This window comes from Echiichthys vipera (genome assembly GCF_963691815.1).
Source record: "Echiichthys vipera genome assembly, chromosome: 12".
Classification (NCBI taxonomy): Eukaryota; Metazoa; Chordata; class Actinopteri; order Perciformes; family Trachinidae; genus Echiichthys; species Echiichthys vipera.
The window spans coordinates 5,238,745-5,308,606 of record NC_139837.1 but is presented as its reverse complement, the minus strand read 5'-3'; the positions used below and the strand labels follow the sequence as shown (position 1 = coordinate 5,308,606).

Here is a 69,862-nt window from a genome sequence, read left to right as displayed (position 1 = left end):
TCTCTCTTATAGGCAATGAAAAAATAATGTAACAAATAACTGGTCAAAACCCTAGTTGGAAATGTTACATACCTTTACCTGAAATGGTTAGAACTAAGGTAAGTAATACCTTTATTTAAATAGTAAAAAAACAAAACAAGAATAACATTAATATACACTCACCGGCCACTTTATTAGGTGCACCTGGTGCTTCATAAAGTGTCAGTGTGGTCTTCTGCTGCTGTTCCCTCTCTGCTAGAAAGTAGGTGGTGTGTGTTCACAGATGCTCTCCTGCATTCCTCTGTTGGAACCAGTGGTTATTTGAGTTCCTGTTGCCTTTCTATCAGCTCCAACCAGTCTGCCCATTCTCCTCTGACCTCTGGCATCAACGAGGCGTTTGCGCCCACAGAACTGCCGCTCACTGGATCTTTTCTCTTTCTCGGACCATTCTCTGTAAACCCTGGAGATGGTTGTGCGTGAAAATCCCAGTAGATCAGCAGTTTCTGAAAAACTCAGAGCAGCCCGTGTGGCACCAACAACCACGTCACGTTCAAAGTCAAGGGGTTTGAGCTGCAGCAGCACATCCTCTTCACCACGTCTACATCCCTGAATGCATTGAGTTGCTGCCATGTGATTGGCTGATTAGAAATTTGCGTTAACAAGCAGTTGGACAGGTGCACCTGATAAAGTGGCCTGTGAGTGTATAAACAAGTGATAATGTGAGGTCATCTTATAATATTTAGTGCTGCTTTGATGCCCTCACCTTACCACCCCCCCTTGTCTAATTGCATTTTGTCTGAATGTTTGATTTGTTTATCGTTTATTGTACTGCGTAAAATATGTGTATACCAGCTTTAGGGCCCCAATACAAAACCATACCTGCACCACACTGGAAGGCAGAGTTGGCATCTCGACTCATCAGACGCCTAGACGATCTCTGGTCCCCACCAGCGTTACCTGATCCCCTAGCAACCAGCAGGTGTCGGTGTCACCACGAGAGAAGCAGGTACAGTCGCCCACAGGTAAACATTAACATTATAAGTTCAAGGTAAACCATTTATCTGTTGTTTTCAGTGTTAGTAATTTCATCAGCTAAGTATTAAATACATTATGTGCTTAGTTTCTGTTCATAGGTGGTAATATACATTTAAAGAGACTTCACCCACCAATAGGCTTTGGTACATGAGGGCATTTTAGTCAATCTAAGGCTGCAACTAATGATGATTTTCACTATATTAATATATGATATATAATCGGTTATGAATGACAGGAAGTATTACAAATGCCAGTCACAGTTGGTAACTTCCAAACGGTCCAAAACACAAACATTTTATTCACACTGATGTAAAAAAGAGAACAAGAGCTCAATTTTACATTAACATTAAACAATCTCATTTTATAGTTTTGTATTTATTTTTATAAATGACTTAAAAGATTATATAAATCTCTCATAACGTTCTTAAATGAAATGCATCCACTACTACACCCCTCGTTTAAATAATGACATATAGATTTGGACTTCTCTTTATTGATCCTTTGGGATGAACTCCCACAAGGAAATTTAGTTTCCAGCAGCTTACAAAAAACGCAAGGGAGGTATAAAAAAATACAGTATAGGATAACCAATCAACTCTTAGCTTAATAAATACAGGAAGTATTAAAAAAAAAACAGTAAGCAATAAACTCTTAGTCAAATAAATATGAGGAAGATGTAAGAACACAGGTCAAATACGATCCACAGAAAGTTAAATCAGAGAAGTTACATGTAGAGGAAATGTATAAGATCAAATATGTACGACTGTATACGACAGACATGAACACTAACATTCAATTATTGCACCTAGTTGATGGATAAAGTTCATTCATTCATTCATCTTCAACCGCTTATCCCGGGGTCGGGGTCGCGGGGGTGCTGGAGCCGATCCCAGCTGACATTGGGCGTGAGGCGGGGTACACCCTGGACAGGACGCCAGTCTATCACAGGGCACATAGAGACGAACAGAGACAGACAACCATTCACACCTACGGGCAATTTTAGAGTCATCAATGAACCGAACACCTGCACGTCTTTGGACTGTGGGAGGAAATCGGAGAACCCGGAGAAAACCCACGCAGACACGGGGACAACATGCAAACTCCACACAGAAAGGCCCAGGCCGGGATGCGAACCTGTAACCTTCTCGCTGTGAGGCGACAGTGCTAATGGATAAAGTTATTGCACAAAAAAGAAGAAGAAAAGTGTGATCTTTAAATGTGCAAATATATAATTGTAGATAAGACGTCTCATTTACTGAAAGTCCATTTCTGCACAGTGGAGCTTCAAACATCCGCGTGAAGAAACAATACTTGTACTTTTGAGTGGAGGGGGACTTTAATCCATTATCAGAATTGGGGTCAATTTATTTTTCTGTCCATCCATGACTCCTTTAATCAACTAATTGTGTCAGTTCGAGCTAATGGCAACTTTCACATTCTCTACTGTTACATTTTAACCAACAATGCGTACAAATCTTAAGCCAACTGCATTGAGCTTGTGTCAGACATGTAACAATGATGATCTTTGTTACGCACATCACAAAACCTTTTGTTTGTTGTCTTGTTTGTGAAGGCACTCAAATTTTCCATCACAGCAGTAATGTGCTTTGTTTCCCACATCAGCTTCACCTGTTTCCATGGCAACTGTGACGCAGAAGCTCGCTCAACCCAAACCCAACAGACTCGGATATCCAGACCGGTACGCCAAACATGCACCCCTCTGTCTCACTCTGTCTCCATCTTTCTCTGATGACGCCTCTCTTTGTTGTTTTTTATTTAATTCATTTTGCAGTCGTTCTGTTTACTGGCTGGATCAGATGCCACCAGAGAAGACCGGCTGCACCACCAACACTGGTACATCTCTCTCCCTCTCACTCCACTGTTTTGTTTTCCCTGTTTACAAATCTGCCCCGTAGTGCTTTTCTTTCGTGATGCTATGCATAAGTATTTTTCTTTCTTTGTAGAGTTGACCCCTCGCTGGTCGGAGCTATGTAGAAGTAAAAAGTTCTACACACAAGTCACGTAAATATAATGCTGCTGTTAATGCATAACACCACTCATGAAAAACTAACCAATCCATGTGTGATCTCTTCCTGGAGTGTCTTTGATATACGTTTTGCCTACAACTCCAATTGTCCTGCATGTTTTTATCCTTTGTTCAGATCAACTGAATATTATGTCAATTTCCACAGAAGAGTGAGTTATGTCAGGCCTTTCCCCCCAGACAGTGTTTTAGGGGTGACAGTAGCTTAGTCCATAGGTGACTTGGCTGGGAACCGTAGGGTCGCTGGTTCAAGTCCCTGTATGGAGCGTGGACTGGTGGCTGGAGAGGTGCCAGTTCATCTCCTGGGCACTGCCGAGGTGCTGTTGAGCAAGGCACCGAACCCCAACTGCTCGGGGCGCTGGTCACTGGCAGCCCCCTCGCTCTAACATCTCTCCTTAATTGCATGTATAGGTCCTGTCTGGGCATGTGTGTACTTCGGGCCTGTGTGTAACATGTATAATAATTCAATTTCCCCGTGCAGGATAAATAAAGTAATTCTTCTTCTTCTTTACTGTGACATGAATGAAACTCAATACTCACATTAAAAAGTCTTTGTTGTTTTTAAAGTGGAATAAAAACGACTAGGTTTTGCTCAGGAATACAACAAAGAAGAAATGATTGTGACACAGTGCTGTACTGATGGAAATGATGCTGTGGAAATGTGGATTGTACTCAATTTACTGTGTGTTTACCTGTTTTTGTTTTTCCTGGCCTTCATTACTTGGCTTTACAAAGGTTTTACGAGGAAAGAGATTTTCTGAACTTATCTCTTTGTGCCTCTATTTTCATCCTCCTTTTGTGTCTTTTGCTCTTATCTAAATTCCTGCACCTTTTCTCTTTCTTCCCTCATCTTCCTCTTTAGTTTTAGTCTTCTTCACCTCTCCTACTCACTTGTTACTTTCCTCATCTAACACTTCCTGTGCTCTCTCTCATTCATGCTCTCCCTTTTCTCCTCCTCTTCCTTTCTTGTCCTCTATCTCCTCTGCTCATCCCTTTGTCCTTCTCCAGACTGTCTCCCATATGGGAGGTGAGTGAATGGGCTCTCAGGGCCGTTCCATCCGATCGGCTGTGCAGTCTGGCTCAACCTCGTGCTCCTGCAGCCGGCTGGCAGCCGGACCGCAAACTGCTTCCCTCTGTGAGTCACACACAGGCACACCAGTTCCTCAGAAACTGCTTTGTACGTACCGTTATGGATCCTGGCAGCTTTCCGAGTATGAATATGTATTTTACTGCAAACCGTTGCAGTATGGCCAGTCTGTCAAGTCTGATAACTAAACTGAAAGAACTTGTTATTGGTCTGCTTGAGAACATAAAGAACACAATTTTAAGGCTTAATTTAAGAATGTAACTTTTTAAGTTGAGCATTAATGGTGCTGGGAAAAAGGTGGGTTGGGATTGCCTACACACCACTCTCACCCCAACGCGTTAAGTAACAATGTTTTTTTCACAGCCACGTGCACGAACAGCATATACGGCCGGATCATCTATCACAACAAACATAAACACACACAGAGGGAGAGTGACTTCATTTTCTGCTCATTTACAATTCAATCCATGCAGCAGTTGTTGAGATATTTCAGTCTGGACCAAAGGGGTGGACCGACCAAGTGACAGACTGACATCCCTTGAGCCAGTCTGCTACCAGGGCTAAAAATGGGAGGTTCAAAATTGAGTGAAATTAATTAGAGTTTAATTTGTTTGATTGATTCCAAACAGCTCATGTCTGGGATCATGCTCTTTGTGTGTGTGTTTAGTATAATCTCATCCATGGCCTGTTATATGATTGCAGTTGAACAGGGTGACGCAGACAGCAGTCGCCACTTCGAGAATTTGCCAGCTTGCCCAACCAAAGAGAAGGCCGGCACAGGAGGGTTCTGGCTCCAAATCTAAACCTGTAGCCATGGTACCCTGCAAAGCATCGGCGCACATAGAGCTACTAGCTGGTAAGTCTGTTTTTTTGCCATCATGGATTGTTTCTGGTCAGTTTTTGCTTTATTGTGGCATTGTTTTACTTGCTATTTGACATGATTGCATCTGTCTCATCAGCCCCTAAGCACGACCACCCCAAGTTTGCAGGAGGACGCTCGGTCTGCTGGCCCGTCTCCAGAGCGGCGAGAAACTATATAACCAGTGAGAGACTTCTTGAGTTGTCCAGTCCCAAAGAGAGAAAGGCTCTGTTTGAGGGGTACGACCCTTACGTAGTTAGCCGGGCAGCCCGCTCTGCTAGCCCCTCGCCTCGGACACAACAGCTCTGCCTGCCTCTCCCTCGCAAATGTAGCTCAAATTAGGAGGGATGGGGTCAGGTCCCCGGAGAAATGTTGATTTTTCTCTTTAACTTCATTGTGATAAAACTTGTAAAATTGTCCTTGATTGAACCAGATTAACGTTTATAAGAACATTTCAAAATGATATAGTCAACCTTACCTCGACCAGCTGCTTACATGTTGCATCAGTAATAATAATCCAATAAAGTGATCATCAGGGCTCATTCTGCCGTCTAATGACTGATTTGTACTTATCTGAAATATGAATACAGAACTAAATTGTGTGATTTCTACTTTTATTTGAGTAACAGATCTCAATGTTTCTCTCAAAATGATATATTTGTGAACATTTCAGTGTTCAGCTTTGTACAGACTGTGTTACAGAGGTGTTAATTCAATGCTGTGTATACACTTTGTATAAATGCTAAATACAGGGACTTAAAGGGAAGTGTAACCATACAGTCGAGACCTGTGGTCCAGACTGTATAATAACACCACAACCACCAGCCCAAGAACTTACTTGAATACAACACCTCACTCACAGTCACCACAATATGAGTGTTGAAACTTTGACAACTATTTTGCATGAGTACCTGACAATACACCTGTCCATGATCTGGGGCTGCTCCCTCTTGCTTGGTGCATCAGCTTGAGTTGTCTGAGCTTTTGCACCCAGGTGAGGTTTATACGCTCTTGAGAAAAAAGATCAAACCTAACCCAAGGCAGTCTACTGCCTGACTGACACACTCACACCCACAACACCCATTTTAAGAAGTCATTTCTTTCCTTGGAAAAGAAATCCTGCATCATAGTTTCACACGTTTCGTGGCCAAGTAAATACAAGCTTAGGAGGTTGCAGCTATAGGGCTCTAAATAATGCAGTGAGACTGGTTTTACTACACATGAAGAATTTACAGGCAAAATAATGAAATGCAACCACTAAACTGAGTCATTCATGGACATCCTGTGCGGTGGCTCTTTGAAACCTTGTCAAATGTGACTGTATGGTCTTCTGTTTTTGAATAGAGTCATAGAGAAGTGAGATGGAGTGAGTGAGTGTTCATGGAGCAGAGCCCGGCGGTGGTGTGGACCTGCCTGCTGGGAGCCGGACTTTCCCTTTTATTATTTGGAGCTTTAGAGTTTTGCAGTTTAATAACCTTTGCATCTGATTCGTTTCTAATCACCTTCTCCTTACTAACGGCCCCTAATTAGTTTTCATGTCTCTCTTGAAATTACTAATATATCGCGGGAAAGAGAGAATTTAATTTTGAACAATCTGTTTGAATAGCAGATTTAAACCTCCATCATCTCGCTGCAGCTCAATTTTGACTTATTTGCGTTTTTCTCTCTTGGTTTTCAGCCTTTCCTCACTTTCCAGCCAATGGCAGAGTTCTCTTCTTCAATGTGACTTGTCAGGCAGGAAGTGCACAGGTGCTGAATGATCTCGATACATACATACAAGTACTTCCTGTAGCTTGCGCCTGCCTCATGGACGATGGTCCTGAACTCTGGCAGCCTCCACCTGTGCAGGGGCCTCGCCAGAAGCCTGATTATCGCTCCGTGGAGCTTCTGAGACAGGTAGGGGAGGGCTCACTTAAACGAGACATGTTATGACATCAAGATGCAGGCATGGAGACTTTGCTGCATCATGACCTGAGACTCAAATTCTAAGCATAAACTCAGTTACTTTGATCCTCATCACCCTCCCTGCTCTTATGCAGCGCCCTCAGCTGGCCCTAAAGTGGCGGTGCGGCAGATCTCTAGCAGCAGAGAGGAGCTCAAGTGGAGTCCTGTACCTGTGGAGCTGTTGCACGGTTTAATCCGCAACTACACCATCTACTGCACAAGAGTAAACCAACCAGTCAGGGGTGAGTGATGCACACACTTTTAAGCCCGCAGAGGCAAAGCAAACCTGCAATTACATATAATATTAATCCAGACATGTGTAAAAGCAACTGTTGCAAGTCTCTTTGAGTGGGATAAGAGCAGCTTTTGTTTCAAAATCCAGAAATCAACATGTGAAACACTTTTTTGATGCATCAGTCAGTCATCCATATTTCTCAACACTTAATTGTAGTTCTGTGGGAATGAGTTTGCCTCATTTCCCTTTTCAGATGACTTTAAATATATATCAGTTTGAATGTGTCTGTTACATACTCTGGTATCAGAATGGTCTTAATCCTAAACCTTTATTCTAATAACCAGTTCTCACCTTCAAACATACAAAAGATACTTACATTTGCTTAAAAAACAACAACCACAAAAACAGAAATCAGTTAAAGATATTCTGGCAAATGTTTTTAAACACAATAAGTACGTCTTCAGATGCCAAAATTATTTATTACCGTATCTTTGTTACGTCGAGAGTGTAAAATGAACACTTACAGCTTTTATTTAAGTTGTTTTATTATATTTTGTACTTCTCCTTTGTTTTCATACATATTTATTATCACCTCATTACATTTTGTCCATGTTGTACCGTTTCTTGTTTACTCAGGAGTGGTTGTGCCTGGTCACGCTCTCCATTACTCTCTGGAGGATCTGTCACCTGGTGACTACGACATCTACGTGCAGGCCAACACTGACGCCGGAGCTGGAGCAGCTGGGTCCATCGCTACTGCGCACATAGGTGAAGATGGGACACGCACGCTCACACACAACCATATATTGCTGTATCTTTAACTTTGTGTGTGTGTGTGTGTGTGTGTGTGTGTGTGTGTGTGTGTGTGTGTGTGTGTGTGTGTGTGTGTGTGTGTGTGTGTGTGTGTGTGTGTGTGTGTGTGTGTGTGTGTGTGTGTGTGTGTGTGTGTGTGTGTGTGTGTGTGTGTGTGTGTGTGTGTGTGTGTGTGTGTGTGTGTGTGTGTGTGTGTGTGTGTGTGTGTGTGTGTGTGTGTGTGTGTGTGTGAGAAGGCTCTGAGGAAATCTCTATAGTGATGTATGCCGTCCCTCCTCTCGTCCTGACTTCACTGACGCTGGTGCTGATGGCCTGTGTGACACAAACTAAGATGTAAGATCTCTGCACCAATATGCCTACAATATACATCTGTTTATCATTTTAATGTTTTTCCTGTCTTCTCTCTGTAATATTTACTCTAATGAATAATATTGTATTGTGAAACAGAAGCTGTGTCAAGATGTCCCTGATCCTTCCAATAGCAGCTTGGCCCACCGGACGCCCAAAATCACTTTGGAGGTAACGGTATGCCCACACATTAAAGGCTCAGTAGGCAGCTTATTTTTGGCAGTATTAGGCAAAAACTTCCATGATAACCTTGGGGATAATGTAAATGAAGTGATGTGGGAGAAGATCAGACCTCTGCGTCTCTCCTAGGCTCTGTTTTTACCAATCAGATCAACAAAGCGTATGACATACTAACAGTGTTGAGGCAAAGTTTAGAAAGTAAACAACATGTCAGTAAAGGATATTTGCTGTGTGTGTAATGCAAATTTATGGATAAAAGGCACAATTTCAGGTGCTCGGTCCATATTCCAACATAAGTGCGCCTCAAAACCAACGCTGATTGGTTCGGTTGCTTGGCAAACCTCTCCATATTTTCTCTGCCGCACGTTACCAGACTGATCTGCGAGTAAAATACAGTGGAGCTTGCGAGATCAGGATGATCTCACAAGCCTACAAAAGTGTATGTTCCTTCAGAAAACCTCCAAAAAGAATTTAAAATTGGATTTATGTTTTTCACCTCAGACTATGAAGTGGTGTGCAATGTCAGAGACGATCGAAATCAAATACTCTGATGTTATTTCGCTTGGTGAGAGTGAGATGCAGAACTCTGACCCAGATCAGGACCATCTCCAAACATATTCCTCTCGCTGCTACTCTCCCCTCCCAGTTTAAGGGGCTCACACACCTCAAAATACCAGAGAACCTGGGAAGAAGTGCGTCAAAAGTTCAAACACTGTCAATACAACCCCCAACACTGATCTCTCCGACTTCACCACCATCTACTCCAATGTCCTCTTCTCTGAGACGCTCAAAAGTCTCCCTACACCCCTCCTATCCCCCTCCTACCTCCAATCCAATGACTGGCACCACAGCACTGTCAGCGTTAATGACGTTAAGCTCCAGCTAGGTGGAGACATTGAGCTATCTGTGTCTCTGCAGGGCAGGAGTACCACCAGGTAGGATTCACCTCTTTCCCAAACAGATGAACTGCAAAATCTTTTTCATAGACACCATCAGAGCCCTGTCTCCTCTGATTCACCCTCATTCCTGCTTTCTCACCCAGCTGAGGTCACATCACCCCAACACCATTTCTCTCAAAGCCTCTATAACTAATCTGTTTTCACCTTTTCCTCACTCTGTTTTTGTGGATTTACTCTGCTGCCCTGTGGAGTGGGATCCTCACATCTCCTCTGCTGTTTAGTTTCATGCCAGGGAAATACAACTTTTAACTTGTTTAATTACGGTGTGCACACATAAAACAAGCACAGCCCATTTAACTTTTTATGAAAGCTTTCATTCCTTTTTTATTTCAGGTGAACTAGAAACACATTGTATACTTATTTTAAAGGTTTAGCTGCTACGTAAATGCTGCGAAAGTATCAAAACATTCAATTCACTGAGAAATGCACACGGCCCGTGTTCAGAAACTGTGCCTTCAAACAAGCCGTCGGGACTTTTGTATGGTTGTGATGTCACAACTATACTAGAGTGCAGTTACATTCATTCCCGACGGCAATGTGATGGGGAGAGCGCACAGAAACGTTGACGAGCAGACGTGGCTGGGAGTTCTCTCAACTTGATCCAATCGTCCTCTCCTACGGGAGTAGCCATCTTGTCAGACTTTGACTCCGCCTCATTTCCTCTAACCAAAAAAAGGCCATTGATGTGACATTGGGGGGAGGGAGATATGTCCATCTGGCTGACGTTTACCTCAGAGGCGTAGTGAGGGCCAGTAGCTAGCTGTCACTCAAGAGGCCGCACCCCTAATTATTCATAAACTTTAACCTCCAATAATATTAAAACTAGCCTGGTAAAATAAAAAAATCACCCCCCTCAGTGTTGTCATGGAGATATGACCTTAACATACAGACTATAATGTTTTTTGTACCAGGTCTTAAACAGGTTTAATTATGCTGTGAAAACGGCCCGTTTAACATGGGGGTCAATGAGAAACTGCTCTATTATGAAACCTGCACCTAGTGGACACTCAGAGAACTGCATATTTTTGGCACTTCCTTATTGGATCAACCAGGAAGTCGCTGTGGTGGGGGCTTGGTCTTAAAGAGACAGGTGCTAATATGAAGCTTGAGCCGGCAGTCAGTTAACTTAAACAGTTAAACTTAAAATTTTAAACGAAAAAACATTTATGGTTCTATTATTTAGTGGAGTAGTGGTTAGCACCGTCACCGCACAGCAAGAGGGTTCCTGGTTCGAATCCCGCCCTTCTGTGTGGAGTTTGCATGTTATTCCTGTGTCTGCATGGGTTTTCTCTGGGTTCTCCGGTTTCCTCCCACAGTCCAAAGACGTGCAGGTGTCAGGTTAATTGATCTAAATCTAAATCACCCGTAGGTGTGAATGTTTGTCTGTCTCTGTTCGTCTCTATGTGCCCTGCGATAAACTGGCGTCCTGTCCAGGGTGTACCCCGCCTCACGCCTGATGTCCCCTTAACTGCTTACCCCTACCTTCAGTCTTTATACTCAGCTAAGCTAACTGGCTTTGGGTTGCTTTGTATTTACCGTACAGTGATCTCAATCTTTTCATGTAACTCCAAGCAAAAAACACCAGTTAGCACATTTCTCAAAACACTGAAGCTTTACTTTGATTGGTCCCTTTGTTTGAATTTAACAAGACAAAACATTTAAAAAAAAAAAAATCCAAGGTGGTGATGATGACTTTTTATAGACACTGTATTATTTGTGATTAATTTATGATATTTTTGTACACGTTTGATCCTCTGTGAAGGTTTTGTAATGTGTTTTGACACTGTGCTACTACACGCAGCTGATATATGGACTGTACAGCGAGTTTGAGCTTTGACTTGAATACTGAGGAATGTAAACAACACAAAGCGCTGTGTGCAACACTGTCTTCTGTATAAACGGTCTTATTTTTCTTCATTCAGTACACTTTTATTTATGAATGTGCTTTTATTCAGCTATTTGCGATGCTCCTTAACGTATGAGTTGTCTGCAGTTATGTGTGAAAACCAGAACATATTATGAAAAGAAGACTTCCTTGAAGAAACTAATGTAACAAACGAAGGCTAACTAGATTGTGTGGCAGTTAACAGCATCTTTCATCCTCCTGTAATCTTTATATCGATCATCCCTGCATCTAGTAAGGATGTCCCCTGGGCGCCTCCCTAGGGAGGTGTTCCAGGCAAGTCCAGCTGGGAGGAGGCCTCGGGGAAGACCCAGGACCAGGTGGAGAGATTAGATCTCCACACTGGCCTGGGAACGCCTCGGGATCCCCCAGTTAGAGCTGGTTAATGAGGCCCGGGAAAGGGAAGTTTGGGGTCCCCTGCTGAAGCTGCTGCCCCCGCGACCCGACCCCGGATAAGAGGCTGAAGATGAGATGAGATGAGATGAGATCCCTGCAAATTAGCTATTTCTCTTTATGGATGCAGTCTGTCTCAAATGTCTCCCTCAACATTTTACATATTTTTTCTGTCACATACTTGCAGTTTGACCTCTTCAGAGTTCTGTAACTTATCTCATGTTGCTTTGAAAACTCACATACCTCAGATTCAGACCTCTTTTAGAGCGAAAAGCTGCTGACTGGATTTCAACCTCACAATGAGCTGCCTTTATAGCAGCGTTTGTAACTGTGATTACTTCAGAACTGAATATTTTCAATGCGTGAACTATGATTTTGACATTAAAACAGTCTTGATTCATAACGTTTTCATCCTGCATAACTTGTGTTTGTGTTTCAATTGAGTGGAAAAATGTGTGCAGCCATTTTTCACAGCAGACAGTTTGACTTTCAAAGCACAGGTGTTACTAACAACATTAAACATCAGCATATTCCTGAATATGTGACAGGGTAGCACATCACAGGAGGACAAAATACTTACATTTCACTTGCCCTCATCAGAGAGTTTGACTCTGTGCCAAAAAGTGCAAGGGGTATAGGCCTGTCTCTATTGTGACAGGGCCAAATAAACGTGAAATATTGAGATGTGCTTTTTTTTAGGGGGGGGGGGGGGGGTTGTTTGGGATTGTCACTCCACTGAGAATCCTATTGTTTTCCAAAACATTAACAATGCCTCGCTCTAGTCAAGTGTCGCTGTGAGCCATGACAGTGCTACAGTGAGCCAGCGCTCAAAACCGAAGCAGCCAAATGGATTTCAGTCATTATTCAATGTATTATTCACACTTGTGCTTTTACGGCTGTGACATGCCAAAATGTATCCCGTGGAATTAAGTATCAAGAGAAAAAACAATTAGATGCACTTTAAATCGTAATCTTTAGGTATGAAGTCGAAACTTCTTAGTAAAGGCACACTGTAGACACTGTGGGCACTGTGGACACGGTGGGCCAGTGGATATTCTCATTTTTCCAGGTCATCATTATCCCCAAAGACATTTAAGTCAAAAAAAGCAACTGGACTTGGTTATTTGTCTGTAGGAAGACATTTCACCTCTCATCCAAGGGGCTTCCTGAGTTCATTTACGCATCTGACCAGGCGGGACCAGTCTTCCTGGACAAATAACCAAGTCCAGTTGCTTTTTTAGGACTTCAATTTCTTTGAGGACGTTGACAATGTCGCTGTGGTAAAAACACGTTTTTATGAACTTAATAAAACTGAGATACTAAGTCGGAATCATGAGAATGTAATGTGTTTAATCAAAATCAGCCTTTTAACTTTGTGTTTTCACCTTTATCACATCCCTCCTTGATCTGTTTTTCTTTTCCTGCAGAAAAAGGCTTCCACGTTATGAGCATAAATCTCTATCACTTGTCAATTTGGTAAAGACTTTAATCCCAAATGAATACAGTGGGGCAGCAGTAGGCCTCAAATGGGCTACTTTCTGTCCCCAGTGGAGCTCAAACTATTTAATCTGGTAATGTTGGTGAGATCTCCACTGTTAAAATACCATGGGAGGTACTTTAGATGGGTTGTGCCATGCCTTCGCCCACAGAGTTAACCACATTGGTTTGTCACCGGATGGATTTAATCGCCCGAATCCAGAGGGCGAAGTTGAGAGAGAGAAAATAGAGAGAAAGTGGGGATTTTTCCTGTCGGGAAGTGGAAGATAACGTGCTGGTTTGACGCGCCCCCTGTGCGTAAAAAGGCAGGGCGGGGAGGACGCAGCTCTACGCACGCGTCCCTTTCTTCTGCTCACCTGAAGCAGCGGACACACACACGCAAACGGGCGGGCAGGTACACACAGGAGCAGAGCCGGAAGAACGAGCAGGTCGACTTGTACACATAGTATTTATTTTTTTCCCCCAACTGCAGGCGTTTCTTACATTACAACCGTGCCCTCTGCTATGTCTCTTTCCCATTTATAAACGCGATTTATTTATGAAAGTGAAGCGGCATCGGAGGAAACATGACGGAGCAAGGAAAGAAGCTGATTCTGATCGTGGTGGATATTCTCTGTGTCCTTGTTGGTGAGTTGTTCTCCCCTCTCCTCTTGACACTGTGGCTGAGAATCCAGCGGATCATAATTGGTTGACAGCTCATGTGGTGTGCTTAATGTTAATCTGTGATTTTTTTATTTGTTTACTTTATTTTGTGGGGGGCTGCATCAGAAATGAATTATGGCAGCCCTCATTGTGAAGTTTGCACGGTGACTCATGGGATTGCCCAACACTCAGACACACACACACACACACACACACACACACACACACACACACACACACACTTTATAGATCCATCACAGATAGCCTAATCCACTTGTTGCTTCATGGCTTTCTGCAAGATAAGTAGCAGTTATTCACACCATGCATGAACTGGCAGTGATTTAACCCTCTGCATGTACAATTAAACTTTGCAAGTCACTGTTGGTCTCTATCTTGTTCAAACAGGCCAAACTGAGTCTTTCCCAACAGCGAGTAAGAATGCTGCTGCTGCTGCTTCTCTCAAAGCATTTGGACTGAGATAATACGCATTCAGCCTTACCTCACTATCTGGCTCTTCCATAGTGCTGAGGTGATGATGCACTCACAATCTCAATGTGTTGTCTTTTCACAGCCCAGAGGTCGTGTTTGTTATGTGGAAGGAACCACAAAGTGCAGTTTGGCTGTGTGCGAGTGTGTGTGTGTGTGTGCACATCTCCAGCTTTCTCTTTTGTTTCTTTGGTGAATAATTTCAAAGATTGCACACACGCTTTCTCTCCATATTTTCTCTTCCTGCACCCTGTGGCCCCTTTTCTTTTTTCAAAAGATTAGGAGGACGAGCAAAGATCATTGTCAATGAATCTCTCTCTCTGACAGTTAAAATCCTGTTTTGGAAACTGAAGTGTGTGTGTGTTCGTGTGTGTGGGCTCTGAAGGCTGTACAGGGAACACAACCTCTTGTTGCGACTTGCTTCTGGACTCCAGAGATGACACAAAGATCATTTTTCATAATTGACGTCTTCCAGCTGTTTGTGTCACATCTGCTCACATCTCTGACACCATGAGGCTGACGGAGGAGGGAGTTGAGATGATGAAAGGAGGGAGGGTGTCAGAGATATTAATTTTCAACTGAGTTTATGAAATATGGGTTCAACTAGAACCCGCCTGCAGTGGAGCCCCTGTAAGCGAAACATTAAAGGTTACAATATGCGTCGATCCATCTGTTGAGTGACAGGGAGGAATGATAATGACTGTTCTGCTGTTCAACCCCCTCTTCTCACAAAGTGTATGTTCATGTTTGTGCACAGTAGTCCACTGTAAACGCCCTGCAAGTCCGTCTAGAGGGGGAAAAGTTTTAAGCTTTAAGGATGAACTCGATGAAATAAATTCTTGGCCTTGATGGGGGCTGTAATGATGCTTTGGACATGAGTAGCTGATTTATTAATAATAATAAAGAAACAAAAGTATTTTTGTCCTTTCTTTAAGGACAAGAATCCTTAAAATTAAGCAACATGAAAGAATACAGTTGGGAAATCAGAGCTATGATGATTAACTAAAGATTTCTCAGCTGATAATTCCTTTCACTGACTAAGCTTCCAGTATTTCTAACCTCACAACTGAGATGTATCACAGGTGTGTGTGTGTGTGTGTGTGTGTGTGCGCGTGCGTGGTGTCTGTGGTCACCAGCCTTTAAAAGGTGAAAGTGTGATTTGTGTAATTTAGTACAAGAGGCGTTACTAATAACTCAAATATTCTTTTAAATGTAATGCATGTAATTGTTTAAGGTTAGGGGTCTCTCAATCAAAACAAAACCAAAAGATGCCGTTTGGTGACGGCGTGAAGCAGCCTGAGATAATTGGAGTTGTTTTCTCCGCAACTATTGCAGTCAGCTCCTCCTGGTTCGGATTTCTTCAGTGTTTAGGTTTGTGTTGAGACAAGTCCTGTCGGGACACAGGGTTTGTTGGAGGGGACGCGAGCCGAGCTGCCTCAAACATTTGCTCAGCTTGTTTCTCTAAAAACTTAAAATCCAGGTGTCGGATGACTGAAATCCTTCACCCGTTAGAATATATGCACCACAATCTAAAGAGCGTTTAAATGGGGCTTAAAACAGGATAAAAAGTACATTTCTGACGGATGCTGAATGGTATATGACGCCATTGACAGGCGACCAAATGTAACAGACCGCGCTACCTTGGTTAAAAGTACAGATATTTTTATAGCTACACATTAGAAGTTACACAGTAAAATGTAAAGGTACACCTCAATTTGGATACATGTAACACTACAATGTAGGGATGACTAGCTGCGCTTAAGGAAGCTTTTGATTGATCTGTACTTAGATGATCAAATTAGAGCCGCAACAAGTCGGTCGCAAGAATTTAAACCGGCAAGAATTTATTATGAATCAATTTTCAGGCAAAATCCTATTTGATTTGCTCAGAATTTTCTGCCTTTCCTTATAATAAATTGAATATCTTTGAGTTTTAGACTGTTTGTTTGGTTGGACAAAACAACATAATAATAATTGCATCACCATTTTTTTTGTTGTTGATTGTTGTTGAAGAATCTGCAGAGTAATCGATAATGAAAATGATCATTAGATGCAGCCCTAGACCAAACAAGTATGATTTTCTGTAGCTAGAACATGTAAATACTATAGGTATATAGTATACAATACTATGCAAACATCAGAAAACATCAGAAAATAGCGTAAAAACCTCCAGAACAATCTCACAGAGAAGCTTTTTTCATCCTATCAACAGATGTTCAGTTCACTACGATTTAAGACGACAACATTAGTGAGAAAATCTTAACTTTTGAGAAGCTTCTCATATTTGACAGACCTGGGAAATACTTTTAAAAACGCACATTTCTCGATTATACAAAAACCACTTGAATCTTGTATCACAGTGCTGATATTATGTTGTGTTATTTCCCAGCTCTAGAGTCATTTTCTTAACAAGATGTCACCGCTTTGTCCGCATCTGCTTTCATAACCTGTTTGACGATAACAGGCCCATCTGGATGCACAAACTTGTTTCCTTCCTTTATTTAGTCATTTGCAAATGTATTATTCTACTGCCCTGTTGCTTATTGTGTGTTTCTTTGTTTGTTTCTTAGGTGAACTGTCATGAGGTCTGATTTGTGTGCGTGCGTGCTCGCGTGTCTGTGTGTGTGTGTGTGTGTGTGTGTGTTAGTTGTGCTGAGTGTCCGTATTGTAACTGATTATCTGATTCTGCTCAGTGTTTTATTTCTTCCTCTTACCCTCTGTTGTCAAACCTTCATCCTGCCATTATTTGTTATCACTGGACACAGTAGACACACACTCACACACACACACACACACACACACACACACACACACACACACACACGACTGCACATCCAGGCAGATGCCGCCCAGCTAACCGTCTGTTGTTACACTCACTTATGAAATTCAGGCTACAGTTACATTTCCCATTTTGTTCTTATCAGTTTTACGGTGTGTGAACAGGCTGCTCTGTTCATCTTTTTGTTTCACTTTTTCTCCAGTGCCCATCTTTTCTACCTGCAGTGTGTCTTGGCATCAGGTTACAGGCCTATTCTGACACTTACTTGCTTTGTTTGGTGAGCCTGAATGAGAAGATACCACATGTCTTTATGTAGCTTAGCATGAAGACGGGAAACGGCTAACCTACACCTGTCTGAAGAAGACAAAATCCAGCTATCAGCACCTCTAAGAGCGTGATCACACTATCCTTTTGGCCGCGGCCAAAACCGTTTTTTCAGCTAAAGCCTGGAACCTTTAAGTAGTGTGAGCGCACCCGCTCCGCGCTCAACTGGGGCCAGCTGGGCCGCCACGGCCCGGTGGAAAGAGGTGGGCTTTAGCGGAGCCGTTTGCACATGTACGAGCACGCGCACGCGCCCTACGGCAGTAGCGTTATGTCCGCCTGTTCGGACATGTAAATAGAAGGACGGACCATGCGCGGACATTTAACAACAACAATGGTGGGGAAAGGTTCACGTTGGTGTGATGCGGAGGTGGAGTGTTTACTGCAGATTTGGTCGATGAAAAGATTCAAAAACAGTCGACAAGACGCACAAAAACTCAGAGGTCTGTGGAAAGATTTGTAAACAAAGCCACACACGCGATCAATGCGTGTGATGTGTTACGGCTTGAAGGCGTGTGGACAGCAAGAAGCATTGGCCGGCCCTGGCAGTGTGAGTACAAACGGGGCTGGGGCGCGGGGGGGAGAGGGAGGGGGGACAAGTACCCTAAAGTCCGGGTCGTGGTCCGGGAGGATAGTGTGAGCGCGCCCTAAGTCTCACTAATGTTATATTTTGTTTAATTCTTCAAAGTGTAAAGAGCAACACAGTCTATCAGGAGGTTACGATCTGGACTATGAGCTGGCATGAAGACGGGAAATGGGGAAACAGCTAGCCTAGCTCCCTGGCTAAGAAATAGTCTGGCACGTAGCCTAATAACCCCCCCCCCCCCCCCCCCCAAACGTGCCTAGAAAAACTCTCGAGCAAGACACAGGAACTTGGTTTGGGTGTTGAGGAATTGTAACATTTATTAACCGACAAAAATCCGAAACTGTACACACGCTACACTGCTACGTTCGCAGCTATAACGTTTCTGCTAACTTCACATTGCCATCACACACGCTCCGTATTGCAAAACTTGGTGCCTTTCTCACGAGATTTAACGACTTCTCAGACCCTCTTAGGGTCTGAGAAGTCGTTGCAAAGTTAGGGCGCACTCACACTGTCCTTCCGCACCGCGACCCGGGCTTTAGGGTACTTGTCCCCCCTCCCTCTCCCCCCGCGCCCCAGCCCCGTTTGTACTCACACTACCTGGGCCTCGCGCAAATGCTTCTTGCTGTCCATACGTCATCACACCGTAACACGTCACACGCATTGATTGACGTCATCACGATGCGTCTCTTTGTTTACAAATCTTTCCGTAGACCTCTGAGTTTTTGTGCGTCTTGTCGACTGTTTTTGAATATTTTCATCCGACCAAATCTGCAGTAAACACTCCACCTCCGCATCACACCAACGTGAACCTTTCACCGCCATTGTTGTTGTAGTTAAATGTCCGCGCATGGTCCGTCCTTCTATTTACATGTCCGAACAGGCGGACATAACGCTACTGCCGTAGGGCTCGTGCTCGTGCTCGCACACGTGCGCACGCTCATGCTCGTACATGTGCAAACGGCTCCGCTAAAGCCCACCTCTTTCAAGCGGGCCATGGGTGCTGTCGGCTGTTATGTGCCGAACGGGTGCACTCACACTGCTTAAAGGTACTAGGCTTTAGCTGAAAAAACAGTTTTGGCCCGGGACAGAACGACAGTGTGAGTGCGCCCTTATTGCGACTTTATTTATAAAAAGCAACTAGCGACAAATTTGGCAACTTATTCAGATCATCAGGGAAAAGGGAGAAATATATTGTATCACGTTATATTGTACGTATTGTATCGACCTTGAATTACTGTTTCTGTTAAAGGACTCTGGCGGCTTTGACCAGTTAATATGGTTTTGATCTCTTGATCTCTCACTCGCTGCATCCGACGCAGCCATTGAGCTTTACGTGAATGAATGCGTAATGACGTCACCAATTTGCAAACGAGCGCATGACGTAACCTGGCGACTTTTGGAGCGAGTGTTAGATACTCTCATTGGGAAAGAGTTGGCAACACTGTACGCTTTCTCTTGACTGCACACTCACGAATGTTACGAACACGATCTCCGCACTCTGAGTTATTTCTTAAAGGACTTTGTTACGTTTATAACACACTTTAGTTTAAAAAGTAAAAAATTCACAATGCTTCGACCTGACGAGGAGTCAACTGGAGAGTGCTCAGCTTCAGAGATGGGACTGGTATTGGCACAAAGGCGAATTAGCGTCTTTTCCATAATATCAAATTATTTCAATCATACGTAAAAACGTTCTGTCCCCTCAAATTCATCTGAAGGAACTGTCTGAGCTTCGACCCTGTTTTAATGCTGTTTGTCTTCATTTTAATGGTGTTTGTATATTACGAGACATTGAAGAGCTGTTGTCTGTCCGGCTGCCCGTCAGCAAGATGGAGCCCAGCTGGTGCTGCACTCACTCACCCTCACTGTTTACTGCCACTTATGACTCTGGTTTCTCTGGTACATTCGTCTGCTCCAAAGTCTAGTAATTAATTATCTGCAGGTCTATAGCAGAATAAAGGGATCCATATAATGTTTTTACAGTGTTGTCTCAGAGAGGGTTGATGTCAGGAACTCCTGTTAGGAACATGGGAGGTCAGCAACCTCCTGAAACTTAAAAGCACATATCAGTCATTCTGAAAATCCACGTGCGTTAGATGACTTCAGACAGCTCAGTAACCATTCTGTGAGCTTGGACGACGCACTTCCACATACGTGAAATACAAAGCACAGATTCAACTATAATATCCCCAGTCAGTGTAAAACCTGCAGTTTAACACAGGGATCATTTACGGTCTCTGTCCCCTTCTAGATAATCAAACGACTTTGACGATAACAAAGCATTTTGAAGGCAACCTGCTTCTTTAATTTCATGTATTTCTGAATAAAACAAGATGATTTCACCCTTTTATTTACACTGATTCACATTAACAGTTATTAGTGTGAATTTTTAGAAACCTGTGGTTGGAGGGTGAGTAAACTTACCTTAGTTGGTGTGTTGCACGTGTACGTACAGTATAGGGGAGCTGCAACAACGAATCTACTGGTTACTTTATAATTGTTTGGTAACCAGGATTAGACTCAATTTTCCTGCAAATTCTTTATTAATATGTTGAGATAATAATACGTGTTGAGTTTTACGTATGTATTGATTAAATCTAATGGTCCTTCATACTAATTTATTATACTATAATGTGTTTTACTATTTAAATTATGGATGTAACTTTGGCAGCTATGTTGCTGACTTGTTCTTCTTAATCGCTTCATTTTTGGAGAGTTAACCCTTCAGGTTACTTATATGACTGTTTGATGAGTCAGCTCCTATGCATGTGTATATTCTGCATATATAGAAATGTCATGTTGCTGCTTATGTCCCAGATGAAGGTCGGAAACACCGAAACATTGTGTGAATACATATTTCAGCGTTAAGATGACGTCTTAAAATGTCCAAAACAGTTCATCCCAAAAATATTCAGTTTATTATCTGAGAATACAAAAAAAAAGAGTTTTTAAAATGAGCTGGAGCCATAAAATTGATGCTGTTTTTGCTTTAAAATGACAAACAATGACTCTGTTGTCAAACAAGATCCATGTCCTGTTGTTTAATTACTGGATTAATTGACTGATCATGGTCGGTGATGACACAGTGAGAATCAGCAGTAAAGAAACGAAAGTATTTGTTGCTTGTGTAGTTTTGAATGACACGTCTTTACAGTACAAGTCCTGACAAGCTTTAGGATTTGACTGCGGAGTTTTGTAACAGAGCTGTTATGATGCAGCGGCGACAGAGCGAGTGACTGAAAACAGCTGTTGTTGTGCGTCTCTGCTCAACGTTATTTATGTGCCTCTTTAACATTTTGCTGACATGTTTGAGATGCTCCCCCAACTGTTTTACACACACACACACACACACACACACACACACACACACACACACACACACACACACACACACACACACACACACACACACACACACACACACACACACACACACACACACACACACACACACACACACACACACACACACACAGAGTAACTGCTTCTGCCAAATACATGTCAAAGTCAAGTGGGAAGTGTTGACTTCTGCTCCCTGACGTTCCTGTGTGAAATTGAAAGTGTGTGTGTGTGTCTGTGTGTGTATCTCTGTGTGTGTGTGTGTGTGGTTTGTTTTTGTGGGCGAGCTTCTTGTCAAACACATTGTTCATAGATGTACTGTCTGTGGTGGTTTCATGTGAGAGAGGAAGAATTATTTCTGTTATCTTTGATTAAAGGTCAAAGTCGCTCTTCTTACTTTTCACACTGCAGTAAGACGTGCGCTTCTGCAGGATCGATTGTTTGAATTGTAGACTGCTTGAACATAATGCAGACTAGAAAGTCTTCAAACAGAACATACCTCCGCCAAAGACAATCACTTTAAAAGGGTTAAGAAATGTTCAACTTGTTCTATTCCAACCCAGTCGCCAGAAGAAAACGTTGCCATTGTGTATTTCTGCAAACCACAGACATGTTGAATCTTTGTAACCAGTTCTCATTCCCCTCTCGTCACATACCGAAACACTTTGACACGCATAGTCAAAGTTTCAAACACGTGATTATGTTTAATTTGTTCTGGCCCATTCTCACATTCAGGCAGATTTCCAGCGTCTTGACATTGTACAGACCAATCACAGCCGTCTATCTCATGTGTGGCTGGTCTAAGACAATGACTTCACAACATCACCGTCAAGTCTGCAGGTCCGTTCAGTGCCGTTTTTTAGGCTCAAGAAAGTCAGGTCGAACTACGCAGTGTTTAGAAGCATTTCACCCACCGTTGGTAACGCCCCTTGGAAATCAAAAATGAACTCAGAGGGCCCAGATGAATCGTCATTTGAGATCAGTCTGGTAATGCCAGGCTCCATTAACCCCCAAAGTGAAAGATAATCATAGACGCGTGAAGAAACATTCTCACAATGTTAATGTCCACATTTGTACACATGACATCGTGTTTAATTAATTCATTCATTCATCTTCAACCGCTTATCCCGATGTCGGGGTCGCGGGGGGGCTGGAGCCGATCCCAGCTGGCATTGGGCGTGAGGCGGGGTCCACCCTGGACAGGACGCCAGTCTATCACAGGACACATAGAGACGAACAGAGACAGACAACCATTCACACCTACGGGTGATTTTAGACTCATCAATTAACCTTCTCCAAATGACCTGTCATTACCTGGGCCGTGTTTTTCTTTGTGTCTCTTTATGTTGTTTCATGCGGTCCTAACTGTCACACGCTCTGGAAGAAGGAAGCATTATGTTAGTGGAGAGCCACTGTTGTGTCACTGCCCGGTAAAAATACAGTACGGCTCCTTTTTCCAAAAACAAACATTCCTCGGTGTCACTGGCTTCAACGAGGCCAGCGACGAGCTCTTGAACAGGAAAAGCATTTAAGAGTTTCGGTCTGGAAGGTTCCTGACGTGAGCCCCGTAGACTGGACTATTGTCCCTGCTCAGATTTAAGAGACAGGTTTAAGAAACTTCATCTGGCTTTGGTGTCCTGTAACAATTTCAAATGGATCTTTCTTATGTATTTTTTAAACACAGAAAGGCGTCCATCTTCCCTGTCGATCTACATCTTTCAAAAAGGTATGGTGTGTTATTGTCTTCATTCCCAGGACTTATCTGTCCCTATAAGCATAAATAATAATAAAAACCTAAATTCAGGTCTAAATTAGCAATACTTACCCACCCCCATCCTACTCCAAAGCAGTAAAGTAAACACTTTTTTTCTTTCATTCAGTGTCCTGTAGGACTTTCCCAGGAAAAATCCCCAACCTAACAGGAAATGATTTGCTTTCTTCCCAACAACAGCTTCTTTGGATTGAGTATAAGTTTACACCCCCCCAACATTGAAGAACAATGACAGCCATTATGGACTGAAGAGACAAAAACACTGAAACAAGGAAATGCAGCGCTGAAATCCTGCAGCAATGAGCACCAAAGAAAAAGCCATAGAATAAGGGAGGAGGCGTTAAACGTTGGTTCTCTGAGCACCTCGGTGTGATGTGGAACACTGGTTGCGAATCCCCGTTAGCTAACAAAGTGCAGAAATCTCACAGTCATCTGTTGAGATTTGACCTCAGACAAATGCTCACCTACAACGCGGCTACCCGTTTCTGTCGATGCTTCAGTTATTCAGACGAGGGCTCGTCGTCTTCACGGCTGAATAACAGGAACACTTCCCACTTCCCGCTGGGTCAAAGGTCAAGGGGAAGTTGTACTTGTGTCTGATCCCAAATTCCATCATGTTTATTTTCTCAAAAGTGGAATCGGGGGTTCGCTCTTGCCAGAAAAGATTGTGAAAGCGTAAAACAATACTTTCCCTTCTTCCCTTTTTATCTCTCCTGTGGACGTTTTGTTACTAGAAGACAGAAAATCAGCAGAAACTTTGTGTGCGTGCCTCTTTTGACAGAGAGGTTGGAATTCATTTCTACATTGTTTGCAGCTGCAAAATATCAGGAAAAGAAACTCAACAGCTACATGTCAAATGTCAAAGTAGGATGATACAAGCCCATAGAGTAACTCTTTTCAGTCGTGCCGCAGTAATAAAAGTATAAAACCACGGAATAGAAATACTTTGTTACAAGCAAATGTCCTCCAGTGAGGGATACCAGGGACAGTTGTAACACTTTTGGAGATTTTCCCACCAATCAAAAAACCTTTACACTGCAGTAGCCACTTTGCTATATTATAAACTTGAAGGTGTCAGCTACTGAAACAATGTTTTTAAGTGGTTTTATGAAATATGTACAGGTCCCAAAAAAAGATTTAAATACAGTCACCCCACAGTAAAGACTGACTTTTTGTTTTTTTTCTTTTTTATGACCTTTTGTCACACTAGGCCAGGGGTCTGCAACCCGCGGCTCCTGGGCCTCGTGCTGCTCTTCACTCCTTTTTAGTGGCTCCCTGTAGCTTTTGCCAAAAGCAGCACCTTTCCCTGCTAATCTTGAGTTTCTGACCTGTGCTGTCAGTATGCTAACCATGGGTAAACCCCCCCAAAACACCTGATCGGAGGAGAATAGAGTGTTGCGTGGAGAGATCAGTTTGCTTTCACTACCAACAACATTTTATAGGTAATAATAATCATAATAGGAATGAAATGTCAACCGTTTTCTTTATTTTTGTTCTATAATTTCATAAATGCAACAAACTGTAGTTTTTTTTGTATATATCATATAACTATATATGCAACTTTATAAGCTGTGACATCAAATATGTCTTGCGGCTCCAGACAAATCTGACTTGGTGAAGAGGGGGCGAAATGGCTCTTTTGAAAGTAAAGGTCGCAGACCCCTGCACTAGGCTATATAATAAAAAAGAGTGAACGCTGCCAAATTATAATGCTGTAAACAAGCAGGTAATAAGAAGGTAGAGAAGAGAAAGTCTTGCTCAGGTTGAGAATATTCTCCAAAACTCTAAAACATCGTAATGTCTCTAATGCATTTTGTCACAAAATCACGACGACTTTTGCTAAGTAAAATCTCCAACCTGCAACACAACTAGTTATTGAACTAAATAGCTTATAATGTTAAGTATAAGTACCACAAAACCACTTAAGGGAATAGTTTGTGTTCAGTGCAAAGCTAGAGCCGGGAGGCGATTAGCGTAGCTTAGCATAAAGACTGGACGCGTGTAGAAACTACTAGCCTGGCTCTCTCCAAAGGTCAGACAAATCTAACGACCAGCGCTTCTAAAGCTAAATACATTATCATTGATGCAGTGGAAACATCTTTTTATTGATAAGACAGAAAGTTCAGACTCCCCAGATTTAGAACTCACCTTTTTAAAACTACACATCGCCTTGTTTACATTTCAGTTTATGTATCGATTAAACATAAGGTAAAGATGGCAGTGGAGGTGATGCTGTGTGTATCTTTTACTTTGGATAGAGCTAGTGTAGCTGTTTCCTCTGCCTGTAGACTTTACGCTAAGCTAGGCTAACCACAACCACTACAGTCCAGCTCTGTCATTCAAAAACATCCATTTTCTCCTCCAACAGTCGAACTGTTCCCTTTTAAGTTTATTAACTGAGTAAAAATGTACTCCCTCCAATGCATCTCAGAATGGTGCGCCCTATCATGTGTTCTTATCAGAGAGCATGTTGCACAAACATACATGTATAGCTTAGCCTAAACAAATACATTAAAAAGTGATAAAAACACAACTGCTCACTGATAAAGTGGAGAATACTCTGATCTAGACAGTGAAATTCAGATTTCTCTTGGAAGGAAAAGCATGGCTTTTTAAAAAAAAAAAAAGAAAAAATGTAAATTTAGGGAATGAACCTTTGCCCCCCCTCAGCTCGACCCAGTCCCTGGGAGCGGAGGCCGCCCCGCTGGCACAGCCCTATAAAAACATACCAGGCCTTCTGGAATAATAGACCAGATAAAAACAGTCAGACCCTCTCAGATAATAGGGACTGTCCATGGGCTCGGCTCCCAGAGGCTGTTGGAGCATGTTTGATACGAAGGGGAATTGACTTCCCCACTGATTCTGTTGTTAAATCAGCTTAGCAGTGGCGTGTGTGCGTGCGTGAGCGTGTGTGTGTGTGTTTTGAAGGCCATCGCTCAACTCTGTCCACTCACATCTCCACCCTGGCAGTGTGTAGCCACCAGAGATTTGTGTCAAACAAGCAGCAGCTCTTATCTAAATGTTATCCTTGCACCCTGCAGAATAAACAATGGTTGGGCCTCACTTCAAAGCAAAGCCCGGAGCATGCTTGACCTGCTGGAATAATGAACTCTGAGATGTGAAGAGCAGAGGGGCGGGGGGGGGGGGGCTTCCCTCCATGGAAATAAATTATCTTCAATGAGGAAACTGCTTGTCATCAAAGATCATTAGTGGTACTTGTTCAGAAAATGGAACATATTACTTTAGGCTTTGTGGCGTGTGTGCGTGCGTGTGCGTGTGCGTGTGTGTGTGCGTGTGTGTGTGTGTGTGTGTGTGTGTGTGCGTGTTCCTCGGGCAGCGTGTAGTGACAACCTAGTGGGCGAGGCGGACTGATGGGTGCTTTAAAATACAACAATAGAGACAAAAAAGGCAACGCAATACATGCGAGAGTCTGCACTCAATAATATGGAGAGATGTCAAATCCAATGTATTTCAGTGCAGCAACAGAAACATTGAATGTGGCCTCTGTTGTGAGGGTTGTTGACGTGGATGGCAGTAGATGGTGAAGGTGTCGTTTTACAGAGTTTCATAGTGAGTTTGAGCTCGTTGTTAAGTTGCCCTGTTCACTACTTTTCTTTGTCTTTTGTGGATTTTCTTTCACCCGTGAGCTGTTTCTTTCTCCCCCTCCTTTAACGTCTTCCTTTGATTATTCATACTAGACCGATATATATATCTGTGTCTTTCAGTATCGGCGTATATGTTTTCTGATATGTGCTGATATAAAAACCTTTTATTACAGAACATATAATACAGAATCAATGCTTGGGGTGATTTTGAAATGGTGCCATGTAGCTTTTTAAAAATTTTGTTTCCATTTAAATGTTTGGCAATTGACTGAACTTAAGGTTTAACTCTTTTATTCTTATTTATTCTTTATTTTCTTAGTTTAGTGTCTTACTTTATTTATAATTTGTTGACATGTTAATACTTGTGTGTGTATATATAATGTATAATAATGCTTAATATTCTTTAATAAATGATTTTAAGCACCTTTTGTAGAGTCATATCAGTACAAAACCGTCAACATTGAATTCCAGCTATACTGGCTGCCACAACAGTAATCTGTGAATTTATCAGATTTTGAAAAATCCTGTATCAGTCGGGCCCTGATTCATAGTTACAGTGTTGTGCATTAATGTTCCTGTCTGTGGCAGGAAGCAGAAAATGTTCACACCGGACGGGCTACCTGAGTGTGTATGACCTCAAACTTAATTCACACTCTCGACCAGTAAACGTCCACATTTGTACACATGACATCGTGTTTAATTGACCTTCTTGGGGCGGCAGGAGCTCAGTCCATAGGTGACTTGGCTGGGAACCGTAGGGTCGCTGGTTCAAGTCCCTGTGTGGACCATGTATGGAGCGTGGACTGGTGGCTGGAGAGGTGCCAGTTCATCTCCTGGGCACTGCCGAGGTGCTGTTGAGCAAGGCACCGAACCCCCAACTGCTCGGGGCGCTGGTCACTGGCAGCCCCCTCACTCTAACATCTCTCCATTAGTTGCATGTATAGGTCCTGTTTGTGCATGTGTGTATTTCGGGCCTGTGTGTGTAACATGAATAATAATAAGAGTGAAAAAAAAAATTCCATTTCCCCGTGCGGGATAAATAAAGTAATTATTCTTCTTCTCCAAATGACCTGTCATTACCTGGAACGTGTTTTTCTTTGTGCGTCTTTATGTTGTTTCATTCGGTCCTAACTGTCACACGCTCTGGAAGAAGGAAGCAATATGTTAGTGGAGAGCCACTGTTGTGTCACTGCCCGGTAAATACAGTACGGCTCCTTTTTCCAAAAACAAACATTCCTCGGTGTCACGACGAGCTCTTGAACAGGAAAAGCCTTTAAGAGTTGCGGTCTGGAAGGTTCCTGACGTGAGCCGCGTAGACTGGACTATTGTCCCTGCTCAGATTTAAGAGACAGCTTTATGTGGTCTGATGCTGCTGTGCAACTCTTAACTCTCAATCTTTTGTTTGCACTTGCAGAGAAGCTGTCAAAGCAAATTTAACAAGGACACAAACAATCTGTCAGTACAAACCTCCGCGGGTTAAAGATCTGTCAGGGAGCATGTGGCGCTCATGTCTTTGTGCGCATTTGAGTGTGTGTCTCAGTTCAATCCTCAGCTCCCATGCCCTTGGACGTGTTAACTGTGCCCCGGTGTCAAAGGTCATTGCCGTCCCGTCCCCTGCATGTTTCCACGATGACACTCTGTAGAGAGTGACCGCGGCCCCGTAGAGGTGAAGTTGTTGCCACCGAGTTCTGCCGATGACAAATTAATTTACTTGGCAGAGTCGGGCTTTTCTGCCAAAGCTGAAAGATTAGTCCGTCAGTGTGTTCTTAGCTGTTTCCTGAGCTGCACCTCATTGTGTTGCGGTTCACTTGTCGACGCACAGCCGAGGGGTCAAAGCTGCTCTCAGGATGGACCTGCGGCTCTTAACGCAGGCTTTGAAACACTGTATGAAGTTAACTACGCAGTTGCAGAAGCACACTTTTTAACTATTTAACTTGAAATCAAGGCCGTATTCACCGATCTAACACGAGGCGTTGAGGGGGAATTCTTTGAGAAATGGCGTAATGTACCAGCAGTTCCCAAACTTTTCAGGCCACGGACCACCTTCTAACCTATACATCCTGATCACGTTGACTCATCCCCAATCCACACAACTTCAAAAAAAAACAACCCAAAACTTTTTATAGCTCACCTCCCAGCCCTCATGTTTAACTGCTGGGCGCTGGTTTGACCCTTAATGTATAGGCTTCCTGTTTAAATAACACACATTTCTAAACCTATATACTAAATCAATCTGAGGAAGCACGGTTATTTTCATTACTAATGATCCCTTTGATGTATTTGACTTTCACATCCCTGCATTAGAGGGCCAAAAAAACTAATTTGCTACAAGCCGAGGGCCGGACTGGTTCAAAGTTTATTAAAACATATTAAAATGATGCATATAACCTGTTGAGCCAAGACCAAGGGGGCTGAAAGTTGACATCTGCCCTGAATGCTGATGAATAATGAAGCCGAGGCGGCCCACTTGCAGCGCTGCAGTGAGTTCACGGATCACCATTGCATTGTGGGTAATGTAGTGTTGGTGCATGAAAAACACCAGCAGGCGGCTGTGGCGTGCGGGCCGGTTCTAATACTAATCAAATATCATCCCGGGGGCCAAGATCATTCATTTGCGGGCCGGATCTGGACCCCGGGCCTTGACTTTGACACCCATGCTTTAATGTTATTAATTTAATAGTTATAATGTAATTGTATCAATACACTTGGCACGCAGGACACACCTCTTCATATGGGATTTAATGTTTAGAACTGTTGTTATGGGAAATTCACGATTTTCTTCAATAACTTCCATGTAATGTGACCTGAGGTTCAAACTCAATAACATGTTTGTCCTTCATCTTTCTCTCTGCACCAGTCGCCACGGCTCATTGTAGAGTGGGTAAGAAGGGATGGCTTTAATTTAGTCCCCTGTCCTCCTCTCCCGATCACCCAGCTGCTCTTCCTGAACCGCCTGTTGAGACTGCCGGTCTCTAAGCTTTGATGCCATGACCCGGCACACTACGGCAAAGAACAACGCACTGGCTACTACACTGATAGAAGATCGTTTTCATGACATAATTGATGAGATACTATTACGACTACTATGACTTTTTATGACTTTTTCATTTTATTGTGGTGGTCGGCGCTGTCGCCTCACAGCGAGAGGTTTACTGGTTCGAATCCCGGCTGGGGCCCTCCTGTGTGGAGTTTGCATGTTCTCCCCGTGTCTGCGTGGGTTTTCTCCGGGTTCTCCGGTTTCCTCCCACAGTCCAAAGACGTGCAGGTGTTCGGTTCATCGATGACTCTAAAAATCACCCGTAGGTGTGAATGGTTGTCTGTCTCTGTTCGTCTCTATGTGTCCTGTGATAGACTGGCGTCCTGTCCAGGGTGTACCCCGCCTCACGCCCGATCACGCCCCGTCAGCTGGGATCGGCTCCAGCCCCCTGCGACCCCGACAGGGACAAGCGGTTGAAGATGAATGAATGAATAGCATACTATACTATGACAGTTTTGGGGATATTTTTGATGACAAACTGTACTATGCCGTTTTTGTGGCTTTTATGGAATACTATGACTTTTCATGACTGTCTCTCTGACAAACTGTACTATGATTATTTTTTACGTTTATATGACATGCTATACTGTGACTTCTTACAACATACTATGCTGACTTTAAAAAAAATTGCAACATAGTATAACACTTTTGGAAGACAGCTTGGAGCCTACATCTGCTGTTAAAATTATTTTATGGATCTCTGGAAAACACTGCAAAATAGGCGATTTTAATGCATTTTCACTTTCCATAACTTCCTGCCCGTACTTGAATATCTGACACACGTATTTGGTGGAGATATAGTTCAGAAACAGATTTTAGGTTAAAATAACATACAGTATGCAGTGGATTGCACATCTTTAGTGGAGGTAGATGCTCTCTGCTTCAGTAATGTTTGATTAAGTAATTGTATTATTTGAATTTTAAACTTTCTTCAGCGGTAGAGTGGATTTTGTCAACATTAATACTGTCTCTTCTTCGTCCAGCGGCTCTTCCCTCAGTCATCCTGACGTTGATGTTCAAGCCATACCAAAGAGGAATCTACTGCGATGACAAGAGCATCAGCTATCCCTACAGGAGAGCCACCATCTCCCACGGAGCCATGGCTGCCGTCACCATCACCTGCTCCATCGTCATTGTAAGTCCATGCATCTCGTCAGTCTGAGCGGTGGTTTTACATATTAATAACAATCTGACAAAAAGCGAGTTTGGCCAGAGATTAGGAGCAGCGGGGGCGGTGTTGCAGTCGCTCTACCGCACCGTTGTGACGAAAAGAGAGCTGAGGAAGGCAAAGCTCTGGATCTACCGGTCAATCTTCGTTTCTACCCTCACCTATGGTCATGAAAGCTGGGTCATGACCCAAAGAACCAGGTCGTGGGTACAAGCGGCCGAAATGTGTTTTCTCAGGAGGGGGGCTGGAGTCTCCCTTAGTGATAGGGGGAGAAGTTCAGCATCCGTGAGGAACTCGGAGTAGAGCCGCTGCTCCTTTGCGTTGAAAGGAGCCAGTTGAGGTGGTTCAGGATCATCTGGTAAGGATGAACCCTGGGCGCCTCCCTAGGGAGGTGGTTCCAGGCACGTCCAGCTGGGAGGAGGCCTCGGGGAAGACCCAGGACCAGGTGGAGAAATTAGATCTCCACACTGGCCTGGGAACGCCTCAGGATCCCCCAGTTAGAGCTGGTTAATGTGGCCCGGGAAAGGGAAGTTTGGGGTCCCCTGCTGGAGCTGCTGACCCCGCGACCTGACCCCGGATAAGAGGCTGAAGATGAGATGAGATGACAAAAAGCTACCTTTTTTTGTTTCAGTACTGATCATTACCAAAAGCGTATTTTCCCTTATTGCTTGATTATGTCACCGCTCCACAGATCACCACAGGAGAGGCCTACCTCGTGCACACGAAGCGTCTGCACTCCAACTCCCAGTTCAACCAGTACCTGTCAGCTCTTTATAAGGTGGTGGGCACATTCCTGTTTGGAGGCGCTGTCAGCCAGTCACTCACCGACCTGGCCAAGTTCACTATAGGTCGTCCTCGTCCAGACTTCTTGTCCGTGTGCGCCCCAGTCAGCTGTAACGGATACATGCTGCAGATCAACTGCACTGGCTACCATCGCAATGTGACTGAATCCAGGTGGGATTACGCAACTCTCTGGTTTCTGATATGGTGAAGGTGGAAATGAACATTTTTTGGATTCAAGTTGGCGATAGCTGATATTTTGACTGATAACAACTTCAAATCATTCAAGTTAACTGCTTTCAACCCAGGGAAAATATAATGTGGACATGAGTTGGGCGATATATTGATATATTAAAGTTGGTAACAGCGTTGTTAGAAGAAGAAGAATAACTTTTTTAATACCGCAAGGGGAAATTAATTTTTTTCACTCGGTTATTGTACAGGTTACACACTCACAGGCCCGAAACACACACACATGCACAAACCTATATACAGGAGGACCTATATACATGCAATTAATGTTTGTTTGTTTTTTGCATTTATTTTGAATATTTCTCCAAAAAAATGAATACACACATATGTGTACATACACATAAATGCACATGCATATCTACAACAGTAATCGCATTCATCATGAAATAAAATATTCAAAAAGGAGTGAGAAGAAGTTAAACTTATAAACTCCCACCCCTTATCCTTCTTTATAACTTACAACAAAAATAGAAATGAGCTTCGTAGCCCGACAGATTTCTTATATAAAAAAAAATAAAACAGAAAACGCTTTGCTGAGTGCTAAGCAAAAAAAAGTCCTCAACGCACAATAAAGTAACACACACATAGCTGTACGTGTGTTTACCAAAAAATAATAATACGTGATTCAGATACACACAGAAAGATATATAGAAAAAAATATCCACCCCCATACTTTACAGTACACCCCATCACACCCTTGTGCCCATTATAGCACTTAGTGGTCCTGAGTAACTTCATCCCTGTGCCTTGTAAAGATCACATCTTTATACCTCAGTTTAAACTGTTAATGGAGAGATGTCATAACATAACAGGGTTATAACAGGGTTCCTACACATTTTCCATTTCAAAAGTCCAGACTTTTTCAGACTCCAATTTTCAGACTTAATATTAAATATATTATAATATAATATCTGAATACCGAGTATGTCGAAAAGCAAAAGAAAGTCAAAATGTAATATCCAAAAAATGCGTAAATCTGTCATCGGAGAGCCCGTCTAAAGCAGTCATGGCAGAATTTCTTTAATACAGGGTTCTTACACATTTTCCATTTCAACAGTCCAGACTTTTTCAGACTTTAGGAGGATTTTTCAGCCAATGTTGAACATCAATTGTTAGATGCTTATGTCAATAAATAGTTTTTAATCCCAACTTTTAACAGGTATGTTAAATTCTGACTGTATGCCATAACGTCGCCAAGTGACAACAAGACATTTTAACGTCCGTATTGTAGCTCATGTAAGTGAATGAACTCCAGACTGAGACATGTTCAGCGCACAGCATTTAATTCAGTCTAAATGCTTAAAGAGTGCAGTTAATAACTGACCCTGTAACTCTACAGACGGGAACAGGACGGAGGAACGATTAACCAGGAACTACAAAACAAAACAAAGTCTCTGCTTCAGTGGCTTCAGATGGAGCAAACATAGTGTAAATAAACAAAATAATGATGAATAAAAATCAATCATAGATAAAAATGTAGACGACACGTAAAAGAAAATTAAATAAATGAGAATTGCAGTTGCCGGGTGAACAGTAACCATGGTAACCGGACACCCTTCTACAGCCAGCTTGATTAGTTTCTCATCCTCTACAGCAGTGGTTCCCAACCTGGAGGGCCCGACCCCCCAAGGGGGGCGTCAAAGATCCAGGGGGGGTAGCGAAGCCCTCTTGATTTTAAGGGGTTTAATAATTTTAATGTAATTAAAATGTTAAATAAATGAGTAGGCTAAGCATTTAATTCATATATGTGACAAAATCAACTAAATCCAAGGCCACATTAAACATTTATTCGTGTATTTCAAATTTTAGATAAATGAATAAGTTATAGGCCTATATCACGAGGAACAGAGCGTGTGTGACCTGAACGCCTCACGTGCAGCAGTCGTTGCTCGGCGGAGCTAAGGGAGAGATGGCGAAGCGTCAGGTAGAGGAGACTGCGGAAAATGTCAAAAAGAAAACGAGGGGCTACCAAGAAAGTTAGATTGAGTTTGGCTTCATAGAAGCAATGGATACAATTAGAGCAGAATGTATATTTTTAATTTTATAATAATTCATTTTCTTTATTATATTTCAATATGTTTCCTGCTTAAATGAATTTTTTTTTAAAAGAACTTGTACTTTTAAAAGTACAAGTTCTTAAGCTGTTTTTCAAATCAATTTAAGCAGGAAACATTGAAATATGTTAAAGAAAAAGTTTTTTTTAGAAGTACAAGTTATGAAGAAATATGTTGTAATCATACTCAGGTTCTCCTCATTGTCCCATGCTGTTATTAAATAACTGAAATATAAAGTATTTCATGTAAAAGAAGTTATGATGTTCCTTATTTTATTTTTATTTTCATGGGGGGGGGGGGGGGGGGGTCACCAAAGTCTACTATGGTAAAAATATGGGTCCCTTAAGAAAAAGGTTGGGAACCACTGCTCTACAGGTCGGCTGTGTTGTGTTAGTAAACCTGTGTTTATTTGTATATATTAATATATTTTATTTAAGAAAGTGAGATAATAGTCTGGAAACACCACAAAACATTTTTCCAAACTCTTTAACTTTGTTCCAAACTTCTCCAAACCTGGAAATTACTCAAACTAAACTCCATAAATGTTTCTATACTGCGTAGGAACCCTGTTATAAGCTCCGATAGCACAGTTTTCTCTACCAAACCCCAACTAATATTAAATTTGCAACTGTATAAATCACTTAAAAGCAACACATTAAGCACAAATGACAATAATTCATTTCTTCGTCACGTCATTATCATATTTATCAAAAAACGACTGAAGAAAAAAGTGTAAATGTGTCGTTTTTTGTTGTTTTTTTTCTCCTCAGGTTGTCGTTTTACTCCGGCCACTCGTCCTTCGGCATGTACTGCATGCTCTTTCTGTCGGTGAGTGTGTCGCCGCTGTCGTCTGCGTGAGACTTTCTGTAGCTGTGAAAGAAGTCTGTTTATTAAAGACGCCCCACGAGTGACTGAAAACAGGAGGGAGCGGTCAACAGAGACGCATGGCTGATCTTTGAAAACATCATTGTTTTAGGACGGCACGCTGCACAATGGTTGGACCCGTCTGTGGAAGCAGGCGCCAAAAGAAAATCAGTCATTCAGGAAACAGTCAAAGGTTTTTCCATATAGACACGACTGTTTGTTCTCATAACGAATCGTTTAATTACCCAGAAAACGTTTTCAGGGTATGTGTTGAACATTGCCGTCTCGTCAGCAACACTTACTGTACGTCGTTTGTGAGATATCACGACTTAATAGTCTTTGTTTGGTCCGTTTATGAGAACTACTCGGACCGCTGCACCAATGCAACATGACGAAAATAGAAAGGGTGCAAAACTAACACAAGAGAATAAGTTGAGTGACTAAACCAACCCACGGTTTATTAGTTATAACAGAAAATGAAATAAATAAATGTAAATAAATGAGCTAGAGACAATATTGGTCCATAAAAAGGTCCCGAAGATGTCACAGCTTTAATGATATAACCATGCTTTAAAAGTCACAGTATAGTTAGTCATAAATGTAATTATAAAAAGTCAAAGTATGTCATAATTTTCATTTTTAAAAGTCATAAAAAAGTCCTAAAGGTAAATAAAAAAAGTCATAGTATGTCTTCAAAGAATATGTTTTTTAAAAAAAGGTCATTTAAAGTGTGTTTAGTTCTATGGAGGTAAAGTATAGTTCTATTTATTTTTTCCCAATTGATATTATATATATATATTATTAATATTATATAATTGTCATTTTTTTTTTTAAAGTCATAGTATAGTATGTCATTAAAGTAATTTAAAAAAATTCATATGTCATCAAAAAAAGGTAATTTAAAGTGTTTTATAGTTCCATTTTTTTTCCAATTGATATTTAGATATAATTGATATTATATAATTGGTCATAATAATGTTTAAAAAGTCATAGTATAGTATGTCATTAAAGTAATTAAAAAAGTCATATGTCATCAAAAAAACTTTTTTTTTAAAAACAAAAAGGTCATTTAAAGTGTTTTATAGTTCAATTTTTTTCTAATTGATATTATATATATTACTGATATTATATAATTGGTCATAACATTTTTTTAAAAAGTCATAAAAGTAATTTATAAAAGTCAGTATCAGTATAGTACGTCATCAAAAACAGGTTTTAAAATCTGAAAGTGTGTTTTATAGTTCTATTTATTTTTTTTCCAATTGATTAAATACAAAAAAACAAACCTGATATAATCCCTTATTTTTGCACAAACACGTCCTAATAGTAACATTTATTAAATTTCATTTTCAGTTAGAAGAAGATAATTAAATATATATCTGGATCATACATGTAAATACCAGAATTGACCAACAAAAGGCTTTAAATTCAGATATCACTTGATTTTAAACAAGAATGTGCTTGTGTGTGTGTGTGTGTGTGTGTGTGTGTGTGTGCAGCTCTACGTCCAGGCCCGGATGCAGGGGAAGTGGACGCGGCTGGTTCGACCGACCATCCAGTTCTTCCTGGTGGCGTTTTCTCTGTACGTGGGGTACACGCGCGTGTCCGACTACAAACATCACTGGAGCGACGTCCTGGTGGGGCTGCTGCAGGGAGCGCTCATCGCTGTGCTCACTGTGAGTCCAACAATGTGTTTCTGTGTCGTTTGTGCAGAAAGAGATGCGCTTCGGTGGTTAAGGGTGCGGTTGTCCAGCTGGGAGGAGGCCTCGGGGAAGACCCAGGACCAGGTGGAGAGATTAGATCTCCACACTGGCCTGGGAACGCCTCAGGATCCCCCAGTTAGAGCTGGTTAATGTGGCCCGGGAAAGAGAAGTTTGGGGTCCCCCGCTGAAGCTGCTGCCCCCGCGACCCGACCCCGGATAAGCGGTTAAAGATGAGATGAGATGAGGATGCAGTTGTGTTAAAGCTCCCATGTTCGTGCCTATAGCTGTATACGCTCAACACGCTCAAAATCAAGGCTTTTGTCAAATCGTTTCGTCCCAAATGTTCTAGTTTACCAACTGGAAGTTTCCCCAAACAGCTTAGGGAACTATTTGTGAGTCCCATGTTACTCGAGTTTTACGCACAGGTCTGCGGTAAATCTATCCATTAACTTCCATGCTGTCAACAAAGACAAGCAGTGGAGTTTACGCCTAATTTCATCATTTACACTCTGATATTTCCTGACTTAATAAGTTTGAGGACGATTGCATTAAGAATGGCATGCAACAGATCATTTATAATGAAAAGCAGACTTTGAAGGATGCAACAACCCAACCCATTTTATTCAAAACACACTAGAAGTGTGTTCTTAGGGACCAGAAAACTAGAAACATCTGTAAACAATAACCACTTTGTTGTTTGAGTGTTGACAAAATGGTACATTTGGAGTAGTATTTTCGTATTTGACTCCATTATATTAACATATTATCTCATATTTTGTCTAACGAATTTCATTTGTGCAACCGCACCAAAGTTGCATCAACATCTCTGCGAGAAAGTGTCATCGGCGTAGTCCGCGTGTACAGAGGTATTGTTTTACAGCGTAGTTTTTTCGGGGCGGCCGGTAGCTGAGTTGTTAGAGCAGTCTCCCCATGTAAAGAAGGTCCTAGAGGCAGCGGTTGCCGGTTTGACTCCGACCTTGCAGACCCTTTGCTGCAGGTCTCCCCCTCCCTCTCTCTCTCACCCCGTTTCCTGTCTGTCCTTTACTGTGTAATAAAGGCTTGAAAACTGCCAAAAAACAATCTTTAAACTGTAGCATTTTCTATGCCTTTTGGCCTTTTATCCACACGCAAACTGTGTTTTAGGTCCCTGAAAATGTGTCTTTTTGAAAACAACTTCCAGTGTGAAAATGTTGTCAGCTAAAACTTTAGTTATCGGCTTGTAACGTCCGAGCGTGCGCGTTTAGACCTTTCATTTGGACAGAGGTGTTTTTTGTTATACCTCCTGCGCTGGCGACAGCTGTGGCCAGACGTTTTGCGGGTTGTCCGTCCGACACAATATTTCAGGAATGCCTTGAGGATTTTTTTGTCTTCTTCAAATGTAGCACAAATGTTCACTTGGACTGAAGGATGAACTGATTACATTTTGGAGGGACAAGGTCAAGCTCCCTGTGACCTTCCAAAGCATTTGTTGTCCATAACTCAAGAACACACAAGTTCACACAAATGTCTAACAGGATAAAATGATGACGTGACGACATTTTCTATCCCAAAAAGTCAAAGGTCAACTTCACTGTGACGTCGTAATGTTTCAAACCTCAGGAACAGAAGGGGAGACATTTGGTAAATGGACTTCTGTCTACTCAAGGCACTTTCACAGCGTTTGTCACATTCACCCGTTCACACAGACATTCACACTGATGGCAGTGGACAACTACAGACCATCTAATGTAACCATTCACACACATTCACACACCACATTTACACACCCATGCGCAGCACGGGGAGCAATTCGGGGTCCAGTGTCTTGCCCAAGGACACTTCGACATGTGGACCGGGGAAGATGGGGATCGAACCACCAATCTCTCGAACAGAGGACGACACACTCTGCCACCAAGATACTGAATTTGTGACACTAACCCTGAAATTGTGCTGATCGTGTAAATCTCCTGTGCTGCTGGGTTGCAGATGTGTGTGTGTGTGAAGCATCCAAAAAACAACAAAAACACTTTATACTTTTTATGAAATCTCCTTGAAAGTAATTTATTATTCAAGTCTGAACAATTCGGATGTAAACTGCATCTTGACTGATTTCCTTTAAACCCTCGGACCTCTGACACTTTCTCTTCTGTTCTCTAAGGTCCGATACGTGTCCGACTTCTTCAAGCAGCGCGCCCCTCACTGCACACACACGGACACGGCAGAGATCGAACACCTCGAGCGCAAACCGAGCCCGCAGCCTCCCGACTCGCAGCACGGGAACCACTACAACTACTCTGGAACTGTATGAGCTCTTCACAGCAGCGGCTCCTCTTACTAACCTGTGCCTACACACTCTTTAACAGCAGCTCCGTTAACAAAGGACCCGTGACTCATATCGCAGTAACCACTACCGAGAATCCAGACTAGAACCGCTCCGCTCAAACTTCCAAACTATTTTACAGCTATGACAACTCAAGATTCCCTAAACCTGTTGGAACAGATGCTCCGCAGCCGTGTGTCTTTTTAGTTAGGGTGTGTGTGAGCTGCGAAAATATGTCCCATTTGTGTACATGTTCTGTTCTAAAGTGTGCAGTGATATATATATATTTTTAGGTTGTTTTTCTTAATTCTGTGCTGCATTTCTAACAAACGTTCCAGATTTGTGAGGGAGCATTTATGCTGCGGGTTAAACAGAGAAAACGTGAGCAGACTGCTAAAGAGATCTGTACATTTCAAAAGCACCAGCCTGAGATTTCTTTCTGTCCTTGAGTGGAGCGACACAACCTTGGAGGCCCAATGTTTTCCCCTCTGTTGCTTCCTGCAGTCAGATAAAAGTTATTTTACCTACACTGGAGCAAGATTATATCCGCCTGTCCCTGCCACTTTTGTCGTTTCTCTCTCCAGACATCTACTGTGTGTTTTACTGTCTTTAGAAGATGTGCATGTGTTGCGATGGACTGCTTTAACTACAGTATATACATGATTTTGTATAGTGCTAACTTTTTTTTATTGTTTATTACTACTGTATCTAATAAAGTGTGTAGCTTTTTAAGAACGCAGCACCACTACTTTGCTGTGATGTTACAGTGCAACTTTTTTATTTAGCTAGCAACTTTATTTTGTATGTTTTTCTTTCTTTATACGAACAAACCTCACTTCAAATATTGGAAAAGGACAAACCAAGACAAATTGAGACTTTACTGGCGTATACTCATCCCATAAAGCAGCTTTTCCTTTTCCAGTTTTCTTGAACCATGATTTTTTTCTTCAAGTCTGACACGGACTGGCCACCTCCCTCCCCCCCCCCCTCTTTCAGGGTTCCTACACGTTTTACATTTCATAAATCATAAAAGACTTTTCAGACTCAAATTTCCGGTCTTTTCAGAGGATTTTTCAGTCAATATTAAACACCGGAATAATTATAATAACCAATTGTTAGATGCTTATGTCAATAAAATCCAACTTTTAACACGTATGTTATATTCTGACTGTATGCCATTGTGTTGCCGAGTAATTACAAGACATCTTACATGGGTATTACACAGGTACCTGTTCAACGCACAACATTTTATGTATCTTATGTTAGTAAACTTGTTTTAATTTGTATATATTCATATATTTTATCGTAGAAAGTGATAATAGTCTGGAAACACCAACATTTTCCATACCCACATCTGGAAATTACTTAAATTAAATGTCAAACTTTTCCATACTGCGTAGAACCGCTGCTCTTTATAACGTGTATCCTATTGTGAAACTGCACATAATGTCATTTTTGTGTGGTTTTCTCCATCAATATTACCCAGCATAGACAACTATGAGTACTTACTTTGACAGCAAGAAAAAAAAAGAAATGCAAACGTGTGGTAAAGCACGTATTTGTTTTGCCTTCCTCGAGCTATTCTCTGCTGCGTCCTGGTTGAAAACAGTGCATAACAGTGATGCAGGCTTCATGTTTGGACCTGCTGCCGACGGCTCTGGGATTCCTCAGCGCCAAAGGAATGAGGCCGACGCGCTGCAGCTTTACACACAGACTCCGAAACTCAGGTCTGTCATTTAAAGTTTTCAGAACGTTAGACTTTGTGTTTTTTTTACATCTGTCGAAAGCCTTTAGAGAGTAGTTTGACACCTACCAGCACAAAGCTCTTTACGACAGAGTAAAAAAGAGATGCAGAATTTCAAGTCAGACCGTGTCAGGTGATCGCAGAACAGCTTGAAATCTGGGACGGTACTGATCACAAAAAACAAAGGACATATGAAAGATTAGACAGCTCCTCGCTCCTTCTTGTATAAGCCTGTTTGGGACTAGAGCTATCCAAGTGAAGAAGCCAGAGGGTCACTGAATTATCCTCACTGTGTGACGACTCCACTTTGTCTTGTCGAAACCTTTTCACAACGCGTCAAACTCTGGTTCCTGTGCAATTCTTTTATGGGATGACCGATTAAAAATATTCATACGAGAAATATGGACTTGTGCAAAAGGCCGTTACTCTGGATAATCCACACAACTTGCTGGAGCTTGATGGTAACCCAGCCAGGTCGAGATGAATTTAAAAACAATGTTTATTTGTCAACTGTAATATGTCCAGTACATACCTTGGTTACAGTTTTAGGGATCCTCATAAAAAAATGTATGATTATGTTATGTTGTTGAAAAAAGTGCCAAAATGTCAGATTTTTGTTAAGCTAAATGAACAACATCATCTTTGACCTCGGGCAGTTTTTATTTGACTACTTTCTGTTCTGGGTTTTATTCAGAGTAACAAGGACACTGAAAAGAAAGAGCTGATCAGTTTTCCTTTCTTTTTTTAATTCTTCAAACCTACATTGACTGTTTTTTTTTTCGTTTTTTGCAACGAGCTGTAAACAACACTGAAAGCATCACCTTCAAAGTAGATGTCGCAAACTTGTTGCTGAAAACAGTTGTTCGTTTACCCGTCCAGCAGAGAGTCGTGTTTCCGGCCACCTGGGAAATTTAAATCAAATATTCCCTCGTTTAGTTCCATCATATTTCAACTAACTCTTAAGGGGAATACCAACCCTAACCGTGTGCTGCTAAATGCTCCACTGAGTACAACATCCCATCACTAACCGTCCGTTTGGTGCGGAGCAGGCAGCATACTGTACGGATGTTTTTTGGAGTCAAGCAAACCAATAAAAGGTGCAGGTCATGATCGCTGTGAGGAGCTCAGTGGGTATGCAGTGACGGGGGATGATTCTCTGTGGGTTTGTCACTTTGAGTCACACATTACACGATTGATTGGTTAATTGATGACTCTAAAATTGCCCGTAGGTGTGAATGTTTGTCTGTCACTGTTCGTCTCTATGTGCCCTGCGATAGACTGGCGTCCTGTCCAGGGTGTACCCCGCCTCACGCCCAATGTCAGCTGGGATCGGCTCCAGCACCCCTCGCGACCCCAACCCCGGGATAAGCGGTTGAAGATGAATGAATGAATGAATTAGAGCAGCCTTAAAGCTAAACTTCAACAGCATTGTTAAATCTGACGTGATGGTTAGGTGCTGACTCATTCACTGACATGTTACTAATGATGCTTCTTTAAGTTAGGCCGTGACGTCGCATGTTCCTGAAATGAGATTCATTCCTCAAAACACCAACTTGTATGTGAGTCAACCTACTCGTACCATAAATTACTCCGTTAAGCAGAGGAAGAGCTGACTATCAAGCTATTTTTTTTTTTTAAGTCAGACTCCCAAATGCTACTTTCATGACTATGCTTCAATGAGTCAGTGACGTGGTTCTGATGCCCTTTAATGTTGCCTTTTCGTCCTTCGGATTGCTTCGGTCTTTTTCCCCCACAGTTACCAACCACAGACAAATGAGCACTCTCAATCACGTCTTTTATTTGTAAGGCACCAGAGAAGCTTCCTTACTGCTAAAAGGTTGATTCATTCTCATTAGAATACACAGTTGCTTGTTTACATCTTTGTATTTTTTTTTTTTCTTTGCCCCAGGTATCTTGAAATGAGACTGTGTTCATAAACACAAACTGTTTTTCTGTTTGCACAAAAAAAAAGGAAAAAACATTTACAAACCTAGAAAACAATGTTAAGTGTTACTGCCTACTGAGCGAATGGGAGAGAAAAAACAGGAAAAACGACATGGTATACAACATTGTGCCTCTCTTTAACTGTAGGCTTGTAATGCACACATACAACACCAAAGTCTTCCATGATACACACACGTTAAAAAGCAGCTTTGAAACATACAAAAATGCTTTAAAAAATATGTATATTGATATATTCATATGTATACAAATTGGCCCTTCACAGCAAAAACAAACACACATACCATTCATATGTCTGAGTTTCGCTAAAAGAGGTTTACTACAAAGACTGACGTCAGCATAAAGAGTGCAAATGACTCGACTGATCTGTTCTCGCACTCGATACATTAAGGTCAAATCTCCAGGGAGGGAAAATCATCAGCCCCCCGACACTAGCACAGACAGGAAGAGGGAAGAAAACAAACAAAAAAGGAGCACTGAGCCACAACTTAAGTGCCTTTCAAATTCAGATACAGAGGAAAAGTCTAAGCTCTGATCTCAGACGTGCTCAGACGCTAAAAAAAAGGTGGGTTGTCAAAGCTCTGGAACGCTCCCACATTACAGGGGAATAACGGCAAACACCTGGAGTGGACAGATGCTCGTCTCAGTCGGGAAATGAAGAGAAGAGAAGAGAACGTCCGTGACAGTAAGATGAACACAGCAGACTGACATGGACCTCCTTAGACACTGGTCGCTCTTGTGAATGTAGCTTCATACTAATAATCAATGAGAGAGCACTGCTGCCCTCTGCTGCCTTAAATGTGAACTTTCCCATTACTCAACCTCAGCTGTGTCCCGATTCCATACTACATACTAACTGCACATCATCAATATACTTGACTGTTACATGCTCACAAGAAGTGATACAAAACGCGCTCCTTTGGGAGGTCAATTAAACAGCTAATTAGAATTAATTTCAAAATACTTTTTCCAATAATGTTCCTGGAGCTGTTCCACTACCATCAGTTGCACAATTTCCTTTGTGCGTGGCACTGTGGGACAATAGAGTCCATCTGCAGCATCTAGTTTCTCTTTTAGTCTGCACACTGAGTGCTTTGAGCATAATATATTTGATCTCTTTTATAGTGTGAAAAAATACCTGCTTAGTCTAAGAGCCTGTCACGCTAGAAAAGAACAAGCTTGTATGAAGTGTAATCTGCCCATGTCAGAAGGCAAAACTGCTAGCTCATTTCCAACGGCTACACTTTAAAGTGAGGTGAGGAGCCAGCTGAGCTGAGCTCTAGCTGTCGTTTAAATACGAGGCTTACAGTGCTTTTGGATGTTTCTCTCCTGGGGGGCATTCATAGTGTTGCACTCGTTTGTCCACATGAAAAAGTGACAGAATGAGTGGTGTAAAGAATGAAATGGAGAGAGCTAGAGAGAGCTTCCTGCCATCTTTGTCACCTCCACACTCCTGGTCAACAGCTGCATTAAATGGCTGTGAATGGCGGATTGTCAGTTTCGGAGTCTAAAAGAATTTGTTGGACTCCAACTACGACATCTGACAAGTGTAGAGGGAGAGGTTTAAAGCACAGAAGCACTTCTAATGAAGTATCCTGAAGCCTTCAGCAGAGTTCAAATCTAAACTACCTATACATGTTTGAGCATGTTCACACTAGCCTGGTTGCAGACCTCTATACCACGTTCTACATAAAAAGTCACCACAGAATGGCAGTCGAGTATCATTACAAGTTATTTTCATTCTGAAAAAGGGGAAAAATTCAGTTTGGTCAATTAGGGGTGAGCAACATCAAGCTAAGTAGTTGGTATACAATATATAGAATTAGCATTTAGTATGGAAATGGGATAACACTCTAGATGTAACACAGTTTAAGATTAAACGCAACAGAACACAATAATCTGGTCACCAGACAAATTCTGACTGTGAGACTCTCGCTTAAATACGCCGTTTTCTGAGGGAACACTTGTTATTACGTTGCTTACAGAGCTTTAGCAACTCACCCCGGACACATTCTTCATTAAAACAATGCGAAAATTAAAAAAAGGGGTGGGGGGTATCTTCCCCTGACAATCACACACAAGTTAAAGAAGACAGGAAAAGACAGGTGCTTGATACAGTCTCAGCACAAACTGAAGTGCTCTACTAACTTACAGAAATACAGTACTCGTATGTCTTTCACGACCGCCTGGTTCTGAAGTTTTGATCCTGTTCAAGTTAGTCTTGGTCAGTTAAAGAGGGGACCAGTACGAGGAAGGGGCAGGAGCAACGGGGGTGGCGTGAGGAAAATACAAAAGGTGCTAAAAAAAGAAAAAAGAAAAAGAAAAGAAAAGTTCAAATTAAACAAGTGTTTTCTTCTTTCCGATCCCTTTCACTCGAGCGCACGCAGACATGTTTTGAATGTCTACTTAGCCTGTCTTTAACTTCGCGAAAACATCATGTCAAAATAAAGTAGATTTTTTTTTCAGAGCTTAAATTCTTGTCATTTAAAGACGATTCGTGGCCGATGCCATGTAGCGCGCAGCAGTTGCAGCAGCAGCAGCAGCAGCAGCAGCTAGGCCTAGGAAACAAAAATGAACCCCCAAGATAGGTATACTATCATTTGTACAAACTATAGGTATTAATGGAATAAAATCCCATTTATTCGGGATTGAGGTACACTGCTAAGGTAATGCATCCAGTGGTTGGTCTTATGAAAAATGCATAACGTGGTAAAGTCAGGTGGTTGATGTTTTAAGGGTTTGAATGCATCCACAAGTGAAGCGTCCCTTTAAAAACATCCCATTTAGCATTAGACTAAAATTTAATTTGGCTCCAAGTCTATAAATGAATGGTGTCACTCTCCAAGTCAAGATTTTTCAACTAAAGAAAAAAAAAAAAAGACGGAGCAGGAGTTAAACTGCTTACGGTGACTGGCAGACGGGCCGGAAGTAACGATCTGAGGGACAGAATAGGACATGAACAAAAAAAGCACTGGATATGATGAACAAAAAGAACTAAGAGATAGAAACCAGTGAGAGGCAGATCTGTGTAAGGGACACTGCTGTTAGATTTCACTCTCAGCTCTCACTCCAAATGGGAAAACATTTATCTTGGTTAAGCCTAACGACAGTGGCTTACACTAAAAAAAAAAAAAAAAAGCATCTATTTAAAGTCTAGAAGCCTGAACTGAGTCTATTACCACTAAATAATAAGAACATTTAATTCTCACTCTCAGCCATTCAGCAGTATCGTTCTCTGCACATCCAAAAATCTGTCCTCTCTGCTTGTCATCATCCCTGCAGTTACTCTTCTACATCAACACTCGGCAGACAGGCAGCCAGACTTACATCAATATCCATTTACAGTTACTGTTTTACCTTTCTTTCGGTTTCTTTCTTTTTTTCTTTTTTTTTGCCGCTTCACCCAAAAACAACCCCCCTCCAAACCTCCTCGCTGTGTCTGCACTAGTCTGACTTGTCCCCATCCTCTCCTCGGGGCGCTCTCTCTGCAGCTTCTCGGGCCTTGTCCTCCTTCACCGCCTGGGCCTGGCCGTGGGAGTAGTTGGCCAGGATAGAGGAGAGGGAGAGCAGGCCGGAGCTGGAGGAGACGGCGGGCAGGGAGGGAGGGGTGAGGCCCAGGGGTAGCGGGGCCACAGGCAGGGCCAGGCCCTGGAGCTGGGACAGGTGTTGCACCTGGAGCTGTTGCTGAAAATCACACGCATGGTACAGACACTGTGAGTTCATAGGTTTCAATGAGTGCCTAATAATGCAGCACAGTGTTCTTATATTAACATTATTCCCCATTTCATTGCTTTGCATGTTTTGTGTTATGCACTTCTGTGATGCATCTTTTAATTAGTACCTAGTTTGGCTTACCGGATGTACATTGCAGGTATAAAGCCTGACATCCACCTGACTTTTGTCTGATGTCAGACCCCTTCTGCTATGTGTTTTGCAAAAGCCCCGTTGCACCCCCGTGCATTCGGGGTGTAGCGTCAACCAAAGCAACTGTGATTGGTTTAAAGAGATACAAAGAGCGTTTTTCCCCCTGTGCAACAACTCATGCAGCCAAACCATACTGCTGCACTGGAGTATGCGCTAATTAGTACATGACAAAGCAGTGTAATGATGTCCTATGTTTGTATGCTGCTCGTCATCAACAATAATATTTTTACTATTGATCTGCATGCTTAAAATTCATGCCAATAACTTTTGTTATGTGTCTTATAGTGTTTTGTTTTCTTTATAACTCACATCTGTCGAGGGACAACAGATGATAAAGAGCTTTTTGGCGTGACAATGACTGGTTTTCTGTGTGGTCGGATTGCGTTTTATTTCATGTTGGGGACGAGACAGGATTCCTCATCATTTATACACCAGCTCGCAGGGAGAAAAGGAAAGCTCACCCGTATAATGGAGTTCATCTCAGGGGGCGTGACTTGCTTGGCTCTCTCTATGGCGCCCATGACTTGCTGTTGATGCTAAAAACAAAGACGACGCATGGTGATACACAACATAACATATCTAAGTGCATTAACATGGCTGGGAATCTGAAGCAAAAGAGACACAAGACTGGACTTTCTTTTGTAGAAAAATCAGTCACTTCAGATTTGCTAGTTATTTATATTATTAAAAGAAAGATAGAATTGATAAATAGAAAGGTTACATAGGATTACATACAGAAAAAAAACCTGATTACAGATTTCCAAGGCTGCTTTTAGCCCTTAACTGTGTGTACATAAGAAATATTTGTGAACACGAGTGTATCGTTACCTCTTGTGACAGGTAAGGCAGCACCTGAGCACAGATGCCATTCAGTCTCTTCACTATTTCAGCCTGAAAAGAAAAAAGGAGGAATAAATGGTGAGACCAGCAAACAACTAAATGTGAATTATTAACAGAGGGATTCGTTAAAGGAGACAGTGATTACCTGTTTGTGCATTTCAATGTTCAGCCCGTAGGACATTTCATAGTACTACAAATCAAAGAGGGAGAAAAGGACACATTATAATAAACTGAAGCTTTATACTTTCTGCCAGAGGAAAGCATACACATGTCATTTTAGATCATGTTTTTGTCATATGATCTGTAATTTATGAGTGGCTATCAGAGAAGCTTTAAAAGCATACTGATCATGTGATGATCAGGAAGCCACTGAGTGAAACGCAATCTCTGATTATGTACGACCGATCTAATGACCGGAGATGAGACATTCCTGGCGAGCGCTGGGACTTTTAGACTTATATTACATCAACACTGAGCGACATTGGTTGGTATATTAGAGGAGATCGGATGAAAATCACATCTCATGACAAGAATTAATGCAACACTTACCATGATATAGTGACGCTGCATCTCTGACTTTTCAGAAGCCAGTTTATCACACTCCAACTTCAAACTGGGAAGAAAGAATAGAAATATTAGAGAATAAAGGTCGGTGTAAAGACAGCTGTCTGCGCGGTGAAAGAATAGCTTCACATATTGGGAAAAATTCCTCAACTTGTCTCTTCTTTAAGGCCCAGACGCACGAAACTGACATCAAAGAACGAGCAGCGATGAAAGCGGGCTGTTGTGTCGCCTCACATCGCCTGTGTCTGGGCCAAAAAGTCACACTTGAAGACTATAGCCAACAGCCAACTAGCATGTACGTCCTGTGCCTGCGTGAGTAACTCTCCATACCAGCAGGTGGCGGTAGTCTGAGGTCACCATTCAAAACCTGAAGACTGGGGCTATACCAACTGCTATTACACTGAATGAAAAAAGCATAATGCACAACTGGCCACAAAGCCGCTGACAAGAGTCAGACTAGTGCCAACAGTGCGGGACCCACCGCAAAATGTCCTGGCATGGTGTGTTCGGTGTGTCTGGTGTGTCGAGGGCTTTACATTAAGCGAAGATGATTATGATGAAAAAGCACATTTATAACTATTAAATGTTTTAAATGATGTATTAAATGAGGAAATGCGTTGTGATTGTGCTCCAAACCAATTTACCAATGGGGGCATATCTCTCTCTCAGTGTGAGATGAATTCCTCAGCCTCAGGTGAACACAAACACCTGAGGAGGACCAGAGAGATGGTGTTGGACTTCGGCAGGAAGAAGAGGATGCCTTCACAGCCACTACGGATCATAGGGGAGGTGGTGGAGGACTACAAATACTTGGGAGTGGTGATCGACAACAGACTGGACTGAAAATCTAACACTGAGGCTGTGTACAAGAAGGGGATGAGCAGACTACTATTTCCTGAGGAAGTTGAGATCCTTCAACGTGTGCAGCAAGATGTTAGAGATCTTCTACCAGTCGGTTGTTTCCAGCGCCATTTTCTTTGCTGCTGTGTGTTGGGGCGGCAGCACCAGAGCCAGTGACACCAACAGACTTGATAAAATCATCAAGAAGGATGGCTCTGTACTTGGTCTCAGGCTGGAGAGAACGCTGAACAAACTGTTAGCCACCATAGACAATGATCAGCACCCTCTCCATCACACAGTGGTCAGACAGCGGAGCACCTTCTCACACAGGCGGCTCCAGCTCCGCTGTCCAAGGGACAGATACTCAAGATCTTTCCTGCCACATGCATCACACTGTGCAACAATAGCTAAAACTTTTTCATAACAATAGTCTTCAACACCTTATATGTTTTTTACATAGTCTGTCCACTGCACCTTATATTATTATCATATGTTTACTTTGCACAACAATTAGACCGCTTGCATACCTGTGGTACTGTGCTTGGAGGAACTGGAACTCATCCTTGATGCGGTCACAGGAGTCAGAAGTGGTGAACTTGAGAGGTTGACTGGACTGAGAGGACGCCTGAAGAACAGAACAACATAAACTGTTTTTTAGAAATCACATTGACAAAGATCCCTGTATCCAGGTCCAGAGTCTCAATCTGAAACCGTACTTTGGATGCTTAAATATTCTCTCTAAAGCCTGCTGCTGATACTGGTCCCCGTGGTGCATATGGGCTCAGTTTGTTTAGGGACAATAGTTTGACCTCGGAGATTAACCCTTTGAGAGGATAGCTAAAATGAAGGTCAGCCTAAATTGGGCTTCATGTCTGAGTCGGAGTGTACAGTATAAATTGACAGAAAAAAGGAGACGCTGTTTAATTTGCTGACAAATTGACACACAACATCTGTCTTTAGCACTGGCCCAACTCTTTCAGGACCACAGAGTGTGGTGATTGAGGAAATGTGCTTAAAGAAGGCGAGATTAAACGTCGACCATATGTGAGACGTATTTAGAGGCTGCATTAGAAGTCTGGTTATGTATAGACTACACTTAAACCATCAATCCAAAGCTGTAATCCAGGGTTTATCCAGTTCCCTAAACCTCATTACTCTCTAAATAAGTGGCACAAGGGCAAGAGCTTTCCAGTGGGATTATGGGACTGGACAGAGAGGATGGAGTCACCGATCAAAACTTTGCATCCAAAATACACAGTGCACACTAGTGTACTGTGTATCAGAAGTACTGTAATATCGTGCTGTAACTATTAATCTCTATTATTTTAGATTCTAATGAAAAAAGTAATAGTGCGCTTTATTGAAAGTAAGGACAAACCACACAGATCTAAAACAATCAACAGAAAATTCATCTTCATAGTTTTGAATAAGAAAAAAAATGCTACATCTTCACCTTTACTTCTCAAAATGTCAGAATTTACAGAATAGTTCAAGTTATACATCATTTTAAAATCAATATATTTGTGTTTTGAAGATGTCACTTTGGGAAATTTGTCATTTTTTCCACAATTTCCGAACATTTTCTAGACTAATGGATGAGTCTATTTATCATAAAAAAGAATAACTGGTCAATAATGAAAATAACTGTCAGTCACAGCTCCCCAGAAAAACACGTATGTTTGCAGGGGAACAAAGGCGTTACAGCGGCTCAGCTTTCGTCATAAAACCAGCTTGAAACCGATCCAACATTGCTCGTTGCCTTGTCATGTTTTGCTTTTGTACATGTGGGTGTTTTTTTGTTTTAACAAATACTGAACCTGCAACATTATATGAAGAGAAGATCGTCTGTTGCTTTTTTCCTCAATTTATAATCGGGTCAGTAAAATGTGAGGAATTTAAATCTCCATATCTCCGCACAGATCAAAAAGCAGCATATTTTCACTTTTAAGAAGCTGATGATGATGATTTCTAATTAAGTGATGGTACAAAATGGTTGCAGGTTAATTTTCCGTCGATTCAATAACTATATCTATAATGATTAGTTGATTAATCGCCTAGTCCATCGACAGAAAATTAGTCAGCAACTATTTTGATAATAGAGTTCACATTTTAGCAAAAAATGCGAAGGATTTGCTGCTTTTCTTTGTTTTATATAGTCGTGAATCTTTTCCGCCTGCTAGTCAGACAAAGCAACACATCTTGTACGAAATAAAACTTTGATGAGCATTTTTCACCATGTTGTGTCATTTGATGGTCCAAATGGTCAATCGATAATGATAATGATGTTCGTTTCACCCTGATCGTCTCACCTCTCTGTTTTTTGCCAAATATTAAAACTTATTAGAACGAAAACTTTATTAACATCCGACCTAATGTTGTGTTTCCAGTGAGGCCTTTTTCACAAGGTGTCTAAATAATATATGTGTGACTATCTATCCTGACTCCTGACAATAGATTTAAAGACTGAATTCACCGGTTTCACGGAGCTCCTTTACAGCCGACAAATGTTAAATGAAATCCAGTCAGGACATTTGTCATTTACATTAAATAATAAAATATTTTCCCACCAAGTATCCACGTCGTGTGGTCAAAGTCAACAGTTGTAGGCTATATTTAACTACATTTGCTGCACCCTTATATTTACGCTGCTTGGTTTGTTGACAGTAGAAACACTGAATGAAGCTTACCAACACAGAAAATCACGCTAACTTTCTCTCACAGACTAAACCAGGGGTCTTCAACGTTTTATAGGTCAAGGACCCCTCAGCGCAAAGAGAGAGGACCCTCTACTACAAATATTGTAGTAAATTGAGTTGCATATTAAAACAGCTAAGGCTATACACACAGCTTTTCATGGTGCATACAATATTTAGATATTACAAGAATCATTATTCACATATTCATCTATTTATACATTATCTGTTTATGTTAAACACACATTTGGAAGGCACATTGAATCCTTCAGTGGCTCCTAAGTGGCTACCTTACCTATAAGCCAGTGAGCCCATCATCCAGGTTGTGCGTTGCATGTAAATGTATATTATTTTAGAGATATTTTTAAAACACAACGTTGGAAAGGTTATCTCATAATTTGGCAGACCCCCTGCAGTAACTCTGAGAAGAAGAAGAAGACTAGACATGTCTTTAGTCTCAATAAGTAAATAAATAAATGCATAAATAAATGTAAAAATATATAAAGGAATAAATAAATAAATGCATAATTCAATTCTGAAATAAATGGGGCATTCTATCTCATTATCAAATGGACAGAAAAACAGAAATAAACACATGTTGATGGACAAAAGTGTAGAAATAAATATAGGGCATTTATTTATTTATTATTCTATACATTTATTCATGCATCTATTTAAACTTTTTTTATTTAAACACTTACCCATGCATTAACTTATTCACTCTTGTATTTATTAGTGATACTTTAGTCATGTTTAGTCCTCCGTGCCCCTGTTAAAAACCTCAGGGCTAAACCATGAAGTTCAATTAGCTGTTTTGACTAAACAGCTAACGTTAGCTAACGGTGCACTGTTTAGCCAAATAGAGGAAAGTATTAAGTATTAAGTAAGTATTAAGCAGTATATTTAGATTGATTTGAACTCGTAAGCACTATCTCTGCTCCTTTACAAAGGCACAGGCGTCGTGAGGAGACGCAAAGAGGTCTGTGAGCTGACAGCTACCTGAGCTAGTATCAGCTGTCGGTGGTTAGCTTAGCCGTTAGCTTCAGCCTGCTTTAGTTGCCTAGTTTCCTGCTGGGACAACTTCAACCAACTTACCGAGTGCCTGGATTGAGGAAACATCATGTCAGCAGTGTGTTTCGCCGTGTTCCCCTTGGTCTATTTGAATCACCGGGCTAGCTGGCTAAGCTAACAGGTCCCCAGATATTATTAAATGATTGGAGACGCTCTTCGCACTTTGTACTCTGTCATCGTTTAAAACAACGTTAGCTAACGTCAAAGCAGCGGGGGCCGAAGATCGTCTCCTGATCGTTGTGTCAGGAAAACCACCGCCGCCTGCGAGGATCGATAAGCGGACAAAAATATCTAAAAAAAGAAGGTCTTCAAAGGACCATCAGTTTTTTGGGGGAATAACGTTAACGTTACACCTCCCCGGGGGAAACCCTGGATGTTGACACATGAGCCCCTCGACTTTCCTCTGCTTTGAAGAGAAGAGCAGCATCACCCGGAACCAACCGAGCACCGGAGCCGCGCGCGCCCCCGCGTGGACGGCTACACGTTATCATTTATTTCATTATTTATGCATTTATTTATTTATTGATTTAATTATTTATTTATTTATTCATTTAATTATTTATGTATTCATGTATTATTTATTTATACATTTATTTATTTATTTATTTATTTATTTATTTATTTATTTATTTATATATTTATTTATTTATTCATTTAATTATTGATGTATTCATGTATTATTTATTTATACATTTATTTATTTATTTATTTATTTATACATTTATTTATTTATTTAATTATTGATGAATTCATGTATTATTTATTTATTTATTTATTTATACATTTATTTATTTATGTATTTATTTATTTATTTATACATTTATTTATTTTTTTATTTTTTTATTTATACATTTATTTATTTTTTCATTTAATTATTTATGTATTCATGTATTATTTATTCATACATTTATTTATTTTTTCATTTAATTATTTATGTATTCATGTATTATTTATTTAAACATTTATTTATTTATTTATGCATTTATTTATTTATTTGTTTGTTTATTTATTTATGTATACATTTATTTATTCATTTAATTATTTATGTATTCACGTATTATTTATTTAAACATTTATTTATTTATTTATTTATGCATTTATTTATTTATTTATTTATACATTTATTTATTTATTTATTTATTTATTTATTTATTTATGTATTCATGTATTATTTATTTAAACATTTATTTATTTATTTATACATTTATTTATTTATTTATTTATTTATGCATTTATTTATTCCTGTATTCTTTCTTTCTTTCTTTCTTTCTTTCTTTTTTCTTTCTTTCTTTCTTTCTTTCTTTATTTATTTATTTATTTATGCAGTTATTTATTTATGCATTTATTTATTCATTTATACATTTAAGATTCAAGATTCAAGAAGCTTAATTTATCCCGAGGGAAATGATTGTGCAATAGTTTCAATACAAAGATGGGAAAAGATCAGAGTAACAATAAGCAATAAACATAATCAAATCAAATAAAGCTAACATCAAATAAATCAAACAATAACTAAGTGTGACAGAGGTTAGGGTTAGATTATTATTTATTCATTTATTTATTTATACATTTATTTATCCTGTACTATTTATTTATACATTTATTTATTTATTTATTTATGTATATGTTTATATATTTGTTTATTTATGTATATGTTTATTTATTTATACATGTAGGGTTAGGGTTAGGGTTAGGGTTAGGGTTAGGGTTGGGGTTGGGGTTAGGGTTAGGGTTAGGGTTTAGGATTAGGGTTAGGGTTAGGGTTTAGGATTAGGGTTAGGGTTTAGGGGTTAGGTTTATTTTAGAGACTTGAAACTTTGGCTACCCCCCCTATTTCGTGGGTGCTGAGTGCACTCGTGCTGGTTTCGTTGCGATCGGACAATCGGAACCCTTTGATATAAAACAATTGTGTGCCTATTTTTTTTCCCTTAGGTGCTCCTTTGTTGAGACTTCGCCTACCCCCCTAATTATGGCCACGCGCTTTCCATTGGTACCAAGATGGAGTCTCTACGACGTTCCTATCAAAAGTTATGGCCTATTTAAAATAGGGTTAAGGTTTGAGATTAGGGTTAGGGTTAGGGTTGGGGTTGGGGTTAGGGTTAGGGTTAGGGTTAGGGTTAGGGTTGGGGTTAGGGTTAGGGTTAGGGTTGAGATTAGGGTTAGGGTTAGGGTTAGGGTTAGGGTTGGGGTTAGGATTAGGGTTAGGGTTAGGGTTAGGGTTAGGGTTGAGATTAGGGTTAGGGTTAGGGTTAGGGTTAGGGTTGGGGTTAGGGTTAGGGTTAGGGTTGGGGTTAGGGTTGGGATTAGGGTTGAGATTAGGGTTAGGGTTAGGGTTAGGGTTGGGATTAGGGTTGAGATTAGGGTTAGGGTTAGGGTTAGGGTTGGGGTTGGGATTAGGGTTGAGATTAGGGTTAGGGTTAGGGTTGAGATTAGGGTTAGGGTTAGGGTTGGGGTTAGGGTTGGGGTTGGGGTTAGGGTTAGGGTTGAGATTAGGGTTAGGGTCAGCGTTGGGGTTAGGATTAGGGTTAGGGTTAGGGTTGGGGTTAGGGTTAGGGTTAGGGTTAGGGTTGAGATTAGGGTTGAGATTAGGGTTAGGGTTAGGGTTAGGGTTAGGGTTGGGGTTAGGATTAGGGTTAGGGTTAGGGTTGGGGTTAGGGTTGGGGTTAGGGTTGGGGTTGGGATTAGGGTTAGGGTTAGCGTTGGGGTTAGGGTTGGGGTAAGGGTTGGGATTAGGGTTAGGGTTAGGGTTAGGGTTGGGGTTGGGGTTAGGGTTTTTAGTCGTTTTTCACGTTTTTGTGGAGTTTTTCATCCGTTTTTAGTTGTTTTTTTCATGTTTTTATGGTGTTTTGCGTCTCTTTTTATTTGTTTTATTTCACATTTTTGTGGTGTTTTGCGTCTCTTTTTAGTTTTTTTTTCACATTTTTGTGGTGTTTTGCGTCTCTTTTTATCTGTTTTTTCACATTTTTGTGGTGTTTTGCTTCTGTTTTTAGTCGTTTTTTTCACTTTTTATGGTGTTTTGCGTCTGTTTTTAGTTGTTTTTTCACATTTTTATGGTGTTTTGCGTCTCTTTTTATTTGTTTTTTCACATTTTTGTGGTGTTTTGCTTCTGTTTTTAGTCGTTTTTTTCACTTTTTATGGTGTTTTGCGTCTGTTTTTAGTCGTTTTTTTCACATTTTTGTGGTGTTTTGCTTGTGTTTTTAGTCGTTTATTTCAGTTTTTATGGTGTTTTGCGTCTATTTTTAGTCGTTTTTTCACATTTTTGTGGTGTTTTGAGTCCCTTTTTAGTTGTTTTTTCACATTTTTGTGGTGTTTTGCGTCTCTTTTAGTCGTTTTTTCACATTTTTGTGGTGTTTTGCTTCTGTTTTTAGTCGTTTTTTCAGTTTTTATGGTGTTTTGCGTCTGTTTTTAGTCGTTTTTTCACATTTTTGTGGTGTTTTGCTTCTTTTTTAGTCGTTTTTTCACATATTTGTAGTGTTTTGCTTCTTTTTTAGTCGTTTTTTCCACTTTTTAGGGTGTTTTGCGTCTGTTTAGTCGTTTTTTCACATTTTTGTGGTGATTTGCGCCTGTTTTCAGTCGTTTTTTATACTTTTTGTGGTGTTTTGATCCGTTTTTAATCGCTTTTTCACATTTTTGTGGTGTTTTCATCTGTTTTTAATCGTTTTTTCACGTTTTTGTGGTGTTTTCATCCGTTTTTAATCGTTTTTTTCACGTTTTTGTGGTGTTTATTATCTGTTTTTAGTCGTTTTTTCATGATTTTGTGGTGCTTTGGTCTGTTTTAGTCGTTATTTCACGTTTTTGCGGTGTTTTCCTGGTGTGGTCGTGTCCGGAAGAAGAGAAGAGAAATTAAATCTTTTCACTTCAGTGCCTTGCTCAACAACCCCCCCCCCCCTAATTATGGCCAGGCGCTTTCCATCGGTACCAAAATGGAGTCTCTACGACGTTCCTATCAAAAGTTATGGCCTATTTAAAGTAGGGTTAAGGTTTGAGATTAGGGTTGAGATTAGGGTTAGGGTTAGGGTTTAGGATTAGGGTTGGGGTTGGGGTTAGGGTTAGGGTTAGGGTTGGGGTTAGGGTTAGGGTTAGGGTTAGGGTTAGGGTTTTTAGTCGTTTTTCACGTTTTTGTGGTGTTTTCATCTGTTTTTAGTCATTTTTTCACGTTTTTGTGGAGTTTTTCATCTATTCAAAGTCGTTTTTCATGTTTTTTTGGTGTTTTCATCCGTTTTTAGTTGTTTTTTTCATGTTTTTGTGGTGCTTCTTATCTGTTTTTAGTCGTTTTTTTCACATTTTTATGGTGTTTTGCGTCTCTTTTTATTTGTTTTTTTCACATTTTTGTGGTGTTTTGCGTCTCTTTTTAGTTGTTTTTTCACATTTTTGTGGTGTTTTGCGTCTCTTTTTATCTGTTTTTTCACATTTTTGTGGTGTTTTGCTTCTGTTTTTAGTCGTTTTTTTCACTTTTTATGGTGTTTTGCATCTGTTTTTAGTTGTTTTTTCACATTTTTGTGATGTTTCGCGTCTGTTTTTAGTCGTTTTTTCACATTTTTGTGGTGTTTTGCGTCTCTTTTTAGTTGTTTTTTCACATTTTTATGGTATTTTGCGTCTCTTTTTATTTGTTTTTTCACATTTTTGTGGTGTTTTGCTTCTGTTTTTAGTCGTTTTTTTCAGTTTTTATGGTGTTTTGCGTCTGTTTTTAGTCGTTTTTTCACATTTTTGTGGTGTTTTGCGTCTCTTTTTAGTTGTTTTTTCACATTTTTGTGGTGTTTTGCGTCTCTTTTAGTCGTTTTTTCACATTTTTGTGGTGTTTTGCTTCTGTTTTTAGTCATTTTTTCAGTTTTTATGGTGTTTTGCGTCTGTTTTTAGTCGTTTTTTCACATTTTTGTGGTGTTTTGCGTCTCTTTTTAGATGTTTTTTCACATTTTTGTGGTGTTTTGCTTCTTTTATAGTCGTTTTTTCACTTTTTATGGTGTTTTGCGTCTGTTTTTAGTCGTTTTTTCACATTTTTGTGGTGTTTCGCGTCTGTTTTTAGTTGTTTTTTTCACATTTTTGTGGTGTTTTGCATCTCTTTTTAGTTGTTTTTTCACATTTTTGTGGTGTTTTGCTTCTGTTTTTAGTCGTTTTTTTCAGTTTTTATGGTGTTTTGCGTCTGTTTTTAGTCGTTTTTTCACATTTTTGTTGTGTTTTGCGTCTCTTTTAGTCGTTTTTTCACATTTTTGTGGTGTTTTGCTTCTGTTTTTAGTCGTTTTTTTCACTTTTTATGGTGTTTTGCATCTGTTTTTAGTTGTTTTTTCACATTTTTGTGATGTTTCGCGTCTGTTTTTAGTCGTTTTTTCACATTTTTGTGGTGTTTTGCGTCTCTTTTTAGATGTTTTTCACATTTTTGTGATGTTTTGCTTCTTTTTAGTTGTTTTTTCACATATTTGTGGTGTTTTGCTTCTTTTTTAGTCGTTTTTTCCACTTTTTAGGGTGTTTTGCGTCTGTTTAGTCGTTTTTTCACATTTTTGTGGTGATTTGCGCCTGTTTTTAGTCGTTTTTTAAACTTTTTGTGGTGTTTTCATCTGTTTTTAATCGCTTTTTCACATTTTTGTGGTGTTTTCATCTGTTTTTAATCGTTTTTTCACGTTTTTGTGGTGTTTTCATCCGTTTTTAATTGTTTTTTTCACGTTTTTGTGGTGTTTATTATCTGTTTTTAGTCGTTTTTTCATGATTTTGTGGTGCTTTGGTCTGTTTTAGTCGTTATTTCACGTTTTTGTGGTTTTTTCCTGGTGTGGTCGTGTCCGGAAGAATTCCTTTTATTAATCTCGCAAGAGAAATTAAATCTTTTCACTTCAGTGCCTTGTTTTTATTGGTAGGGTAACGGGTAGTCTGAGGGTGGGTAGGGTTGGGTTTGAACCTTGGGCTACTGGTTGGCAGCCTGCCGTCTTAAGCCTTGAGCTATTGTCCTCAGGGGGATTGTTTGTCCATAGACTTATAAGGAGCTGGATATTTGGAAAGAAATGAAAAAAAAAGAAAAAAAAAAAAAATAGAAAAAAATTATTAAAAAAGAAAGGGGGGGGGGGCAACTTATTAGAAGAAGGAAGGGAAGGAGGAAGGAAGGAAGAAGGTAAGAAGAAGAGGGCGGGAGTGGAGTGAGAGAAGTGGCGAAGGGACATGGTGTGTTTAGGTGTCATTGAGGCCTGCCGGGGTTATTGTGTTAAGTTTGTGGATCCAGATTTTTTCTGCTCTTTTTCTTTGTGAAGTTGTCCAGTGATTGTTATGTTCCAGTCCTGAAATGATGAGGTGGTCGGGGGGATGGGTTTGGAAATGTTGGACCAGAGGGGTGGTGAGTCGACCCTCCCCAATGTTGTACAGGTGTTGGGATAGGCGGGTGTGAATGGAATGTTTGGTTTCCCCTATGTAGAGTTTTTGGCAGAGTGTGCAGGTGATGATGTAAATGACGTTTGTGGAGGAAATGGATAATTGTCCAAGTGTGGGGAATTCTGTCTGTGTGTATGGGTTTTGGATGAATTTGCGGTGTTTGTAGTGATGATTGTACTGGAGGGGTAATGCCGGTCTATGGTCAGAGAATTTGGATCTGATGAGGATGGAATGGAGGTTTTTGTGTTTCCTGTAGGCTGAGATGACTGTGTGGTTATGGAAAGCTGGGTGTTGAGGCTGGAGGGAGGAGAAGTTCTGTTTGACTTGGCGGTGGAAGCCTGTTATTTGGTGTGAAAAGGTGGAGACAAAAGGGATGAGATGTGTGGTTGGGGGAGGAGTGTGTTGTGTTGGGTGTCTGTGTGTGTGCGGTGTGTCTGGGTCATCTCCAGGGTGGGTTGGGGAAAGGGGTAGTTTGGGGTAGGGGGAGGTTTGTGGTGGAGGGTTTCTATGATTAGGTGTCTGGTTTGGGTAGGGGAAGGGGGGTTGAAGGTTAGGTTTAGGCGTAGGGGGAGGGGGGTGGTTAGGGTCCGGGCTAGGGTTAGGGTTAGGTTTAGGCGTAGGGGAAGGGGGGTGGTTAGGGTTAGGGTTAGGTTTGGGGTTAGGTTTAGGCGTGGGGGGAGGGGGGTGGTTAGGGTTAGGGTTAGGTTTAGGGTTAGGCGTAGGGGGAGGGGGGTGGTTAGGGTTAGGGTTAGGGTTAGGTTTAGGCATAGGGGGAGGGGGGTGGTTAGGGTTAGGGTTAGGGTTAGGGTTAGGGTTGGGTTAGGGTTAGGGGTTAGGGTTAGGGTTAGGGTTAGGGTTAGGGTTAGGGTTAGGGTTGGGGTTAGGGTTAGGGTTAGGGTTAGGGGTTAGGGTTAGGGTTAGGGTTGGGGTTAGGGTTAGGGTTGAGATTAGGGTTAGGGTTAGGGGTTAGGGTTAGGGTTAGGGTTAGGGTTAGGGTTGAGATTAGGGTTAGGGTTAGGGTTGAGATTAGGGTTAGGGTTAGGGTTAGGGTTGGGGTTAGGGTTAGGGTTAGGGTTGAGATTAGGGTTAGGGTTAGGGGTTAGGGTTAGGGTTAGGGTTAGGGTTAGGGTTAGGGTTGAGATTAGGGTTAGGGTTAGGGTTGAGATTAGGGTTAGGGTTAGGGTTAGGGTTAGGGTTAGGGTTTTTAGTCGTTTTTCACGTTTTTGTGGAGTTTTTCATCTATTTAAAGTCGTTTTTCATGTTTTTTTGGTGTTTTCATCTGTTATTAGTCGTTTTTTTCACTTTTTATGGTGTTTTGCGTCTGTTTTTAGTTGTTTTTTCACATTTTTGTGGTGTTTCGCGTCTGTTTTTAGTCGTTTTTTCACATTTTTGTGGTGTTTTGCGTCTCTTTTTAGTTGTTTTTTCACGTTTTTGTGGTGTTTTGCGTCTCTTTTTAGTTGTTTTTTCACATTTTTGTGGTGTTTTGCTTCTTTTTTAGTCGTTTTTTCACATTTTTGTGGTGTTTTGCTTCTGTTTTTAGTCGTTTTTTTCAGTTTTTGTGGTGTTTTGCTTCTTTTTTAGTCGTTTTTCCACATTTTTGTGGTGTTTTGCGTCTCTTTTTAGTTGTTTTTTCACATTTTCGTGGTGTTTTGCTTCTTTTTTAGTCGATTTTTCACATTTTTGTGGTGTTTTGCTTCTTTTTTAGTCGATTTTTCCACTTTTTAGGGTGTTTTGCGTCTGTTTAGTCGTTTTTTCACATTTTTGTGGTGATTTGCGCCTGTTTTTAGTCGTTTTTTAAACTTTTTGTGGTGTTTTCATCTGTTTTTAATCGCTTTTTCACATTTTTGTGGTGTTTTCATCTGTTTTAATCGTTTTTTTCACGTTTTTGTAGTGTTTTCATCCGTTTTTAATTGTTTTTTTCACGTTTTTGTGGTGTTTATTATCTGTTTTTAGTCGTTTTTCGTGATTTTGTGGTGCTTTGGTCTGTTTTAGTCGTTATTTCACATTTTTGTGGTGTTTTCCTGGTGTGGTTGTGTCCGGAAGAATTCCTTTTATTAATCTCGCAAGAGAAATTAAATCTTTTCACTTCAGTGCCTTGCTCAACAACCCCCCACCCCCCCCCCCCCCCCCCCCTAATTATGGCCAGGCGCTTTCCATTGGTACCAAAATGGAGTCTCTACGACGTTCCTATCAAAAGTTATGGCCTATTTAAAGTAGGGTTAAGGTTTGAGATTAGGGTTAGGGTTAGGGTTAGGGTTAGGGTTTAGGGGATTAGGGTTGGGGTTAGGGTTAGGTTTAGGATTAGGGTTAGGGTTTAGGGTTAGGGTTATTTTAGAGACTTGAAACTTTGGCTACCCCCCTATTTCGTGGGTGCTGAGTGCACTCGTGCTGGTTTCGTTGCGATCCGACATCGGGAACCCTTCGATATAAAACAATTGTGTGCCTATTTTTTTCCCCTTAGGTGCTCATTTTATGAGACTTCGCCTACCCCCCTAATTATGGCCACGTGCTTTCCATTGGTACCACAATGGAGTCTCTACGACGTTTCTATCAAAAGTTATGGCCTATTTAAAATAGGGTTAAGGGTTGAGATTAGGGTTAGGGTTAGGGTTGGGGTTAGGGTTAGGGTTGGGGTTAGGGTTAGGGTTTAGGATAAGGGTTAGGGTTTAGGGGTTAGGGTTATTTTAGAGACTTGAAACTTTAGCTACCCCCCCCTATTTCGTGGGTGCTGAGTGCACTCGTGCTGGTTTCGTTGCGATCGGACAATCGGAACCCTTTGATATAAAACAATTGTGTGCCTATTTTTTTCCCCTTAGGTGCTCATTGGTTGAGACTTCGCCTACCCCCCCTAATTATGGCCACGTGCTTTCCATTGGTACCAAGATGGAGTCTCTACGACGTTCCTATCAAAAGTTATGGCCTATTTAAAATATGGTTAAGGTTTGAGATTAGGGTTAGGGTTAGGGTTAGGGTTAGGGTTGGGGTTAGGGTTAGGGTTGGGGGTTGGGGTTAGGGTTAGGGTTAGGGTTAGGGTTAGGGTTGAGATTAGGGTTAGGGTTAGGGTTAGGGTTAGGGTTGGGGTTAGGGTTAGGGTTAGGGTTAGGGTTTTTAGTCGTTTTTCACGTTTTTGTGGAGTTTTTCATCTATTTAAAGTCGTTTTTCATGTTTTTTTGGTGTTTTCATCTGTTATTAGTCGTTTTTTCACTTTTTATGGTGTTTTGCGTCTGTTTTTAGTTGTTTTTCACATTTTTGTGGTGTTTCGCGTCTGTTTTTAGTCGTTTTTTCACATTTTTGTGGTGTTTTGCGTCTCTTTTTAGTTGTTTTTTCACGTTTTTGTGGTGTTTTGCGTCTCTTTTTAGTTGTTTTTTCACATTTTGTGGTGTTTTGCTTCTTTTTTAGTCGTTTTTTCACATTTTTGTGGTGTTTTGCTTCTGTTTTTAGTCGTTTTTTTCAGTTTTTGTGGTGTTTTGCTTCTTTTTTAGTCGTTTTTCCACATTTTTGTGGTGTTTTGCGTCTCTTTTTAGTTGTTTTTTCACATTTTCGTGGTGTTTTGCTTCTTTTTTAGTCGATTTTTCACATTTTTGTGGTGTTTTGCTTCTTTTTTAGTCGATTTTTCCACTTTTTAGGGTGTTTTGCGTCTGTTTAGTCGTTTTTTCACATTTTTGTGGTGATTTGCGCCTGTTTTTAGTCGTTTTTTAAACTTTTTGTGGTGTTTTCATCTGTTTTTAATCGCTTTTTCACATTTTTGTCGGTGTTTTCATCTGTTTTAATCGTTTTTTCACGTTTTTGTAGTGTTTTCATCCGTTTTTAATTGTTTTTTTCACGTTTTTGTGGTGTTTATTATCTGTTTTTAGTCGTTTTTCGTGATTTTGTGGTGCTTTGGTCTGTTTTAGTCGTTATTTCACATTTTTGTGGTGTTTTCCTGGTGTGGTTGTGTCCGGAAGAATTCCTTTTATTAATCTCGCAAGAGAAATTAAATCTTTTCACTTCAGTGCCTTGCTCAACAACCCCCCCCCCCCCACCCCCACCCCCCCCCCTAATTATGGCCAGGCGCTTTCCATTGGTACCAAAATGGAGTCTCTACGACGTTCCTATCAAAAGTTATGGCCTATTTAAAGTAGGGTTAAGGTTTGAGATTAGGGTTAGGGTTAGGGTTAGGGTTAGGGTTTAGGATTAGGGTTGGGGTTAGGGTTAGGGTTTAGGATTAGGGTTAGGGTTTAGGGGTTAGGGTTATTTTAGAGACTTGAAACTTTGGCTACCCCCCTATTTCGTGGGTGCTGAGTGCACTCGTGCTGGTTTCGTTGCGATCCGACATCGGGAACCCTTCGATATAAAACAATTGTGTGCCTATTTTTTTCCCCTTAGGTGCTCATTTTATGAGACTTCGCCTACCCCCCTAATTATGGCCACGTGCTTTCCATTGGTACCACAATGGAGTCTCTACGACGTTTCTATCAAAAGTTATGGCCTATTTAAAATAGGGTTAAGGGTTGAGATTAGGGTTAGGGTTAGGGTTGGGGTTAGGGTTAGGGTTGGGGTTAGGGTTAGGGTTTAGGATAAGGGTTAGGGTTTAGGGGTTAGGGTTATTTTAGAGACTTGAAACTTTAGCTACCCCCCCCTATTTCGTGGGTGCTGAGTGCACTCGTGCTGGTTTCGTTGCGATCGGACAATCGGAACCCTTTGATATAAAACAATTGTGTGCCTATTTTTTTCCCCTTAGGTGCTCATTGGTTGAGACTTCGCCTACCCCCCTAATTATGGCCACGTGCTTTCCATTGGTACCAAGATGGAGTCTCTACGACGTTCCTATCAAAAGTTATGGCCTATTTAAAATATGGTTAAGGTTTGAGATTAGGGTTAGGGTTAGGGTTAGGGTTAGGGTTGGGGTTAGGGTTAGGGTTGGGGTTGGGGTTAGGGTTAGGGTTAGGGTTAGGGTTAGGGTTGAGATTAGGGTTAGGGTTAGGGTTAGGGTTAGGGTTGGGGTTAGGGTTAGGTTTAGGGTTAGGGTTAGGGTTGGGGTTGGGGTTAGGGTTAGGGTTAGGGTTAGGGTTAGGGTTAGGGTTAGGGTTGGGATTAGGGTTAGGGTTAGGGTTAGGGTTAGCGTTGGGGTTAGGGTTGGGGTAAGGGTTGGGATTAGGGTTAGGGTTAGGGTTGGGGTTGGGGTTAGGGTTAGGGTTGGGGTTAGGGTTAGGGTTAAGGTTAGGGTTAGGGTTGGGGTTAGGGTTAGTCTTGGGGTTATGGTTAGGGTTAGGGTTAGGGTTAGGGTTAGGGTTAGGGGTTAGGGTTAGGGTTAGGGTTAGGGTTAGGGTTAGGGTTAGGGTTGGGCTAAGGGTTGGGATTAGGGTTAGGGTTAGGGTTAGGGTTGGGGTTGGGGTTAGGGTTGGGGTTAGGGTTAGGGTTAGGGTTAGGGTTGGTCGTAGGGTTAGGGTTAGGGTTGGGGTTAGGGTTGGGGTTAGGGTTGGGGTTAGGTTTAGGGTTAGGGTTAGGGTTAGGGTTGGTCGTAGGGTTAGGGGTTAGGGTTAAGGTTAGGGTTAGGGTTGGGGTTAGGGTAAGGGTTGGGGTTAGGGTTGGGGTTAGCGTTTTTAGTCGTTTTTTCACATTTTTGTGGAGTTTTTCATCTGTTTTAGTCGTTTTTTCACGTTTTTGTGGTGTTTTGCTTCTGTTTTTAGTTGTTTTTTTCAGTTTTTTTGGTGTTTTGCTTCTGTTTATAGTCGTTTTTTAAACTTTTTGTGGTGTTTTCATCTTTTTTTAATCGCCTTTTCACGTTTTTGTGGTGTTTTCATCTGTTTTTAGTCGTTTTTTCATGTTTTTGTGGTGTTTTCAACAGTTTTAGTCATTTTTTCACGTTTTTTTTGGTGATTTGCGTCTCTTTTTAGTTGTTTATTCACTTTTTTGTGGTGTTTCGCGTCTGTTTTTAGTCGTTTTTTCACATTTTTGTGGTGTTTTGCGTCTCTTTTTAGTTGTTTTTTCACATTTTTGTGGTGTTTTGCTTCTTTTTATAGTCTTTTTTTCAGTTTTTTTGGCGACGTTCCTATCAAAAGTTATGGCCTATTTAAAATATGGTTAAGGTTTGAGATTAGGGTTAGGGTTAGGGTTAGGGTTAGGGTTGGGGTTAGGGTTAGGGTTGGGGTTGGGGTTAGGGTTAGGGTTAGGGTTAGGGTTAGGGTTGAGATTAGGGTTAGGGTTAGGGTTAGGGTTAGGGTTAGGGTTGGGGTTAGGGTTAGGGTTAGGGTTAGGGTTAGGGTTGGGGTTGGGGTTAGGGTTAGGGTTAGGGTTAGGGTTAGGGTTAGGGTTGGGATTAGGGTTAGGGTTAGGGTTAGGGTTAGCGTTGGGGTTAGGGTTGGGGTAAGGGTTGGGATTAGGGTTAGGGTTAGGGTTGGGGTTGGGGTTAGGGTTAGGGTTGGGGTTAGGGTTAGGGTTGGGGTTGGGGTTAGGGTTAGGGTTAGGGTTAGGGTTAGGGTTGAGATTAGGGTTAGGGTTAGGGTTAGGGTTAGGGTTAGGGTTAGGGTTGGGGTTAGGGTTAGGGTTAGGGTTAGGGTTGGGGTTAGGGTTAGGGTTTAGGATTAGGGTTAGGGTTTAGGGGTTAGGGTTATTTTAGAGACTTGAAACTTTGGCTACCCCCCTATTTCGTGGGTGCTGAGTGCACTCGTGCTGGTTTCGTTGCGATCCGACATCGGGAACCCTTCGATATAAAACAATTGTGTGCCTATTTTTTTCCCCTTAGGTGCTCATTTTATGAGACTTCGCCTACCCCCCTAATTATGGCCACGTGCTTTCCATTGGTACCACAATGGAGTCTCTACGACGTTTCTATCAAAAGTTATGGCCTATTTAAAATAGGGTTAAGGGTTGAGATTAGGGTTAGGGTTAGGGTTGGGGTTAGGGTTAGGGTTGGGGTTAGGGTTAGGGTTTAGGATAAGGGTTAGGGTTTAGGGGTTAGGGTTATTTTAGAGACTTGAAACTTTAGCTACCCCCCCCTATTTCGTGGGTGCTGAGTGCACTCGTGCTGGTTTCGTTGCGATCGGACAATCGGAACCCTTTGATATAAAACAATTGTGTGCCTATTTTTTTCCCCTTAGGTGCTCATTGGTTGAGACTTCGCCTACCCCCCTAATTATGGCCACGTGCTTTCCATTGGTACCAAGATGGAGTCTCTACGACGTTCCTATCAAAAGTTATGGCCTATTTAAAATATGGTTAAGGTTTGAGATTAGGGTTAGGGTTAGGGTTAGGGTTAGGGTTGGGGTTAGGGTTAGGGTTGGGGTTGGGGTTAGGGTTAGGGTTAGGGTTAGGGTTAGGGTTGAGATTAGGGTTAGGGTTAGGGTTAGGGTTAGGGTTGGGGTTAGGGTTAGGGTTAGGGTTAGGGTTAGGGTTGGGGTTGGGGTTAGGGTTAGGGTTAGGGTTAGGGTTAGGGTTAGGGTTAGGGTTGGGATTAGGGTTAGGGTTAGGGTTAGGGTTAGCGTTGGGGTTAGGGTTGGGGTAAGGGTTGGGATTAGGGTTAGGGTTAGGGTTGGGGTTGGGGTTAGGGTTAGGGTTGGGGTTAGGGTTAGGGTTAAGGTTAGGGTTAGGGTTGGGGTTAGGGTTAGTCTTGGGGTTATGGTTAGGGTTAGGGTTAGGGTTAGGGTTAGGGTTAGGGGTTAGGGTTAGGGTTAGGGTTAGGGTTAGGGTTAGGGTTAGGGTTGGGCTAAGGGTTGGGATTAGGGTTAGGGTTAGGGTTAGGGTTGGGGTTGGGGTTAGGGTTGGGGTTAGGGTTAGGGTTAGGGTTAGGGTTGGTCGTAGGGTTAGGGTTAGGGTTGGGGTTAGGGTTGGGGTTAGGGTTGGGGTTAGGTTTAGGGTTAGGGTTAGGGTTAGGGTTGGTCGTAGGGTTAGGGGTTAGGGTTAAGGTTAGGGTTAGGGTTGGGGTTAGGGTAAGGGTTGGGGTTAGGGTTGGGGTTAGCGTTTTTAGTCGTTTTTTCACGTTTTTGTGGAGTTTTTCATCTGTTTTAGTCGTTTTTTCACGTTTTTGTGGTGTTTTGCTTCTGTTTTTAGTTGTTTTTTTCAGTTTTTTTGGTGTTTTGCTTCTGTTTATAGTCGTTTTTTAAACTTTTTGTGGTGTTTTCATCTTTTTTTAATCGCCTTTTCACGTTTTTGTGGTGTTTTCATCTGTTTTTAGTCGTTTTTTCATGTTTTTGTGGTGTTTTCAACAGTTTTAGTCATTTTTTCACGTTTTTTTGGTGTTTTGCGTCTCTTTTTAGTTGTTTATTCACTTTTTTGTGGTGTTTCGCGTCTGTTTTTAGTCGTTTTTTCACATTTTTGTGGTGTTTTGCGTCTCTTTTTAGTTGTTTTTTCACATTTTTGTGGTGTTTTGCTTCTTTTTATAGTCTTTTTTTCAGTTTTTTTGGCGACGTTCCTATCAAAAGTTATGGCCTATTTAAAATATGGTTAAGGTTTGAGATTAGGGTTAGGGTTAGGGTTAGGGTTAGGGTTGGGGTTAGGGTTAGGGTTGGGGTTGGGGTTAGGGTTAGGGTTAGGGTTAGGGTTAGGGTTGAGATTAGGGTTAGGGTTAGGGTTAGGGTTAGGGTTAGGGTTGGGGTTAGGGTTAGGGTTAGGGTTAGGGTTAGGGTTGGGGTTGGGGTTAGGGTTAGGGTTAGGGTTAGGGTTAGGGTTAGGGTTGGGATTAGGGTTAGGGTTAGGGTTAGGGTTAGCGTTGGGGTTAGGGTTGGGGTAAGGGTTGGGATTAGGGTTAGGGTTAGGGTTGGGGTTGGGGTTAGGGTTAGGGTTGGGGTTAGGGTTAGGGTTAAGGTTAGGGTTAGGGTTGGGGTTAGGGTTAGTCTTGGGGTTATGGTTAGGGTTAGGGTTAGGGTTAGGGTTAGGGGTTAGGGTTAGGGTTAGGGTTAGGGTTAGGGTTAGGGTTAGGGTTGGGCTAAGGGTTGGGATTAGGGTTAGGGTTAGGGTTAGGGTTGGGGTTGGGGTTAGGGTTAGGGTTGGGGTTAGGGTTAGGGTTAGGGTTAGGGTTAGGGTTGGTCGTAGGGTTAGGGTTAGGGTAAGGGTTCGGGTTAGGGTTGGGGTTAGGGTTAGGGTTGGGGTTAGGGTTAGGGTTAGGGTTAGGGTTAGGGTTAGGGTTAGGGTTAGGGGTTAGGGTTAGGGTTAGGGTTAGGGTTAGGGTTAGGGTTAGGGTTAGGGTTAGGGTTAGGGTTAGGGTTTGGGATTAGGGTTAGGGTTAGGGTTAGGGTTAGGGTTAGCGTTGGGGTTAGGGTTGGGGTAAGGGTTGGGATTAGGGTTAGGGTTAGGGTTGGGGTTGGGGTTAGGGTTAGGGTTGGGGTTAGGGTTAGGGTTAAGGTTAGGGTTAGGGTTGGGGTTAGGGTTAGTCTTGGGGTTATGGTTAGGGTTAGGGTTAGGGTTAGGGTTAGGGTTAGGGGTTAGGGTTAGGGTTAGGGTTAGGGTTAGGGTTAGGGTTAGGGTTGGGCTAAGGGTTGGGATTAGGGTTAGGGTTAGGGTTAGGGTTGGGGTTGGGGTTAGGGTTGGGGTTAGGGTTAGGGTTAGGGTTAGGGTTGGTCGTAGGGTTAGGGTTAGGGTTGGGGTTAGGGTTGGGGTTAGGGTTGGGGTTAGGTTTAGGGTTAGGGTTAGGGTTAGGGTTGGTCGTAGGGTTAGGGGTTAGGGTTAAGGTTAGGGTTAGGGTTGGGGTTAGGGTAAGGGTTGGGGTTAGGGTTGGGGTTAGCGTTTTTAGTCGTTTTTTCACGTTTTTGTGGAGTTTTTCATCTGTTTTAGTCGTTTTTTCACGTTTTTGTGGTGTTTTGCTTCTGTTTTTAGTTGTTTTTTTCAGTTTTTTTGGTGTTTTGCTTCTGTTTATAGTCGTTTTTTAAACTTTTTGTGGTGTTTTCATCTTTTTTTAATCGCCTTTTCACGTTTTTGTGGTGTTTTCATCTGTTTTTAGTCGTTTTTTCATGTTTTTGTGGTGTTTTCAACAGTTTTAGTCATTTTTTCACGTTTTTTTGGTGTTTTGCGTCTCTTTTTAGTTGTTTATTCACTTTTTTGTGGTGTTTCGCGTCTGTTTTTAGTCGTTTTTTCACATTTTTGTGGTGTTTTGCGTCTCTTTTTAGTTGTTTTTTCACATTTTTGTGGTGTTTTGCTTCTTTTTATAGTCTTTTTTTCAGTTTTTTTGGCGACGTTCCTATCAAAAGTTATGGCCTATTTAAAATATGGTTAAGGTTTGAGATTAGGGTTAGGGTTAGGGTTAGGGTTAGGGTTGGGGTTAGGGTTAGGGTTGGGGTTGGGGTTAGGGTTAGGGTTAGGGTTAGGGTTAGGGTTGAGATTAGGGTTAGGGTTAGGGTTAGGGTTAGGGTTAGGGTTGGGGTTAGGGTTAGGGTTAGGGTTAGGGTTAGGGTTGGGGTTGGGGTTGGGGTTAGGGTTAGGGTTAGGGTTAGGGTTAGGGTTAGGGTTGGGATTAGGGTTAGGGTTAGGGTTAGGGTTAGCGTTGGGGTTAGGGTTGGGGTAAGGGTTGGGATTAGGGTTAGGGTTAGGGTTGGGGTTGGGGTTAGGGTTAGGGTTGGGGTTAGGGTTAGGGTTAAGGTTAGGGTTAGGGTTGGGGTTAGGGTTAGTCTTGGGGTTATGGTTAGGGTTAGGGTTAGGGTTAGGGTTAGGGGTTAGGGTTAGGGTTAGGGTTAGGGTTAGGGTTAGGGTTAGGGTTGGGCTAAGGGTTGGGATTAGGGTTAGGGTTAGGGTTAGGGTTGGGGTTGGGGTTAGGGTTAGGGTTGGGGTTAGGGTTAGGGTTAGGGTTAGGGTTGGTCGTAGGGTTAGGGTTAGGGTAAGGGTTCGGGTTAGGGTTGGGGTTAGGGTTAGGGTTGGGGTTAGGGTTGGGGTTAGGGTTGGGGTTAGGTTTAGGGTTAGGGTTAGGGTTAGGGTTGGTCGTAGGGTTAGGGTTAGGGTAAG

The 69,862-nt window shown here is 41.6% G+C and overlaps 2 protein-coding genes across 2 annotated transcripts; one reads left to right on the top strand and one right to left on the bottom strand.

The window, feature by feature from the left end:
- Positions 1-13,651: 13,651 nt before the first annotated feature.
- Positions 13,652-40,102, top strand: LOC310955105 (phospholipid phosphatase 2-like). The gene is made up of 6 exons (XM_083924858.1): positions 13,652-13,903; positions 30,829-30,980; positions 31,705-31,967; positions 34,870-34,927; positions 36,463-36,639; positions 38,804-40,102. The coding sequence occupies exons 1-6, from the start codon at positions 13,843-13,845 to the stop codon at positions 38,951-38,953; spliced, it is 861 nt and encodes a 286-aa protein (XP_083780984.1). The 5' UTR covers positions 13,652-13,842; the 3' UTR covers positions 38,954-40,102.
- Positions 40,103-42,493: 2,391 nt separating this feature from the next.
- LOC310955053 (TLE family member 5-like) lies at positions 42,494-52,992 on the bottom strand. The gene is made up of 7 exons (XM_083924785.1): positions 52,628-52,992; positions 49,367-49,464; positions 47,985-48,048; positions 47,581-47,625; positions 47,424-47,486; positions 47,057-47,131; positions 42,494-46,355 (listed from the first exon to the last, which is right to left on the bottom strand). The coding sequence occupies exons 1-7, from the start codon at positions 52,652-52,654 to the stop codon at positions 46,116-46,118; spliced, it is 612 nt and encodes a 203-aa protein (XP_083780911.1). The 5' UTR covers positions 52,655-52,992; the 3' UTR covers positions 42,494-46,115.
- Between the last annotated feature and the right edge of the window lie 16,870 nt (positions 52,993-69,862).

Excerpts from the sequence above, each read along its gene's own strand:
- LOC310955053 (XM_083924785.1), bottom strand. The coding sequence starts at position 52,654 with ATGATGTTTCCTCAATCCAGGCACTCG. Across the intron at positions 47,487-47,580 it reads ACATTGAAATGCACAAACAG|GCTGAAATAGTGAAGAGACT; the intron begins GTAATCACTGTC and ends TTTTCTTTTCAG. Across the intron at positions 47,132-47,423 it reads TGCCTTACCTGTCACAAGAG|CATCAACAGCAAGTCATGGG; the intron begins GTAACGATACAC and ends CTTTGTTTTTAG.
- LOC310955105 (XM_083924858.1), top strand. The coding sequence starts at position 13,843 with ATGACGGAGCAAGGAAAGAAGCTGATTCTGATCGTGGTGGATATTCTC. Across the intron at positions 13,904-30,828 it reads TATTCTCTGTGTCCTTGTTG|CGGCTCTTCCCTCAGTCATC; the intron begins GTGAGTTGTTCT and ends TTCTTCGTCCAG. Across the intron at positions 31,968-34,869 it reads CGCAATGTGACTGAATCCAG|GTTGTCGTTTTACTCCGGCC; the intron begins GTGGGATTACGC and ends TTTTCTCCTCAG.